At 42.0% G+C, this 59376-nt stretch overlaps 1 long non-coding RNA gene across 1 annotated transcript; it reads right to left on the bottom strand.

The window, feature by feature from the left end:
• Nucleotides 1-29184: 29184 nt before the first annotated feature.
• LOC133513644 (uncharacterized) lies at nucleotides 29185-41660 on the bottom strand. The gene is made up of 3 exons (XR_009798550.1): nucleotides 41495-41660; nucleotides 29606-29727; nucleotides 29185-29350 (listed from the first exon to the last, which is right to left on the bottom strand). It is a non-coding gene; the product is annotated as an uncharacterized LOC133513644 (long non-coding RNA).
• Between the last annotated feature and the right edge of the window lie 17716 nt (nucleotides 41661-59376).

Here is a 59376-nt window from a genome sequence, read left to right as displayed (position 1 = left end):
GGACATCCTGATAGATTGTTGCGAGACCTGAAGTCAGTGGGCCGAGCGGATCCGGGGCTTTTAGAGAAGAAAGATTGAAAAAAGCTGGAACCTGTCATGAGTTGGTTTTTATAGAAGCTTATGTGAACATTGGAACATCATCCGCTGTCACTGTGGGGATTGGTCTCATGAGAGCCCCAGATGTACACTTTACTGATTTACAGACTGTGGTGAGGCTCCACCAATTTTAACATGCACTCTGCAAACAATTAGGAGCTCTTGTGGCCGTCTGTAATTAACACTGCAGCGAGGCCTTAATTGGGAAGATGATTTCATTTTCTACTCCCGCCCCCATTTGCCGCTTTGACAAACTGTGTGAACTCATTACCAACTGCTTTATGGTCATTTCAAAAAGGTTGCCATCTCTTTGTATAATGCAAAACAACAACCAATTGCTGATATACTTTCAACCTTCTGTTTTTTCTACTCACAATCAAAGGCTACCCTTTTTGTACATGAAAGCTATGTTACCATGACAACAAATGGTTTGTTCATTAACGATAGTGCCAAGTATAGAGCACTCACCTCACCACACAGACCAAAAGTACCTCCTGGAAGTAAAGCATCTTGATAAGTTTTTTTTTCACTCTCTCTTTTATTGTATTGCTGTGTTCCAGTAAAAAGCTCAGTCGTGTGGAGCTTGTATTCTCCCTGAGAGTCTGTGGTGAGAAGACCATAATGGTGCTACTCCATCAAGCCTACAGGAAAACATATGGAAGCGAGGAAGAGGAGGAAATCTGTAGCGGCCGCAACTGAATGAGGGCAACTGAGCAAGTCATATTTTGCCGAAATGGACCCATCCACTGACTTTCGAATACTGCATCTCATGTATTCTTGTCAAAAAAGAAACAACATTTTGAGCCAGAAGACAGTGAGGGCAGTTCTTGCAGGGGAGGGGGTTCTAGGAGTTAGGGGTGGGGGTTTACAGACGGGGGCAGACTCAACGCTCACCTCTGAGCAGACTGCTACTGTAGTTGGAGAAGGAGTCGAAGATGCTGTTGGATGCCATGACAAGGAACGTCTCTAAGCACCTGGCCTCCACCAACCTTTGGAAAGAGACACATGTGAGCCCGAGAGGACTCCAGTCATTCAGCTTGCAAAACTGTCTGTAAAAAAGAAGCCTCGGTTTGTGACTACCGCAGGAATCCCAACAGCCACAAGCCAGCACGGAACGGCAGCATGTGTTAGTACCGGCACATATTGGAGAGGGAAGGTGAAGGTTAGAGGAGATCGTGAAAGAAAAGGCAGTAAGCAAAAGAAGCCATGCGACTCCGAGGGTTCAGGTGGGCTCACCTGAGCTGGAGATGACAGGAGGCCCTTCAAACTGACCACAAGTGACAGGAAGGGTCAGGTTCGTGGTCCTCTTTGACGCAACGGGCTGCGGAGTTGGAGGTTAGCAAGGTAGCTTGATAGCGTGATTCTCGTTTCTTTCGCCCGATGTTGGTACCCTGACTAAGGCGTCAGTGCTAGTAAAAAGCTAAAAGCCACAAAGCATCTGCATCTTCCTCGCCATCCTCCACACACACAGGCACATACTCTCCCCCTCTGTGAGTGGTGGAGCCGGCGTCACATGTGACGTGAGGTCACTGGGCCTCTCCCTCCCCTCCTTCCCTCACTCGCTTCCTTTGCTATCATATTTTGCTTTTTTCTCACCCCCACCGCTTTTTCTTTTTCACTTCATACTTTCCATCGTTCTTTCACTCGACACTCTCACTTTTCTTTGGGCATCCAAGTTTTTGGAAACATTCTATTTTCTTTTCAGTTCAAACCAGGCGGCGGCCTCCGCCACTGTGGTCGCGCTGAGGTTTGCACCGAGCGCCGTGATCGGCGCACCAGAAGTCAGGGGAACCTTCAAATATTTTAATCCAAGGGCACAACAAAAGCAAATGAGAAATACATAGAATCGTACTCTTGGCGGCACATGCGCTGTATGTCCTGTGCAAGTTTTATGTTTGTCTGACTCACAGCACATCTGTGTTGGTAACAACCAGTGGTTTGGGGCCTGCAAAACCTCCACCCTCAGTTACCACTTGATAGTATCGTAATCTTTGTCAAATTAGAAGAAACAGCAGCAATAGTGCCGACAGATTATTATGGTTCCTCTCAGAATGAACATATTTGAGTGGTATCCGCCCATTCTGTTCACAGTCGAGGGTGAGCAGAAGAAAGTTGACTGTGGGTCAGATTTATGCCAAAGAACATTTCTGCGTCTTTTCAGACGAAAGCAGGGGTCACTCCCAAGGACCGCGAGAGACCAGTGATGGGACATTGTGATTTCTTAGAAATGTAGTAGTGATCGTTTGAAAATGTAAACACTGGCAGAGATTTATTGAAATAATGATGTTTCCTTTGTGATTAATTGTATCCATTCCTTAGGATGGCGGCTTGCTGGAGACTGTCAGAGCCGACTTCCAGCGAGAGGCGAGGCACACTTTGCACTAGTCGCCAGCCGATCGCCGAGCGCATAAAGAATATCAACCATCCATACTCATATGCACACCTAAGGACAATTAAGAGTCATCTGCAATATCTGTTTTTGGAATGTGGGAGGAAACTGACGTACCTGGAGAAAACCTATGAATAAAAAAATATTTTTCTGATGACTATTACCTGATTTCTGTTTCTATTTTTTTTTATGATAAATCAAAACCAAATAAAGAACAATTAAGCAGTATCACGTGAGAAAGCAAGAGTGATGTTGTACTTCCCAACATTTTTGAAACAGCTTCTCCTTGGCTACTGATGAATAGTTCTGAGTTTGCCTCCAGTTCAACGATGTGTAATTAATATATTTAACTGACCATTACATTTTCAATAAATTGATAATAATTCAGTTACTGATTTTGGTCCATAGCATTTCAGGAAATAGGCAAAAATGTTGATCATTGTTTTCCAAAGTAAAAGCAGATGTTTGAAAAAGTCTTATTTTGATTTAGCACAACCATAATCTTTCTGCTTTCATGGTGCACTAAATAAAACAGAATATTTATTTAGAGGCTTGAATCTGTTACACAATGGCACTAAATAATTTATCCGTTATCAAAATAGTTGTCTATTAAGTAGATATTTGATCAATTATATAACAAGCTCTTGTCCCATCCCGTGAACAAGGACAAAAGTATTGTGTGTATTGTATTCCCTGCCTTATCAGTCTGTTTACAAGAGCTGAGATTTCAAATGGTGTCAACTATAAGGTCAAAACACATTGTGTTGTGCATTTTTTTTTCTTTTAAGTAAATGCAATGTGGAACCATTGAGATTGGGGTCAGAATATAGTCAGCTTTATGTTATTCATTGGTTGTATTTCAAATCAGAAAATTCTGATAAGTGTTATTTTTCTTCGGTGGACTTGAATGCCAATACGACTTACCACCCATTTGTTTATAGCCCTATTATATTCAGTTTTTTTAAATTCCTAAACTAAACATTGCATTTTTTGCTCCAGTAAAACAGTCCCCATCCATCCATCCATCCATCCATCCATCCATCAATTATCCTATTCAAACGAGGGGCACATACAGACCCAGAACCATTTACGGTACAATCAAATTCACATGTATGGGCCATTTAGAGTACATGATTACTCTAAAATAAATGGAAATTGCGGCCTTTAGGGCAAGAAAAGAGATGATAAAACTTTTTAATTTGAACAAATGTCATAATACCTTAAAGATCCGCTTTAAGACCTTACTACTCTCAGAGTGGTCTTATAACAGCAAAGGAGATCTCAGCTTCATATTTCGATATTGCTTTGTGGTGTGTGGGACAGTGGTCGACTGGTTAGCGGGTCTGCCTCCCAGTTCAGTTCTGAGGACTAGGGTTAAAATCCCATCCCTGCCCATGTGGAATTTGCATGTTCTCCTCATCCCTGTGTGGGTTTTCTCCAGGCGCTCTGGTTTCCTCCCACATAACAAACTCATTTATGGTAGGTTAATTGAAGACAGTAATTTGCCCATAGTTCTGTATGGTTGTATGTTTAAATGTGCTCTGCGATTGGCTGGCAACCAGTTCAGCATGTACCCCACCTCCAGAACTCCCGTGACCCTTGTGAGGATAAGCTGCTCAGACAATGGATAGATGGGCAGACGGGTTTGTATCCTAATACTCATGGATGTCAGTTCAGGTATTGTGTTTTTTGTTTTCAGTTTGTTTATGCTTTTGCAGTTTTTCAGATGTGATTAGGTGCCAAGTAGTTCAACCGGTGTGTGTTTTTGGCACTCTGGATTGATGAAAAAAATAAATAAATTTACTGATGTAGCTTGAACTGTATCAGGCTGTGCTGAGGACAATGATTTTTTTTCTCATTATGTCATACAAATAAAAGTGTCACAAGACTAAAACTGATGAGCACAACAGTGATGTACGCTTTCTGTATGCATCTTTGTGATTGAGCCTGCTAATGTGAATACAAGCACAAATCACTGGCCTTTGCAAACATGTGGTATCCTTACTTCCTCTGTCTGGTGTCTCCCAGCGACACAATGACCACGTCTGGTGATGGGAGAGCATAACCAAACCACCGTCTGGTCACTCATGTGGCCCGCCTTACTTCCCATGGTTTCTTTTTCACACTGTCTTGCGTACAGATGCCAGCCCACGGTGTGTTCTGCTAATTGCTGGACACAACAGCACCATGGACCACAGCGTGTGTTTGTATGTGTATATACAGTACCATGTTCTGAACGAGTGTGTGCGTGTCAGAGAGCGCTTCCTGGTAGCCCGCACTGCCCCTTAAATGAGCAGTTGCCGTGGAGTTAGGCGGCAACGCAGGCTAAATGACACGGCGTGTCGGCAAGTGTGGCCGAATACTGAGGCCGCAGTCGTGGCCCCAGGGCTTTTATCAGCGCGTCCGTGTGGCCACTGTAGGCCTGTGACTTAACCTCACACACAGCGAGGCTTCCTCTTCTCACACCTCTCTGGCCTCCCGACATGGCCTCGGCCTGGGCCTGCCAGCCGAGCGACGGATTACAGCTCGGCCTCTGCTGCTGTCGCGCTGGGCCACGCAGTCTGGTCAAATAGAGACTTGCCACTCAATTGGCACTCGGAGCTTCTACGGTAAAACTCAAGCAAAAGATTAGGATGCTGGAAACAAACAAAAAACGTGTCTGAGTTGCTTGCTCCACCTAAGGTCCGGTTCGGGTCCGAGACGTGGTCTCATCTGTGCTTGTTTAGAAAGGCTGAACCTCGGGAACTCATTCATTGGATCATTGGTTTTACAGCCCACATTTACAATAATGTATCCCACATGCATAGTGCGAGTCTCAGGTAAAAATATGCACTTTGTGTGTTATTCATTTGGCTGTTTATCACATTTTAAAGGGTTTTTGCAGAAAGAAAAATACTCGATTTGGGTTTCTGCTTGAATGAACACAGGACCATCCCGCAGTTTAGTGCAAGAATAAGAGTTGGCACCGATTTAATGTGGCCCAAACTCGAAATTTGAAGAAAGCACTGCAGTCAAGGCCTTTCCCTCAGTCTGCTGTGTTTTTCTTCTTTGTCTAGGTAAACATCTGCTTCATGTTTTGAAATGAAATCTCATGGCTTTGCACTGCCCATGACTGTGAGGGGGAAAATAGTCTGAAGATCATTGTGGCTGTCTTTCACTCAATTTTTTTTTTCCCTCTACCCAAGCCTTGTTTATCAAGCCCCTGTATTTAAGCTCAATATAACTCCTGTTTTGCTGAGAAAACTGTGGTGGTTTAATCACTGTCAGTGGTCCTACGCCTCTCGGGTGTGGCTCGCGACTCAAAAAGGACCCAGTGCGGTCGTGCGTCCAGCTGCAAAGGGGCTTATTTTGTGGTCTAAAAATTGCAGGCTTCCCCATATGTTCCCCATAAACGTGGAATGCAGCATGGGATTCAGGAGGCTTTTATAATGGAGTGGCCGTCATTGAATCAAACACCATGTCCCTTCCTGCCTCAGGGTTAGGCCTTGGGAGCCTGTTTTAGGCAGCACGAGCAGGTTCCATGCCCCAAATGTGATTCACACTTCATACTGGACCTTAGCCTCCATTAATTGAGGTCCCTGCTTGCTTTCACGACTACCCACCCCGTCGGCTATTTTCATAATTTTATGGAAGGGGAATAACCTCTAAAAGGTTATATTTACATACAACCACGAAATAGTTCAAAATCGACGTCTAATGAAAAGTTCCGGTATTTTATTTATATATTTATTTATTTATTTCATTTATTTAATATACCCTTAGTAGGATACACTTGAGATTGAATGAAAGAGCTAATCAGTTTGGATTGATACAACAGATATTTTTTTGCAATTCTTTTCATCTTCTTCTTAGAAGTAGTTTGTTGCTGTTGTCTTTTTTTTAATTCTCTGTGTGTGTGTGTGTGTGTGTGTGTGTGTGTGTGTGTGTGTGTGTGTGTGTGTGTGTGTGTGTGTGTGTGTGTGTGAGAGAGAGTCTAATCTAATTCACATTTGTCATGAACAGAATGACATGTGGTTAGCTTCAACCTACAACCAACTTAATGCTTTTAATCTGTAAACATTTCGCTAATGTTCATAAAGACTCACCAGACACTTCATTAGGTACACCTGCATAATCTAATGTCATTGAATATAAGAGCTGCGTCAAAGAATTCGAAAGGTCTAAAGATATGTATTTGATTAAGTTTTGATGGACACTGTGCCAGAGGTAACCTTTTAACAATGTTTATTATTTGGTTGTGGTTTGCAGTTGTACAGAACTGCACTGCATAATTTGAAAAAGACTTTATAATGTTTTGATTACCCAATAGCTGCATAAAACAACCACTTGATCCAAAGGCAAAATTCTTTAGACATCGCTTTGGACCCTATTAGATGGAGTGCATCGTCTCGGGAGTATTGCAAATTTCAAACAAGTGCAGCAAAGAAGCGCTTGAGTTCAAACAGTGCTGCAAAACACGCACGGTACGCTAGCTTCTTTTGTTGTTAGTGAGGCACTCCCAGATGCGACGGTTTTAGCATGCAGTATCACGGTTGGAAGTGATCACCGGGCCCATTATTTATTTATTGGCTCCAGCAGACACGGAGACTGTGCTAACCACACCGAGAGGAGGGGAAGACGGGGCTTGCAGACTTGCGTTGTGTCACATCGCACACGTTGCAGGCCTCTGCCTATACTGTAGCCCATGCACTCCTTAACAGGTATCACGGTTAGGAAACCCTAATCCTAACCCATCACTGCACTGACGTTTATGGCATCATTTGAAAGCGCCGAACATCATTTTGACTCCGCAATGTTGTTTCATGTGTAGTTGAAGATTTACAGGTAAAAGGAGCAAGCACCAACTGCTGCACTTAAGCTTTCCTGTTATTTTATATCAGTGCCAAAACAAATACTGGACATCCAGGTTTCTTTCCAGTAGGAGCGTTCAGAACTATCGCTGCTACTGGGAATGAGCTGCAATGCAAACTAATTCAATAATTTATGGCTATGAAATGGATCATGTTTTCCTGCAGAAATGCAGTACAGAAATAAATGTTTTTTTGTTTTTTTTTTTTTTTGTCTTTTTGGTCAAAGTGCCCAACTCTCAGCAGGCATCTTAAGGTATAATTTGAATGTATTAAAATTAATATAGAGATGTGTTGTGTGTGTGTTTAGCCAACATTTCTAAATTACAGATCAGACAACAGCACAAAACAACAAATCACAACAATTTAAAAAAATATTAATATCAGTCCATTATATATACATTACATATGAATCTATAATTTGGATTCTATATCGTCTGCATTCATGTGTGTGGTGGTATGTGTTTGTGTTTTCTGAACCACTTGTTCTCACCAAAGTGGTAAATTCACACTTTGCTTTGAGGCACACCGTAGCACCACATCATGGCAAGCGAGTGACGAGTGTAACATACAAGCAGCGTCACATAAAAGCACCCGTAAAGCCGAGACCAATGTCATCCCAAATGCCCCAGTGTAGCACACACACCACACGCAAACACACACATGCATGCAGACACAAACCAAACCAGAATAGAGCAGCCCACGATCTTGCCACAAATCTAACTGATCCCAGTGACCTCAGTGTAACATTAGAAAAGTTAACAGCGCTGGAATACTGCAGCCTGGTAAGACTTTCTTTTCCTTTTTGCCACTTGATTTCTGATGCTGAAATAAAACACAACCTGGAATGTAAAATACATGTTCACATTTTGAAGAGTTGCAGCTGTGCTATGTGCTTTTAAAACCTGTGCATGTGCCTGAGCCTCTCTGCTCTCATACACACTTCCTGTGGTTCAGACGTGGCTTTTGGATGTGGCAGACGAGCTTGCTTGTCTGAGAAGGGCAGGATGTTCCTCTATTGCAGATGCACAGCGGTTAATTCAGGCAGTGTGTGAATGTCAGCACATTAATTCATCATTAAACACTCGTGGAAAGTATAATTCATTCAGGATCACTCAGACAATACACAGTGAAGAAAATAACTATTTTAACACCCTGCTATAGTCCAAGTTCTCCCACTTAGAAATCATGGAGGGGTCTAAAATTTTCATCGTAGGTGCATGTCCACTGTGAGAGAGATAATCTACAAAGAAACATCCAGAAATCACAATGTATGATTTTTTTAAACGATTTATTTGTATGATACAGCTGCAAATAAGTATTGGAACAACTGTCTATCAGCTAGAATTCCTACCCTCAAAGACCTGTTAGTCCGCCTTTAAAAGTCCACCTCCACTCCATGTATTATCCTGAATCAGACGCACCTGTGTGAGGTCGTTAGCTGCATAAAGACACTTGTCCATCCCATACGATCACTAAGACTCAAACTTCTAACATGGCCAAGACCAAAGAGCTGTCCAAAGACACCAGAGACAAAATTGTACAACTCCACACGGCAGGAAAGGGATACGGAGAAATTGCCTGGCATCTTGGTGAAAAAAGGTCCACTGTTGGAGCAATCATTAGAAAATGGAAGAAGCGAAACATGACGGTCAATCTCAGTCGCAGTGGAGCCCCATGTAAGACATCAACTCGTGAGGTCTCAATGATCCTTAGAAAGGTGAGGAATCAGCCCAGGACTACATGACAGGACTTGGTCAATGACCTGAAAAGAGCTGGGACCACCATTTCCAAGGTGACTAAATTTGCCAATGACCATTTGGATGATACAGAGGAGTCATGGGAGAAGGTTTTGTGGTCAGATGAGACGAAATGGAACTTTTTCATCATAATTCCACTAAGCATGTTTGGAGGAAGACGAATGATGAGTTCCATCCCAAGAACACCATCTCTGCTGTGAAGCATGGGGGTGATAGCATCATGCTTTGGGGGTGTTTTTATGCACATGGGACAGGACAACTGCACTGTATTAAGGAGAGGATGACCGCGGCCGTGTATTGTGAGATTTTGGGGAACAACCTCTTTCCCTCAGTCAGAGCATTGAAGATGGGTCGTGGCTGGGTCTTTCAACATGACAATGACCCGAAGCACATAGCCAGGAAAACCAAGGAGTGGCTCCGTAAGAAGCCTATCAAGGTTCTGGCGTGGCCTAGCGAGTCTCCAGACCGAAACCCAGTAGAAAATCTTTGGAGGGAGCTGAAACTCCATGTTTCTCAGTGGCACCCCAGAAACCTGCCTGATCTAGAGAAGATCTGTGTGGAGTAGTGGGCCAAAATCCTTCCTGCAGTGTGTGCAAACCTGGTGAACAACTACAGGAAACGTTTGACCTCTGTAATTGCAAACAAAAGCTACTGTACCAAATATTAACATTGGTTTTCTCAGGTGTTCAAATACTTATTTGCAGCTGTATCACACACATAAATCATTAGAAAAAAAATCATACATTGTGATTTCTGGATTTTTCTTTTTAGATTATATGTCTCACAGTGGACATGCACCTACAATGAAAATTTCAGACCCCTCCATGATTTCTAAGTGGGAGAACTTGCGAAATAGCAGGGTGTTCAAATACTTATTTTCTTCACTGTATTTAAAAAAGTTTGTTATTAATTAATTAGGTAGCCATTTGGGGAGATTGTATAATTAATTTCAAAGTTCTGACATAGTATTGTCATAATACAAGCTTAATGTGTATTACTATTTGTAAACCTATTAAACGTATTGGTTTGTATTCAGTGAGTCTTTTTTTGTACTTGAAATGCAATATATATTATAGTACATCAGAATTTAGCTGCAGGTTTCTTTGCAGTTAGAAGCTCATTCTAATGCAGTATTCCATTGACAGTATTATGACCACAGAATGCAACTTTCATGGCTTTGTCAAACATTGTCTGGATTAGTGTAAATAAACCGGCATAAACACAGACGAAAAGATCCTTGTCCCTCATGCCAGTAGTGTTTTTTTTTTGTAATGTGGTCAACATTAAAATCACACCTCATCCTAACTCTGCCACTCTGTGCGTGCATATTTCTTTTGCATGTCGCAGTGACCTGCTTTCATACAGCAGCCCAGGTTTCGATACCTGACCTCGACCGAGCAAGGAAGGGGGCTCCGGAAATCCAAGACCGAGCAAATGTCTGTCAAACTGAAAATGCAGGCATATGTACATCAACTGTACAGTCTCTCGAACGCCGGTAACATGATAGCAAGCACCACTTTCTTCCAAAATGTTGTTCTCACTTTATGTTTTAGCTTTCCCTTGAGCTGCCGCTCTTTTCTTTTTCTTCCTGTGACACATATGAGTGTTGTCTATTAGCATGTTTTATGAGGTGTTGGTGACACAGGCCACTCTTGACGACCTCCTCTCAACTCTCCACACACACAAAGACACACACACACACACACCACACACACACACACACACACACACACAATATCACACGATCTACTATCCCGCTTTGCATCACAGTTCATCCTTTGTGCTCTTCATTCATTGTAATGCAGTATTATATGTGGTATACTGTATGTGTGTGCATATGCACAAATGTCTCATCTAGGGGTCAGGACGTTTGCTGCGCCTAATGAAGGCCACTCAGGGCAGCTTGTCCCCCAGCCTCTAATGCATCCCAGACCCCCAGGACTAGCAACAGATTACACTGCACAAATCTACCAAGTTTGCTGTTTTTTTAAAGAGCCTCTGATGGCTGCGAGGAACTTCTAAAGACATCTCTTAATCTGTAGAAAATTGTAGGTGACTTTTGGAATGTGAACTAAGAAAATGTAGATGAGCGTCTGATAACTTTCACAATTATTAGTGTTCAATGTCAGTACACAATCCCTATAGTTTGAAATTAAAAAACTGGAATAAAACTTTATAATATGCTCATTACAGATGATGGGGTTAAATGTTGTGGTTATCATTTCCAGGTTGCCTTTTGTAGGGATTTGCGAGTTTGGACCCTACGCGTGTTCACGAGTCGAGGAAGATATGACCAATGATTAGAAAAAGTTAACAGCAAATGGATTTATTACAAAAGAATGTGCAGTACAGGATGGCGCCCAGCCGGTTTTCTGAGAAGATTGAGGACAACCACCGGCTCCACAACTGCCATGATCCTGCCAATCCAGCCCTGGCTGCGCGGGTGCCCACGCGGTCGCGCTGATTGGGAGGCACACACCTGCGTGTCATGCTGGCTGATTGGCCCCGGTGTATATAGGACCATGGGGACGACTGGTTCGGCGCCAGATCGTTGAGGTTCATGCCCCTTTCCAGCACTCCGTATCTCTGATCGTATTCCCATGTGTACCGACCTCCGCCTGTCCTCCAACCAACCCCGTAAGCCTGACTCCTTTGATGCTCCTGCCTGCTTTGATCGATCTCCCATGTACCGACTCCTGCCTGCCCGCTGACCTGCTCTCTACGCCTGACGTCCTGACTACGGCTGCTGCACCTGACTGCCTGCCCGATCCCCGACCGTGGAACAATAAACGTTTTTCCTTCTTTCAATTACCTCTGCGCCTCCTGTGTACTCCTGCATGTGGGTCCTACCTCCGTCTCGATGGGTCGTGACAACACATCCTTGTCTGATTAGCAAATGGGCAACACTTTATCCGTTGATTAAATGTATAAGGTCAATTTTAAGCAAATAATGAAAGTCCAATAAAAGTAAAATCGTCTTCACTTTCCAACTAAGTGGTTTCCTGCGATGACTAAAAACTAACGTATGCCAAAACGGTTGTACATTACTTGAAAATAAATTTTTTTGGGGGGGATTGACATCTTATTGAATACAAAAACAAATTATTTCAAATTACGTTTATAACATTTTCAATCTTTATTGGGCCAAGGCACATATTTCATATTTGAAAAATCTCACGAGACACCGACAAACCAAAATCGATATAATTGCCAATTATGTATTTTCAACTATTTTATAGAAGAAAATTTATTTGCTCCGCCTGTCACTCAAATTTCAGATACTCATACGTAATGAATAATAAGATAAGATATTTTAATGATTACTTGTTACTAAACCTATTTTTACATTAACTTGAACAATACAAACAAACATACAAATTCACAAACCTCTGATTTCAAAACTAGCTATCCATCGTTTTGATTCGTACTGTATCCTGTATATAATTAAAATGAAGAGCTGATTAAATAATTCTATGGTTTTGCAGTCACAATGAGACAACCTTCTGAAGGAAAACGTCATGATAAAGACTACAAAAAATGAGTTGACATCCGTGTGGTAATGAGTGCATAGTACACACTTTGAAACGAGCAGGTGCTTTTTGGAGAAAAAACAAAGTGCATCTTTTGATAATGTTTTGTGTGAGTGTGTGTGCGTGTCACACATACAAACACACGCTGACTGGGAGCGACTGTCGCCATGTGCATGCTGACATACTGGAGCTTTGTGGTTGTGGTCTTTCTTGCTGTGCAGACAACCAAGAAAGAACTGTCTCTTTTTATTCCTTATTTCTCTTTTGCTGTTTGTCACTTTGTGTGCATTTGTGTTTCTTCTAGTTCCAGTCAATTATTCACGTGATACAATGCTACTTGTGAAGTCTCCATGCATTTAGCTAGAACGCTTTCAGAAAAATATCAGTTTTAAATTATATTGAATTCCATCCATCCATTTCCTGAGCCGCTTATCCTCACAAGGGTTGCAGACGTTTCAGAGCCAATCCTAGCTGTCATTGGGCAGGAGGCCGGCTACACCCTGAACTGATTGCTATCAAATCACAGGGCATATTGAGCCCGTGCACGTGACGTCACCATTTTCACGGCGACATATTGCCGGTCAAAAAGAGCTGCTCGACAGTGTGGAGGACATTGACAATATTCACAATACCTGAGACTTGTTGTTGTGTTGGTTGTTACAACAGACGAGACAGATATTCAAAGAGGTCATTGTATGAAATACCATCTGAAAATAATTCGGCAAATAAGCACGATGGATGGTGCCCAACCAAAATACACACACTCCTATGTAGCGATCAGTTCCCTTCAGGTAGGAATTATTCTTCCCAATCTCAAATTCCCAAGAAGTATTTATAATGCCAAGTTGGCTCATTTGAGAACCATGCGTATTAAAAAAAAAATGCCTGTCGCAGAGAGGTTTACGGAGGTTCAGTGTGGCCACAATCGCACGTTCGTGGAGACGACTCCGTCCTCTTTTTTTTCCCAATCATAGTTAATGAATGCGAGTTTGTGTAAAACCAGGGGTCATTTATTTAAATATTGGTATTTGTATTGATTACTAGCTGAAAAGATCGATGGATTCCAGCAAATGTTGTCGAACGCTTCCGCGTTCCCGAGCCATCAAAACCGTCACTATGTGGGATTTATTCCTGATGAGAACAGATCCAGCAACAAAGTATTTGTATGCGTACAGACTTTTCTACGCTTTCAAACTTTTCTGTGTAAATCTCGGCGACTTACTCACCAGATCCATGTGTATATCCAGTTGTCCAAGACAACCAGAAGCGGGGTAACAGTCCACTTTCGTATCAGCGAAAACATCGACTTCAGCATTAAATCTAAGTCTTCTATGCCGAGTTTATCTAATTTTTCCTTCATTTCTTTTCACCTTCTAAAGGTCTAACGGTATCGGACAAGACTCTGGGCACCGTGCTATCAGACGCATTTTCATGTTGTCTCCAACCGACTTAGCATTGAACAATGCTTTGTTTTACCGGGAATATGGCCAGTCACGGGACTCCGGTGACATAGGTGCACGAGGTCTATAGAGACAGACAAAAATCACACTCACAATCACAGCTCGGGGCAATTAAGAGTGTCCAATTAATGCATGTTTTTGGGAAGTGGGAGGAAACCAGAATAAACCCATGCAGGTATGGGGAGAACATGCAAACTCCACACAGGTGGGGCCAGGATCGAACCCTGGACCTCAGAACTGTGAGGCCAACACTTTGTTTTGCGGCCATAAAATTCAAAGTTAATGATTATTTGCTTAAAACAATAAAGTTTATCAGTTTGAAGATTAAACAGCTTGTCTTTGTAGAGTATTCAATTAAATATAAATTGGACATGATTTGTAAATGATTGTATTCCCTTTTTTATTTATGTTGAACACAACGTTTCAACTTCATTGGAATTGAGTTTGTAGTTTTCTGAATATTGAACTGGGCTGCATCTTAAAGAAAGCTGTTTGAAATATGAATGAGGGCAATAAATTCTCACAGTGGTTGTTAACCTAAAGCTCTCTACCCAGAATCCTTAGTTCGCTTCTGTTAAATTGAGTCATCTCGACATCTCAAAGGCCTCAATGTCACTCACTCACAAACCACATACCTCCACGCATTAACTGCCTGCGTCATAAAGATGAACACAAATCGGCATCTGCATTGTTTAAGTTCAGTTTTACGCATCTGCAGCGATGTGATGAGAGAGGAATTGACCTCATCCAGCAGGCTGGGGATTCTTTTGACTTTTCTCAGTTCTGGCCCGAGAATTAGAGGTTCAAAGGAAGTGACCGCAACAAAAGTTGCTTGGTAATTTGTGTGCAAAAGAAGTGGGGTTTTTTTCTTTTTTTTTTTTTCAAACCCACACATACTATTCCACTGAGTTTTGAACCTGTTAGATATAACCATCATTGTCTGCATCACTGGAATTAGGCATGTAAGAGAAGGTAAATGAGATGAATAAAGATTTAAGTACCAAGGATTACTTCAGTTTGAAACAGAGAACGCATCCTAGTCCTTTAGTTTTTCATCAGAATTGCAATATAAAAAACAAAAAATCAATCTTCGTTGGGCTTTACAAAGTCAAGTAATGACAAAATCTCTAATCTGCTACTTTATACGTAAATCAGTAAATTATCAGACATTTGTGATAGGCTGGAGACCAACCCAGGGTGTACCCGCCTCTTGTCCAAAGTCATCTGGAAGAAACTCCAGCTCACCTACGACTTTAGGAAGGATAAACAGAATAGAAAATGGATGATGTGTACTCCACCTCCTGCCCAAAGATAGCTGGGATAGTCTCCAACACTCCTGTGATCCTTGTGAGGAGGATAAGCGGCTCAGATAATGGCTGGATGGATGAAGGGAAGAACATGTTATTGAAAATGTCACGAAGTAGAACATGGCATTCAAAAACTTGTACTTTCACAGTTACAACAAAATCCAGCCTGTTTTTTCTCACTTTGGCTAAAAAGAATCTGATGAATTCTATCAGTTGTCTTTTGTCACTCGAGAGTCTGAGAGCAGCAGCAACAATTGTCACATTTTGATCAACTCAAGACCCAGAAACAAGAAGAAATCCAATTCTAGGTTTTCTAATGTTGTTGTTGTTTTTTTTTTTTTTGCATGTCATGTGATTGAAAATGTGCTTATGTAGATTAGATCCACATTTTCAAACGAGCTATGCAATAAGATCCTTTATGTTATAGGGCTGCACGCCCTGGAAAATGTTTTAGGCTCATTGTTTCTCTTCTACTTTCAATCTTTCCAGGTGGATTCCTGCACATTATCCAGCAGTCAAAGGTTAAACTAGCACATGTTCCGGTGCAGTGTTCTGCCACTAACAATTTTAAATCACACTAAAGCAATAAATACAATATGTTGGAAAAGAAAATTGATGTGATTGACACATTGAGATGGCAGCACGGTGGGTCAGCTGGAAAGCTTTGACCTCAAAGTTCTGAGTTACCGGGTTCAATCCCGGCCCGCCTACATGGAGTTTGCATGTTCTCCCCGTGCCTGTGTGGGTTTTCTCCGGGAACTCCGGTTTCGTCCCACATCCCAAAAACATGCAACATTAATTGGACACTCTAAATTCCCCCTCGGTGTGATTGTGACTGCGGCTGTTTGTCTCGATGTGCCCTGCAATTGGCTGGGGACCAGTTCAGGTGCCCTGCCCGTTGACAGTTGGGATAGACTCCAGCACTTCCACGACCATTGTGAGGATAAGCAGCTCAGAAAATGGATGGACGGATGGATGGATGGACACAATGAGATGATAATGAGCCTCCTAATGTTGGTAGTAGGATTATTATTGAATTATTATTGAATACACAAGTGTTTATATTACTGTACTGTATATCTGAGGTCTTGAACTGCATTCAACAGTACCATAAAATAAGAATATAATATATGTTATAATATTTATAAATATAATGAGAAAAAAATATATCTTTAAATTTAACTGAATTTAAGGCCTGAATAAAATTTAAAAATTAAGCATTTGGTGTAAATCGTTCACTTCTTGGCTCTTGATCAGTCAGCTAATGATTGAAAATAGTAAAAAGAGAACCTTACAACCTTTTTATTAAAACACAGCATTTTTTGGGGGGCTATTTACAGCTGACATGATCTTTCAAATAACATAAATTGCTAATGGAACAAAGGGAGTGAGTTCTGCAGGAGAATGCTTTGAAGGCTCTAATTAATTCTGCGGACGTTCTTTCAGGTTTTACTGAAAGGCAAAGGCGCGTGTGCTAGATTGCATTTCAGGTGTATTTGTTCAACAGCATCGTGCAGACCAAAAGGCCCGCTACAGCTGAAAGAAATAAGAGACAGGTTGGCATGGAGGAGACTTGACTTGGCACAGCTCTGGCCCCAGACGGGTTCCGCTATGAGGTTATGGCATAGTTTACCTCTCTGTGGCTTGACAACTCTATACACAGATAGAAAAGTAATTATGCACACACATAGCATAGATATCCCAACCTACGGAGCAGTTCAGGATATTTTGGCTACCATTTACAGATGGCTTCCCACTGGGCACATTTATTTCTTTTACTGAAGGGCTCATTCAATAAGGGGTCTTTTATTTCTAACAGTTGTCCCCCAGTGAGAGTGAGGTGATTCAGGACTTTCAAAAGCCAAAAACCAACTGTTATTAAAATTGAGGAAAGTGGCACACATGTATCTTTTCAGCCAATACATGGATGGCATGTGCTCTACTCTATTATGGTTCAGGCACTTGCTGGACACTTCATTCAGAATGCCTTCACGTCGTCCATCCATCCATTATCTGAGTCGCTTATCCTCACAGGGGTCACGGGAGTGCTGGAGCCTATCCCAGCTATCTTCAGGCAAGAGGCGGTGTACACCCTGAACCGGTTTTCTGCCAATCGTAGGTCACATAAAAGCAAACATCCAGTCGCACCTGAAGGCAATTCAGAACTCAGAATCATTGGATGTTTTTGGGATGAAACTGGATTGCCCGGAGAAAACCCACGCAGGCACGGGAGAACACGTAAACTCTACATGAGCGGGTCTGGGATTTGAACCCCGGTCCTCAGAAATGTGAGGCAGAAGCTCCAACCAGTTGGCTGCTGTCCCACTATGTCTCCAGACATTAATGAGAATTCAAGCGCTGAATTAAAACCATGTGCTATGGAAAGATAGCAATTCTCAGTTTTAGTCGAAAGGCACTTTTCACGGCATTCTTAATCTATCAACATTTTTTGGGGGGTTTGGTGCTGCAGTGTTATGCATAGCTACACTGAGCTCTATCCAGTATTTCGTTAAATAAATAAATAAATACATACATAAATAAAATCACAAAGTTCAAGACTTTTCTTTCTCTTTTCGCCATTATTATGCGACCTCCAAACTATTATTAGGAGTTCACGTTTTAAAACTATTGACTGTTATTGTAAATGCCTGCAGAAAATGTAAAAAAATGCAAACACTTTTGTATGGTTTTATAGAGTTGAGAGGTTTTTTTTTTTTTTCTAATATTTTGTCCCTGTCTGGAAGCTAAACAAATTTACCAAAATAGTAAAAAAAAAAGAAAATTTGCACACTAAATACAGCACTGCAAACCGTAAACCAAAATCCCTGTGTGCAGGTTTCAATGGTATTGAAATTCCACTGTTATATTTTTCAAAGAAGCCAATTCAATTTGAGGTGTACGGCAGTTTAGGGAGATGAACCGAATGAGTGTTTAGCCAGTTAAAATGACTTTTACTACAATTTTTTAAATTTTTTCTGAAATCTGTATGTACGTCATGACTCATTTGGAATCAGGTCCTCACAATGTGTGTTGTGTCTCTGCCCCTCCCCCGCCTCTCTTAAATCAAGAAGGCAGAAGTGAGAAACGGTTGAAAAGTGCGACAAGCGTCTTCCTGTTGAGTGTGTGCGAAACCCCAGACGACTGTCTAAGTTGCTCGCACGCAAACGCCGGCTGGGGAGCCATGGCAACGGCAGGTCCCCACATACAGAAGGCGGAAGTGAGCCGATACTGAGGAAGTTATTGGTTTTTTGATGGCCATCGGCGTGGTTTCATGAGAAAAACCTTACCTCAGCCGGGGGTGCGCAGATGCTCACCCAGCGTGGGAATGTAATCCTCACGTTGATGAGGGTCGTGACACAATCCCTCGGACTTTAGCTCACTATTGTGAAGACAAATACTCCTCAAATATTTTTTAGAGCGACGTGAGTATTTTTGAAGGCCAAAATCTTGTGTTTTTTAGGCTGGCACAATGCACATTCATCACAAATCAATCTTGGAGCAGACAAACATCAAATAATTAAATCTAAATCAAGTCACGGATGGGGATTGAATGAGAAAAGTTCTCTGAAAAATAAATAATCAAATAAAGTACAAATACGAGTGTAGTCTATTTGTACTCATTACTTCCCAACAATGTGAATTTTCATCTAACATTGAGAAGCAACACTGTGTTGACCAAAATCACATAATGATGCACTTTCAAGGCATTATTACAAACACATTGCTGCTGCAAACATCACGCATATTCGTCTAAGTGCTCCCCCGGCGTCTTTCCATGATCCACTTCCAGTTCTGCCATTCGAGCGTTCCCGTACTGTCAAGGAAACAACACGAGACCTGTTTTGGCATACCGCAGAAACCTAATCTATCTTGAACTTTGAACCAAGCTGTAGGTTTCATCTTAAGTGTGTGTGTGTGTCAAGCAGAATCCCACACTGACTGCTCTTTGCTGCTCACCCTGTTAATAAGACAGACAAATGATGGTTGCCTAATGAAGCGATGCAACAATTATACCATGTCATTGCCTGAAAGCCCTTACTAAGATTGCTCTGATGTCATCCCCTGGACTGCTCACAGCCTCTTTCAGGCATAATTGCAAGGTGCCTTGGGAGTGCTGTGATATGCACTGATGTATTAACCAAATTGTCCTCTGTTAATTTCTTTCTCACCCAGTCAAAAGTCTCTCTCAGTCTATTTTTGAGGTAATTACAATTTCAAATAACCTCGAGGGAAGTGGCAACTCATGGCTCATTGCCATGTGTCCTCGTGTGGCTGTCTGGCTCATGGTGGACGTATGTGAGACAGACAATCTTGCAACACATTTGAAATGTCATCTTCAGCACTTACTGTAGGTTCTCATTTTTATGAGCAGGTATGAAAGTCTGTTTCAGTACATTTCAGCCGGTGATTTGTCATGACCCAATGTAACATTCATCACAGATTTAAAGGAGAGTTGTGAACATTCAGAGCAACATTGGCCCAATCAGTAATGGCATTGAATAATCAAGCAGATACATTTAATTTATTATACAGTCTATGGTGCATATTAGTCTCAGTTCACGTTGAAGGATGGAAATTGATCTCGCATACACTTACAGTATTTGTGACAGCATAACGTAACGGGGGAAAAAACACACTTTCCAGCGGCTGCGTAAATCCATATCTCAAAGCCTCACGTGCCACAGCATTGGCCTCAAGTGTTCTCAGCGCTCTGTCTGGGTTTACCAGGCATGTCACCAAGCACCCTTGGGTCCCCTCAGCCGGAACCCAACAACCCCCAGCCCTCAACCTACACATCTGGCCTCACACTGCCTCCGTAGAGTGTGCATGTTCTCCCTGTGTCTCTGGTTTGCTACCACATCCAAAAAACACGCTAGGTACATTGTGGGTTAAGTGAAGACTGAATGGTTGTTTGTTTATATGGCTGGAAACCACTTCAGGGAGTACCCCGCCTCTCACCTGAAGGTAGCTTGAGCAGGCTGCAGCATGCCCGTGACCCTAGTGTGGATAAGCGGTTCAGAAAATGAACAGATGTTCATCTGGCTATGCTATGGTGAACCTTCAAAGTCAATTTGTGTGCAAATGGAGATGAGATCATCATTATTTCACAATTCATACTTTTTGTGATATTTTGTCTGATGGTGTGCTGTGACAATTTCTCTCATTTAAAATGGGTGCCTTGGCTTAATGAAGGACAGAAACACTGCACTACAGGGACTCAATCTGAGGCGACGTGGGATGAAACCACTTGCACCTCTAACTGGATTCCGCGGTCAGACAGCAGCACCAACTGGGGACAAAAGACAAAACTGAAAACAGATTATGTGGAAACAAGCACCTGTTAACAGCTGTGCGAGTGTGTGTACGTGCATGCATGTGTGTGCTGCTGTACGAGTGTGCATCTGTGTGTGTGTGTGTGTGTGTGTGTGTGTGTGTGTGTGTGTGTGTGTATGCATGCATCTGGCTACAAAAGACGAGAGGAGAGAGAAGTGAATGAAAAATGGGGAAGAGGTTTATAGGCTGCTAAATGCCAGACTCACCACAGGTGAGCGCTCCTCTGTCGACCCCATTAAAAGCGAACAAAATGCAGGGTCTGTTCAACTACTTGGTGATTTAAGATCCTCTGCGCAGAGCAACGATGCAAAGAATTTCTTACTACAGTTTGTGCTGTGTGCTGCCAGTGTTGTAAATACCATGTAGTTTGGTTTGAGTAGGGGGCATGTTGGGCACTACGTCTTCGGGATGATGTGACAGTGTCGCTGGCAGTGGAAAGTTCCAAATGCGTTTGAAGCACAGGTGACCCAGTAAATTCTTGGAAGTCGCCCCTCAATCATTTCTGTTGAAATGTAGTCGAATGAAAACTATGTCATCATTCAGGGCCGTTTTCCCACAAATGAAAAATTCAATAAAAATAGATTAAAAGAAAATTAAAAAAGAAAGAAAGTAAATGAAAAGAAGTAACAGGCCTTTTCTGAAACGTTTCCATTGGAGCGTCACTAAAAAAGAAATACCCGGCCCTCGATCACGGAGGCTGTCAATGCGGTGTCACCTGAGATCTCCATCATTGGTCAGGTGAAGAAAAAGTGGCTCGATATTAAGGTAAAGGCAAGGAAAAGGACAATCTGCCAAGAGAGAAAAAACAGAGGAAAAAGGACAGAAGGACAAGGACCACAGGATGAGCGATTTGTTGTGATAACAGGAAACTCAGCCATCTGACGTATGTGAATGGAGTGAGGGTGAAAGTGTTAACATTTATCCATCACGCACACGTAATTATATATTTGCTTCTATTTGGAAATGTTAATATCTTGCAATGAACCGCTGAAGTAATTCAGAAAACACTAAAGTTTATCCATCTGATATTATTTAGATTTATTGTATATGAAGTATGAGATTGAAGAGTCAATATTGTAAGTGGGGCTGCAGTTGGTACAGTGTACATTTCATCTATATTTAGGACATTTACCAAACTTAACTAGCAAATGTGTTTCAAACTAGCAAATATGTTTCAAAGAAGTTGTGCATCTTTGGGAAAAACTCAGTTTTACAGCAGTTAATGAAGGTGTTTGGTTAGAGGAAGAAGTATCTCCGTAGGACAGTTCTGGTGCCTAATGGACTTTGATTGTCATTGATTGTTTAACTACACTGTTGTTAGCAGATGGCGGAGAGCACTGTGATTCTGTTTTTAAAAACTAGGTAATCCCAAATGGGACTTGGAACTTAGTCATTGACAATGACGTTAACTATAAGGGTTACTTGGTCGACTTAAAACAACAGCCTACGAACGGCACACAATGAAGAACCCATGGCACAAAAAAGCATGCCACGTTACCACCATATCTACTGTTTTAAAAATTTGGGGTGGTTTTTTTTTTTTTGAACAATTGTTCTGAGATATAGATTCGGGTCACGTTGCCCCCATAGGAAAAAAACGGTTGTTAATCGAGGACCCCTGTATCAGAAAGTCTACCGGTACACCATTATATTTCTTAATGTCCATCCGTCCATCCATTTTTTTTCGCTGCTTATTCACACAAGGGTCTGGGGGGTGCTGGAGCCTATCCCAGCTGTCAACGGGCAGGAGGCAGGGTACACCCTGAACTGGTTGCCAGCCAATCGGCGAGCACATGGAGACAAACAGCCGCACTCACAATCACACCTAGGGGGAATTTAGAGTCTCCAATTTATGATTTCTTCATGTAATTTCTCTTGATTCTATTTCTTTTTCTTCTGTCATGTGTTATTAAATGGACAGCTGATTTTGTGTTAAGGCATGCAGAGTCTATTGAGGTCCATTACATTGTCCAGTAAAAGGCCACTCTAGGGCGGCCTGGTTTTAGGACTCTGGTTAAAAAGACCAAAGCCAATCCAGGCTTTTAGGGTAACTGGAGAGGAAAACCACCACTCCACGACAATGAATATTTTACTTTGCTACCGGCAGCCGTGCAGCATTTAGTGACCACAAGCAGTGTTAAGTGTTTCTGACCAGAGGCGAAGGGGGCACTTAACAAATGATAATGCCCACTATCAGTCAGTGCTCTGGGCTGCCACTGCTGCCTGAGAGCTCCTTGGTGGCTGGAGCCGGACCACTCCCGGCCCACCGCTGACCAGCCAGCTAACCACACCCTCCACAGCACTCCAGCGCAAACACACCTCTCCTTCCTGGTGGGAAGAGGGAATCTGGTCATCAGCGAGATGACAGCTGCCACTCTAGTGGCTTGTTGACCCTCTGACCTCTCTAAAGATGAAATAATCCCAGCCTCACCCCCTTGACAGGCTTTTTGGAACATTGAGTTGTACAAGACTGGCTTGACATTTGGGCTTATAGTGTGTCAGTTTCAGTGTCAAATTTAAATATCAGAAATTTTGTTAATAGCACAGACCCAATAAATTCCAGGATCATTGATTATATTACTTGTGAACTGAAATAAGAATTTACATTTTAGTGTATAAGGCACAGAAGATAAACAGAATTGCTCAGACTATGTTGCTAAACTCACAACAATTTCTAGCTGATTGAGTTGTTCACCCAGGGACATCCCCAAATGTGATTTAATGTAATGTAATGTTGACCGGAAAGTATGGTAGATGACCACTTGCTCATCAGTTTCATGTAACATGATAGCGATCCACGGTCTCTTGGGGGACTGAAGTGCCAAAAATCAAACACACCAAGATCTCATCATCATCTTGCTGATGATGACTCCTAAAGTGAAATACCATAAAATGAATACCTCAAAATTAATCTATCAGGCCATTTTCTATACTCCCTTCTCTCTTTAGAATAGTGGTAATAGAATGGCTAAAGTACACTGTGAAATGGTTCTAAACCAATTGCAGGGCTCATACAAACAACAAAACATTTACTATGCGCTCACATTCAGACCTACAATGAAGATCAGTTTTAAATTAACCTAGTATGCATGTTTTTGGAATGCGGGAGGAAGTTGCCGTGCCTGGAGAAAATGTATACAAACACAGGGAAAGCGTGCAAAAGATATACAGGAGGACCCCAAACCAAGGAGCGCTCAACTTGAGGCAAGCGTACTAACCGCTAATGCATTGTGCTGCCCGGACCTAATTCAATAAAGGGGGAAAATGAGAAAATGAAGGGGAAAATGATCATTTTTTTCCACAAATTCAGCACCACCAGGATCTAACTGATCGACATGTGAATAAAAAAAAACGGGAAAAAATGGAAAAAGGAGAAGGACAAAGTAGCCAGCAGGCCCACTGTGTGGTCCTCCTTCTTCTGTTTTACTCTCTCCTAAGTGTTTTCAAGTGTTACAAGTGCATTAGTGCTGTAGGTCACGCCTTTGCTTGGCTAACCTCTGACCCCCCCACAAACCCTATTTGGGTGGGAGAGTGAGCTCACGTCAACGCGATAGACTCCGCTGTTTGGAGAGAGAGAGTTGCCTCGGGGGAAGTGAAGGGGCGGCTGCAAAACCAGAAGGTCCGTAATGATGTCCTCTGGATCCTTTAATGGCTCCCCTCCGTTTTGTATTAGTGTTCACACTGGGGGCGACACTGAATTATTTAGAAGGCTACAACTGTGATCACACAGATGTGCTCACACATGACACACACTGTCACCAATAACAACACACTCATACTACACATTGGCATTATTACACTATTTTTGTAATCAACCCTTCCTTATTTTAGTAGCTGCATACGGCAGAAACATAACATTTGCATAGTTTTTTTTTTGTTTTTTTTTTTTTTTTTTTTTTTTTTTTTACTTTCCCAAGTAGTCATGGACCTTGGAAGTCATAATTACATGTTGTATGTTAGAATGTTAGATGTAACAATTACATTCTGTTGCTTGTAGAAAGAAAGTTGATAGTCAAAATGGAAACTTATTCCATTTTGTTTATCTTATTGTCAACATCACCTTTTATTCGAAGTACTCAGCAAAACATCATCAAATAGTGTTGGAAAAGGATGAGTCACAAACATTGCCAAATGTTCAAAGTTGGTTTAAAGTGACCATGCCATCTAGTGGTGTTACACATCCCCCCAGATCTTTCTTAGTGTGTGGGGTATGCTTACAGTTACCGTAAGAAGGACTGCACAACAAAGCTTGTTGTCGTACAGTCCACATTTTAAGATGAAAGTCAGCAGTACAGCATCCTGTGGTTGATTGTGAGGTTCAAGGCTCCGCTGAAGTTTATAGCCCAAATGAGCCAACCTGCGACGAACCCTCTGCTTCCTCCTTTACTTTGATCCGTGGAACAAAATCTATCCACATGTAAGAATACACTTGAGACCCACATCCCATTACCACCCTTGTAAAGCACACACAGTCTCTGACCTCTTTGTCATTAGCTTGCTGTGCTTGGTGCGAGCTGTGTGAGTCTTCTGGTCTTCAGGCTCTGAGCTGAGTTTACCAATCGAAAAGAGGAACAGATAGAACTCTGTCTGGGCCCCCAAGACTTGCACCAGAAGCCTGATCAAAATCAGACTGGTAGCAGCAGGATTTGGATTTCATTGATAGATGGTGTGCATATTTCAGTGACATCTGACCACAACTTGCAATAAATTACATTCTAATCTCAAAATGCGATGTCAGTAAAAGGTGTACAGTAGATTTATTTCCCTAAAGGTACAGTGCAACTGTATTCCACAGGTACAGTGAGTTATTCCTGCTTTTTTTTCACAATATATTTTTGATAATATAACATATATAATATTATATAATAGAATAATTTTTACAAGTGGCCGAAATGAGTAAGATGAGAACCTTGGTCATCCGGGAGAGGCTCAGTGTCGAGCTGCTGCTCCTTCACGTTGAGAGGAGCCAGATGAGGTGGCTGGGCCATCTGATTTGGATGCCTCCCAGACGCCTCCCCGGTGATGTGTTCCGGGCATGTCCCACCGTAAAGAGACCCCAGGGACGACCCAGGACATGCTGGAGAGACTATGTCTCTCGGCTGGTTTAGGAATGCCTTGGGATCCCTCCATAAGTGCTGGAAGAAGTGGCTGGGGAAAGGGAAGTCTGGGTATCCCTCCTGAAGCTACTTCCCCCACAACCTGACCCAGAGAAGCGTTAGAAGAGGGATGGATGGATAATTTTTTTTTAGGTGCACTAAAATACAATTGTATTAATCTTTAAGGACTCTGCTATGAAACATTAAATTTGGGACACTTTATATAGAAATTCGATACCATTTATTTAAATTGTACACATTTTTCATTTTCGATATTTTGTGTGTCATATTTTGTCAACACTTGCATTTTAATACTGAATGCTATATTTTAATATTGGTCTTTATGGCGGTTACGTGCATAGCTAAGTATTTTTTTAGGTGGCACTTGGTGTAAAAAGGCTGAGAACCACTCCATCAGCCAAATTAGGAAGCTAACTTCTTGTTTTAACAGGGTTTAAACCACAAATTCAAGGCCCACAGGCCAGACTCTGCCCACCATGTCATTTTATGTTGCACAGGAAAGCTTGGGAATATTGCGCGTATGGCCAAATTCACAACGGACGCATTGTGTATTTAAATGTCAAGACAGGGCATACTAAATGAAACAAGTTTTGGCGTTGGAACTTAAGAATGTGGTGAATTTGTTTAATTCAAAGCGTAGCACTTCTCTAGTCTTTTCCAGGACTTTTGGACTTAGCACTTTATGATACTTCGTCACGGAATGGCAAGGAGGCTTTCCTGATGCAGTCAGTGCAGCTCTCAAGACACGTACACATCAACGCACGTCTTTTAAAAAAGGATTTTCTTTGCATTGGGGGCAGGTGCAAACAGTGACTTATAGCCTTCAAATTGAAATTTATACAAGACAAACTGAAAAAACTGCAAGAGGTGACACAATGTTAATATTGCACAGGATTAGGGGGATATATTAAAAATGGAGTTCATTTCACAGATAGTCTATCCCCCCATATTTATAGTATTCTGTTTTATACACACACAGATGCAGATATACATATACATATATGTGTGTGTGTGTGTGTGTGTGTGTGTGTGTCTGGTTTTATATGTTGAGGTGTTTTAAGACAATTTTTCCTTAGATTCTCCAAAGACATTTTTCATTTTTTTGCCTTTGAAGCTTATTGACAAAATGTGATCTAATTAGAGATGTACCTGTGCATGTATTGAACTACGGACTCATGAAACACACTGCTTTGTTATGTAACATCACGGGTCCATTCCATGTTTTATTCCATTTTCACTTCCTATAGCTATGACAATGTTTTGCATTGTCCAGTATCAGTTTTTCTTGCAAGCATGTATGTTTACAAGCGAGCATGCGTGTGCGTGTTTGTGTGTGCGTCTGTGTGCGTAGCACTAAATGCCCTGATTGAACGTGTCACTGATGGCTGATGGGGGGGTCCCGAGGCACCAAACGAACCTTTGCCTCAGAGGCCTAGCTGCATCTGCCTCTCTCATTCTTGTTCCCTACCAGTTCACCTTCAGCCCCTTAAGAGGCCCACCATAGTTTTTGCTGCAGACCCAGGGGTCAGATGGAAAACATACACTCATAAACAGCATCTATTATTCATTGCCTTACAGCCCGGTGATCCACACACATCGCACATTGACTACAGCAGCTGTCCAGTCTCGGATCTCAACTTCATTCAAGTTCATCATCTCACTGCTCACCTCATTAGGAACGTGAAAGATCCAGTGACACCCACCCAATCCAAAAATGATGTTAAAATTTTGAGTTCTATAAATGACTTACCGCTCAGTTTTGATTATTATTTGAGTCAATGTTTTTGGTGCCATGCGATTGCACCGTATCACAAATTGGGAAAAAATAATAGCACTAATGGGTGCTTCTCACATTTCAGTGATCAAATTTAGAAACACAACATACAAATCATACATACATACATCATTATTTTTAAGTGATGTGTAAAGGTAAAATATTCGATGCAACCTTTTTCTTTGGTGACACTCGAGCATGCGGGTGTACTGTACAAGACTGCTGTCGCCAACTGCACGGTGTCTTACTGAGACAAACACATCTGTGCTACATCTGTGCGCCCCAAAAAGTTGGTCCCTCTTTTGACGGAAAGTACTTGCTGGTAAAGCGGGTGCTGATGGCTTGTAAATATACTCCCTGTATTGTTCCCTTCTCTAATCAACAGCTACAAGCACCGGGCTTAAAATGAGTCTTTTGAGTATTATTAAGTTCTCTGTTGATGTCTAACAGGGGCAATTAGGACTTTTCCAACACAGTGGTTGTGTCATTTGAAAATGTTAGTCACTTTGTGTGAAAGAGTGTGCCCATGGTTGACAGGGTGTTAGTGGACTAATCCATTAGGGTCCCCTAAGGCCCCGTGATTACACACACCGCTAATACACATGTTGGCACTTTTCTTTCAAGATTGTTTCTGATGACATCAGCGGCAGATTGTCTGTTTGTTGGTGGTGAATGGGTGGGGTAGATGGATATTTGCACTTGAATTGCCAATTGAACTGCACGAGAGTGGTGCTCATCTCCCTTTTGACGGCCTGACCTCACCCATGCAAAAAATTGCAAAATCCTGCAACATGACCCCCCCCCACCCCCACCTTTTAAGTTTTTATCCACAATCCCACCCAAGCTTCACAGCAAGCTCAGCAGTAAGTGGCTCGCACTAATGACCTCTAATGATTTTAATTGTCCGCAGTCATGCACAGCAGTCATGAATCTCAGGGAGAAACAGAGGGTTTGTCATATGGCGTGTATGATCCTGGAACAATTACCTCCAGAGCTCCGCAGGAACATGACTCCCAACTCCAAAGCCCGGACAGACACAGAATAAGTGTAGCGTCCTGCGCTCAACCATGCTTGAGTTGCTGACTGCATCATGTGATATCTGGAAGAAGAGAATCTTAAATCTTTCTTCTTTAATTTGACAGCCAGATTCCAACTCAAGCTTGGCAGATGATTTTAGTGCTCGCTCTTTATTATTTCCATTTTCAGTTGCACGTTCTTGAAGAGAGAGCACGAGAGAGAGAGGCTGATATTGAAAGTGTTGATTTTTGTGTGTGTGTAAATTTAAAGAGAGAAATAGCCCAGGGTTAATGTGAACAAAACAAGAGGGCATCTTTGCTTCCCTTCCATGAGATCCTCTGTGGCGAACGTATGAAGTCAAATTGAAATGAAGACTAAATATAAACGCCCCTGTGTGCAGACATTCTTCACTTTTGCACTTCTCCAAAACCCTCAAATATACAGTACATCCACATCCTCCCTTATGATAAAAATATATCTTGCAACATTGACTGATTCTCAGTGGAGCTCCACATAGGGAAACACAGCGAGGTTGTTTGCGGGTACTCTCGGGGTGGGTGGGAGGCCGGCCGCGTAGCGCTCTGCCAGAGCCGCATGAAGCAGGACCACCCAGGATGGCGTCAGGAGCTTGGCAGGGGTTCAGCGAGGTTGGTCGGCAGGCCGGCTGGCAGCCCGTGCCCGATGTGGAGGCAGAAGGCAGGAGTAGGCACTCTGAGGCCCTGCCAGAGTCGACACAGATATTCAGCTTAGCCCACAAAGGCCACTTCAGCCTCCACAGCAGAGCCACAGTGATAGGGCATGTGTGTGTGTGTGTGTGCTGCAACGATTGTGTGTGTCCGTCCATGTAGGTCTGGTGGAGAGAGTGCATGCACGGCGAAATATTTTTACCATGTCTTTTTCTCCAATATAAGAGACCTCCCATATGGAAATGAAGAGGTTGAACCAGAAAATATTTATTCATAAGAAGTCCATACCTCAGCAGTCCTGATATTCTTGCTTGTAGAATAAGAAAACAGTGTGGGAAGTCTCTGTGTACAACCGAGCTCTGTAAATTTGAAGCGGTCCCTCACCGCTGGCCTGTGATGGTTCAATGAGGCTGCAAAACAAAGACTTTCTCCTCATGTTTATGTCTTCCAATGGGGCCAGTCATTTCATCGCAGCACTTACAGCTTATAAACTCCTTGACAAATCACATTAGTATTTAGCTTCTCTCAGCAGTTTACTGCCTTGCTGCCAAAGTATCGTTTATCACCCTGTAATTGACTTTACTAGGTAAATTCACTTTGGCCGCTCTATTGGGTCTGTCTGCTGCAGAGGACATTGGTGGAGAAGGAAGGCTCTTTGAATAGCGATTACCTTCAGGGGAAAAGGCATATTTTTACAAATGTTATTCAGAACATGTTTTGGGGTTTCTTATGATCATTAAAAACTAGATCATTTTCTGTGACGTTTTGAACATGGCCAAATACATACATATGTCCCGTAACGACATTTTTCTCCCCTTTTCTCTCTGTTTCCTTGCCAAAAGACTGTGCAACTATATATTGGTAATTTCATAAAAAGTATTAAAAAATGTACCCGACAAATAAAACATTTGCTGACTAGATAGTTGTGATTTATGGCAAAGGAGGAAAAAAAGGTCTGTGTGGGCTCCTAAAGGGTGACCCTGATGTTTTATATAGCCACCAATAGTCTTTTCCAACAATTCGACAATTTTAATTAGTTGCGGGTTTGTTATTTTTTCTCATATGTATATATAAATATATACACACACACTATAGGTTTGGCTGATACAGTGCTATCTAAAATAAGTTGGCATGCTGTGTCCTGTTGTGAAAAAGTTTTACACCATCCATCACTGCATAGGGACTTCAGACATTATTCATGGAGTTGTCTGCTGGGGTGGGGAAGCTGACAGGGGAAACCTGTACAGGCTGATAAGGAAGGGCAGTTCTGTCCTGGGGTTTCAGTGAAAGTGGTGGGTGAGGGGAGAAAGGAAGCACAGTTATCATCTCTGATGGTCAGTGACCCTCACGTCTCAATCAGTACAGGACAGCAAAACATCACTCAGCAACTCCCAGAGTGAAAGACTCTTTCGTTTAAAATTAATGAAGGCGAGAGAGAGCAATTCAAGTATCATTTGATGAGGACTATCAATGGATTTCCACCGTATGAATATTCTGGGTAGAAATTGTGCAGGATAAGTCTATGTTAAGTGTGCTCAGGTGACATTTTATTAAGTACATGTGCATCTAATTATATTTAGTCTCAGAAAAAATGTAATCTAAGTGAGATTACAGAAATTGTATCTCAATGTTCGTCTTTGACAGTTAATTATGATGTAGGGTTAGGGCAAGGCAAGGGCTGATTGTGCAAAGCTAGCCAACTAGACTGTTGCAAGTTAGTCATTCAGCTACAACAAAGCACAAATGCCATAGGTTGCAGACTCTGCAACTACGCCAACTGCACTATGGGAAAAATACTGCTTGTCGGCTATGTTTAGGATAAAGTGCAGAAAATTTTATTTGCAGAAGTAGAAGAAGAAGATTGCGAGTAGAAGTTAATGGTAGCCACGACTTCAGTACAGTTTTCTGGCAGGACAAGTATTGGTTAGATGATGTTCTAGATAAACAGACACCTCGTTGATCATACTTTAACGTTTTGTCTCCTGTTACATTAGAACAATTCTCCCAAAGTGCCTACATACACACTGTAAACAATATTTTGCCACAAAATCACAAAAAAACATTTTCAGATTTTATATAGTCACATCAAAGAATAACACGAAAAAGCAAGGTATTCTGTAGTTGGTTTCAAATAAATAAATAAAAGGGTGAAGTCGCAATTCCCAAACCGCAAATGTGAGGGCGTCAACTGTATAAAGTATATGCACGCTTCACCCCAGAGATGAGATGGGTCCCAAAATCAGAGTTTATTAGGAATTATGCTGTCAACTTTCACACATTTGGGGAGTTTGCCAGGGTCAACAGAGCCCGCACTGCCATGTCTAACATTGCCAGGTAATAAATAAATGCATTTAGTTGTTTCTGACAAGTAGAGGTGGCAGCCTCCAAACACTTTTCCACATATCACATGCTGATTTTATTTGATTTGAGTACTTTATACTTTATCTCATATAGTGAAGGCCTGGTGTTTGAATGGTGTCTACAGTCAACTGCCCCAGACCATAACCCCCCCTCATAACTACAACCAAACCCCCCACCCGCACCCACAATTTTCCTCCCCAGCCTCGCTGCCTTCCTGAGGGCAGCTTTCTGGAAGATTAACAGCTCTGCCTCGGCTTAGAGATGCATTCAAACATATACGTCCGTGTAACAGCCCACTGATTCCTCCTCACTTTTTGACACCCCCCTCATCTTTCACTTGGTTGAATCATTGCATCAAATAACTGGTCTTGGACTTTGCCGCCAATTTCATTACACATTTACTATTCATTTGTTGAACTTTGTTTCACATCCATGTGCCTCTGTTTCTCAATACAAATAAGGTGCGCTCTGGAAATGATTTAGACACTTTTTAAACTACACTTTTTTTATCATTCCTATGAACAAAGTTGAGTAATGGGCCCCCATAGACACACCACACACCCATGCAGATGTGCAATGAAATTAAATAACATCCCCGCATGCCACTGGTCTCTGTTTGCTTGAGTGATGGAAGTGAGGGGAAAAGGATTTATCCTAATTGAGGGGTGCGGAGACTGGAGAGAGGACATGATTACCGGGGGCTTCTCCTTGATCCATACAGATGCAGACAGTAATGCGCCGACCGGGGGCATCCATATGCATTGGATTCACCATCCACTTACTTATACAGCAGAATGTCACGATCGGCGCAAACCATAAGTCCAATCTTCTGGTGAGTCACTCCTCTGTGTACGTGTGTGTATGTACTTAAGTCTTGCTTCAGGTCTGCTGTGCTTCTATTTATGCTTGTCATCACAAACACAGGCTGGACCCCAGATGATGTATTGACACTTAATTGGGCTAAATTCTCCTGTTACAACATTTGGGATATGATAACGACCTCGTTTTTGTTTTCATCCAGTGCAGTATGTGCACGAATTGTCTTATATTTGTTAGAATATTCATTGTACAGCCCTGTTTGAACTAAGGATTCATAACAACTGAATGATTTCACCAATTGTTCAAGTTTTTGTGTGGCTCTGTACATCTGAGATTTCTGTTTCATATTTTGTTTAAATCCCATTTGGTATTTTAAGTACATTTTTTGGAGCATCTCCTTTCTGCCATGACTGGGTCTCTATCTTCAATTTTAGTTATTTTTCCAGTTTTTCTGCACACTACATTGATGTTTTTCTTTGTCCTTTTTTTGTTACCCAATTTGTGTTTTTTCACTCAAATTGGACATGCTTTATAGTTTAAGTCAAATCAAATTGTCATTTAACTCGGATGATGAGTTTTCTTAAGAACTAGAACCCTTGTTAATATCTTAAAGTTATAGCCTAACCTAATGATGGTCATCATCATCTCTTGGGGTCGGTGGGAGGGGTCTGTGTAGCAAGATGGGTATAAACACATGGACTCAGGAACACTTCAGAAAACCAATGTCAGTAAATAAAGTTTGGCGGTACATCCATATGTGCAACTTAAAACCATGCAAACCAAAAAACATTTATTAAAAACATCCACAAATGCCATCGGCTTCTCTGGGCTCAAGCTTATCTAAGATGGACTGATACAAGGGGGAAAAGCGTCTTCGGTCCGATGAGTCCACATTTTAAATTGTTTTCAGAAATTGTGGACGTTCTGTCTTCTGGCCCAAAGAGGAAAAGAACCATCTGGATGCAAAGTTCAAAAGCTAGCATCTGTGATGGTATGTTAGTGCCAATGGCATAGGGACACTTACATATGCGTGAAGGCACTATCTGTCACGTCCCATCGGAAACGAGAGTAGGACCCAAATGCAGGAACTCGGAAGACGCAAGGTAGTTCAAGAAGAGACACGTTTATTATATGCAGAGGTAGGGGATCGAGCAGGCAGTCCGGTGCCGCAGCGGTAGCTGGGACGACGGGCGAAGAGAGCAGATGAGCGGACAGGCAGGAGTCGGTACACGGGAGACCAATCAACGCAGGCAGAAGTATCAAAGGAGTCAGGCTTACAAGGTTGGTCGGAGAACGGACGAAGGTCGGTACACATAGGTTCGATCAGGGATACCGGAACACACGAATGGGACATGAAGATCGTACGAACTGGCGCCGGCCAGTTGTCATCGTGGTCATATCAATCCACAGCATCATCAGGCTGCATGAGGCGCAGGTGTGCACCTTCCAATCAGAGCACCTGCGCGGACACCCGCACAGCTCGTGCTGGAGCGGCAGGATCATGACACTATCAATGCAGAATGGTACATTCAGCCTTTGGGGAAACATATGCTGCCAACCAAGCAAGGTCGTTTTCATGGATGTCCTTGCTTATTTCAGCGAGAGAATGCCAAACCACATTCTGCACGTGTTACAACAACATAGCTTCGTAGTAAATGAGTATGAGTACTCGACTGGCCTCCCTGGAGTCCAGACCTGTCTCCTATTGAAAATATATGGCGCACTATGACACATAAAATACGAAAATGTACACCCCAGACTGTTGAACAGCTGAAGCTGTACTGTACATCAAAGCAAGAATGGGAAAGAATTGTACCTACAAAGCTCCAACGATTAGTGTCCTCAATGTTGTTCAAAGAAAAGGTTATGTAACCCAGTGGGAAACCTGACCCTGTCTCAGCTTTTTTGGAATGTGTTGCAGCCATAAAATTCCAAGTTAATGATTACCTGCTAAAAACAATCAAATGTATCAGTTTGAACACAAAATAACTTGTCTTTGGAGTCTATTAAATCTTAGTCAAACATGATTTAGAAAATCCTTATATTCTGTTTTTATTTAGGTGTAACACAACATACCAATGTGATTGGAATTGGGTTTGTATGTCTAGCTTCTTGTGACATTTCTCTTCCAGCACAGAGCTGGAGTTTTTCTGCCCTGTCAGGCCTCTTCAAAGTTAGAAAAACTAGAAGCCGCAGCCCTTCCCTTCTGACTTAACAAAATCATGTCAAAAGCAATTAATATCTTTAATACCTCCATCAGCGTCGACCACCAAGCTGTCGATAGGTCTGCCTCTTATATTCTTTCCACCTTGGTGTTTGCAGATCTTGCCTGGCCAGTGGTTTCCTCGGTTTCATTTTCTAGTGCCCTTTTGGTCAGCTGTGGTTTGCAAAGGGGCACGGGGCAGGGTGTTGTGGCCAGGACGCCCCTCCATCCTCCCCCACCACCCTTTAAATATTAAGTACTTCTTTTGTGGTTATAAAGCCTGCTGCATCTAATGCATCAGCCAGCGGCTCCGACTTGACCTGAGACATTCATCCATTCAGGACACGAAGAAGAAGAAGGCCTGAATGTGCGTCTGAATGTTGATAAAATCCTGATAATATCGCTGCAGGTTTGATTATCAGCGATGTTGCCATAATCGTCTTGTCATTTATCTGAAAGTGAACAATATTCTTCAAAGCTTTGTTGAATGGCTCCATTTGTTTATTTTTGTCTCTTACAGGCAGGCTGGAAAATGGATGAGGCCTTTTCTGTTCCTGACACAGCCATTTGTATTGTCTTTGAGTGTGATCTGAGTGTGTGGTTGAAGAAATTGTCCCGTGATCATATCCTCATATATTCTTCTTATAAAAAGCAAACTGTTTGAAGCATCCCTTGGTTTTCATCTCCACAATCTGAAAATACAACACCAAGTCTCACTAAGGTGTTTCTTTTCTAACTTACATTTGCAGAAGGAAGAGGAAGATGGGTTTTGACTTTTGAGCCATAGTTCCACAATATTTGGTTTCTCCACATTTTCATTCATTTCTCTTGGCAGGCACGACCAGTAACTGAGTGGAAGGTCTTGGCAGAGCATCCGATAAAAGCTCATGATTAAAGGGGCTAAAATAAGTACTGTATATAGTTCATGTATCCATTAAACACTGGGAAGAGAAACGGAAAGGATGAAAAAAAGTTTTTCTTTTCAACACTCCCTTGGTCAGTAGGGCTGCAGTATAATTCATAAATATCTAATGTATTTATTTTTAAAGTACTTTGGAGGTTCTTGTGTTTCCGATCCATGCACTATAAGAATGGTTCAGATCTGGTTTTATTTGCGCACATTCTACATGAAGTGGATGTATATCTATGCGCCTACTGTCGATGGCCATTCAGTACCATTCAGAAAGCCCACACACCTTGGCGGGCTGGGTGGTGGTGCCAGTGAGCACACTGTAGTGGTTTGGCAATGGGACCGACCCTGGCCGACTAAGTCAGTGTGTGCTTTTACTCTTCATGAGTATTGGCGTCACTGTTGCTGTCAGAGATGGCTGTACGTCGCTCCTTTACTTTTCCACAGCAGCGATACAGCAGCTGTACAAACACATATACATTAAAGCAGAAGACGTGATTTTGTGTTGGAAATGAGCTTCTGATATTTTAGGACTGTTGTTCTTGTAGTGGTGGTGGTCTTTTGTGTAATTACTGCTGATGTCAGCAGACTACCCACCCATCCATCCATTTTCTGAGCCACTTATCCTCACGACGGTCGTGGGAGTGCTGGAGCCAATCCCAGCTGTCATCGGGCTGGAGGCAAGGTACGCCCTCAAATGGTTGCCAACCAATCGCAGGGCACATGGAGACTGACAACAGTCGTACTCACAATCACACCTAGTGGCAATTTAGAGTCTCCAAGTAATGTTGCATGTTTTTGGGATGTGGGAAGAGATCAGAGTACCCAGAGAAAACCCACACAGGCACGAGGAGAGCACGGAAACTCCACACAAATCCTGGTCCTCAGAACTTTGAGGGCAAGTTCTAACCAATATGTCATGTCATTATCCAAGCTGCTTATCCCCACAAGGGTTGCGGGAAAGCTGGAGTCTATCCCAGCTAGCGTCGGGCGAATGGCGGACGACACCCTGAACTGGTCACCAGTCAGTTGCAGGGCAGATAACAACACCATCACTGAGCGGAATCGATCTCACGCTGCCCGCACCAAAGGCAGGTGTGTGTACCACTACACCATCAGTGACTCCCACAAGTGTGTATATATATACACACACACACACTTTTTACTTAGTTTTTTATTGCAGTATTTTTTGAATAAAAACTAAAATACTGTACTTACTTGGCCTCAGAAACGGTTTCCTCCACTGATCACAAAAGTATGCAAACCTTGCCTAACAGGATATATGAGCAATGTCTTAACTTCTACTACAGATTTGAATAAATGCCAGAAAACCTAAAAATCTGATCCTAGAATTGCCTGTGGATGCGCATGTGCAAACATGCACCATAAACAACACAGCTTTTTTGTTACTACTGTGTTTTTTTGTTTTTTGTGATTGAGTTTTGCAAAACACTAAACGTGACCAGTTTGAAATGTTCCCTTTTTTAGGGGGAATGTACAATTAAAAATGAGAAGAAAGGCAGCTTCTTTGTGTAATGAATGCGATCAAAAGGGCACATGAACCTCACTCCTCCATGCTTGATCTTTTAGCCTACTTGTTAGCTCACTTAGCTCTCAACCAGAAAGGACGGTGGTGATGCGTCTTCAAAGCCCAGCGGTGGTGGGACTCTGTCGGACACCACCGCTACATATAATACCTTTACCCATGTTTTGTCTCGCGATTCCAATCGCTAAACTAAGGTGAATAATCCATCCAAACAGACAAGTCACTACAAGGCTGCAAGGGTATGCCCGTATGTGCATACAAAAGATTGACAACATCTCATAGGTCTTACCTTCTATCCAAGACTGGTTGTCCTTTCTTGGGTGTGGTGAATAGTTCATCTTCTAACTTGTTTACTTTATTATAAGATCCAACTACTGTATTTTTATATGGTAACTAAAATGTATTTTTTCCAGTTTATGTCCTAGTTTTGTTTGAAGACAAATGAGAAAGACTTGTGTTCAAAGTTTTCATCACTCAGTCATGCTGAAATCTGACTGAGTTTGCATAAAAGTCTTCTGACATTCTTCTTTTCGTCATAACCTTGGTTGAGGATGGGCCTTGTCACAAAAAAGCCGGAAAAAGTAAAGAGAAGGAAGGGAAGAAAAATACAACACAGACTGAGTGAATCCTTTGATGGTTTTTGAACTGATGCACGTGAGGGCTGCTGCGGTAAACATTCACGACAGCATTTTACATATTTCACCTTATGTTCTTGTAGGGCCTGAGGGGACTTTGACTTTACAGGTTCCATTGTACTGACTACATTGAATAAAATTGTGATTAATCTCATTAGGGTTGCAGATGTTATGGAGCCTACCCATCTGACTTTGAGCCAAAGGCAATGTTCAACCTGGATTAGTCACCAGCCAATTGCAGTGCACAATTATACAAAAAATAGTGTTCACATTCACACCTAAGGAAGATTTGCAGTCTTTAGTCATTAGTTAAGTCATACGCTAGATAATGCAGTAAAAATACTGACCACTGGGCATCCATGTTGTCGAATTTATCTCCAATGCTTCTTAAATATACATAATAATTTTTTTAAGCATATTTGTTATGACAACCACAATTATATACAATACAAACTGTGATGAGTGTTGTGAGCACGTTGTTTTACTATATAGAGGGTTTGTGATATGTGTTGTCAACGTTGAATCTGTGTTTAACATTTTTGAAGGAAAAGCAAGCCGACAGAACAGCTTTAGTTGTTTTTCTTCTTTTGAAATAGAACGAGGTTGTCAGAACCCATCCGATGCAAGCATCGGGGCTAACTGGAGAAAAGATGGATTTACTTTTGATCCCTCTGACAGCGCACATATAGGGAAGAGTCATAATTCTATGCACTGGGGAGATTAAATTCCTGTATTGCTGTCAGCTACATTAACTGACTTCCTGGATCTCAATTCAATTAGCGCAGCAGTGTTCTCTAGCATTAATAAATCAATAGTGACGGCCTGCTGATAAGCGTGCTGCAGCATGTCAAAGATGCTTTCTTTGTGCATGCATGCTTGCTCAAAACACGCAGACTCATCCCTTGCAGAATGTCCTTCACTTTTCTTTAATGATCTCCATCTGCTCACTTTCATATGACAACTACGCATACTTGTTTAAATACACATAAAATGTATTCATATATTTTACTACTTGCAAATACCTTAACATACACACAAACGGTTTTGCATCATGAAATAAATGAGCGAGCATGAGATGATAAAATTTACACTGTGACTGATTATTTGGAACTGCCGCCGCTCCTGCTGTACACACTAATTAAAGGTTGATTATCCCCTGAGGCCAGCAACTTTTTACTTATTACCTTGTCAACTTTTACCCTCTTGAGTTCAAGAAAAGACAAAGGCCATTATTTTCCAGTCATTAAATCGCCGCAGTTGTACGAAATGTTTGCAACAACCGAGCTGGTGGAGAAGCAGAACCAGATCATTGTGCCACAGATGAGAAGGACAACAAGAGGAAGAAAATTCACAATATTGATCTACTGAAGAGAAAAATGTGTGTGAAATCTGTTAAGGAATCTCCAACAACAAATGTCATGAATCCTGTGATGATTTAAAAAGTCTCAAATATATACTCACACACACACACACACACACACACACACACACACACACACACACACACACACACAAGCACACATAAACTCTGACAGGGCATCCTGTTGATGAGGTGCTAAGTTGTTGATTGATTTGCCAACCATCCGTCATTTTGAACTCATTATCTGTATGCATGTCTTGTTTTTTTTTTTCTTTTTTTTTCTTTCTCAGAGCATTTTTGTCTACTTGTAAACACGAGCATCTCATTTGATGAACGCATTTTTATCATGATCTTCATCACTTCCTGTCACTGGTCATTTTTCGAGTTCACATGCTCACTACTTTTCCTGAGTATAGTCTTGCCTCGTAGTGGTGATTTCTTCCTGATTACACAAGCGATGCGTCACTCTGTGAATCGCCAGCAGCTCTTTTAGCCGGTCGGCACGATGAGACGGTTGATAAGGGCATTGATTGCTGCTGCCTCTGAAGGAGAGAAGGATTTCATTGGGACAACATTGTATCCATTTTAGCAATCAGTCCAGTTTTTCCTCCTTCCTTTCCTTTTCCCATTTGCCCCCAAATTTTTCCCAGAAGTCTTTCAATATGGATTACACTACATGGTGCTTGTGGTAATTCAAGGTGAAATAAAACTCTTTAAACCCTTCACTTTATACCCCATTGCTTGCGTCCATGAGAGGATTGGAACACGTAGAAGGACAGACATCAAACTGGAGGTGATTATGTCATTCCTTTGATGCCCCTATCTGCCCATTTCTTCTCCTGAAACTTGATTTGGTAGTAACGGTCTAGTGAGCACGTCCTCATTCAAGTCCCTGTCTCTCTGGATGTGAGTGCTGCACCCCAAAAATATCATAGGCCTTCATTATCTCCACTCAGACAATTTGGGGAACATAATACTGTCCTGGGATTTGGGTGCTTGCCCCCATCAAGTCTGGGGCCTGATCAAACCATACACATGGGGAAAAAGAGTTTAAGAAAAGCTCACCCAAAAGTCGGTTCATTTCCCCTCAAAGGCATATGGTGCAAATTTGATCAAAAGTGGAGGGGAAGGAGGGAATGGGGGGAGGGTGTATTCATGTTGCTGATCGAAAAAATAAGAGCCAGGCTGTAAAGAAACAAATCAAACTTTGCTTGGCTTTCTGGGAGTGATTAAAGAAAAAGAAGAAACAGCTGCCCTGTTGTCAGATGTATCTCAATCTCCAGTACTGGCACGAGACCACAGACCGGGAAAGAGACTAGTGAAAAACAATAATTCCCTTTATTTTCTTGCCACCTTTCAAACTACTCAAGGTAAACAATTCAAACATATAAGTCAAAGAATTCAAGTGATACAACAAAAATGATATTACCCATTACATTCTTCAAAAATGGAAAATGATATGGGAAAAAATGTAGAGAGTAGGCAGTCCGGAATAGGTGTGTCTCGAGGTTAGATTTGAAGAGGGTTAATCACTCTGTGTTTTGGAGGTCAAGTGGTAGTGTGTTCCAAAGGTGGGGGCAGAGCAACTGAAGGCTCTGTCCCGCAGAAGGGGCAGTGAGGTGGCTGGATATTGAAGCTCTGAGAGAGCGGGAAGCTATGAAAAGGTCAGAAAGACATGGTGGGGTGAAGTTATTATTGCCCGTGGAGGTGCAGATCAGTACCCAATCCTCCCATACAAATTACCAGATTAAGACAAATATTCAATATAGAGCTTGTAAATTATGTTCAAATGGGAATAAAATGGTATAAACGAGACAAGACAAGGGAGTGCAAACACAATAAGGTGATGGAGGTTAGGCTTAGGTGTCATTGATGGTGCAGTCCACCCAGATGCTTTCATACAGCTGGGGTGGGAGCAGTTTCCATTGAATGCTCTTGTCAGAATTGTTCTGTGATTGTCTGGCAACCAGTCAAAGGACCAGGATTTCTAGCAAAGTTAGCTTCTTATAGACTGGAATCCCTGCTGTGAAGCTGAACAGAAATAAGTGGTTTCAAATGTAGAAATGAGAATAAATGAAGTCTACTCCACCCTCTTCTAAGATGTTGAACGAGTACTTATGTGTCCTTAGATATTTATGTCTAGTTGTGGCCCTAAGAGACCAGACCCTCGAACAACCCCTTGAACATATTTAATTTGAAGTTATATGGTCCATTATACAGACACGTACTTAAGTATGTTTTGTCATTGTTTGCATGGATATGAAATAAGGTTGCATGCACTCATCGTCCGAACTGCAATTCTTGTCTTTTCATTAACTAAGGTTCCTTTATTAATACAATTACCCCTTGTGTCATGATCCTGCCGCTCCAGCCTGGGCTGTGTGGGTGTCCGCGCGGTTGCGCTGATTGGGAGGTGCACACCTGCACCTCATGCAGCCTGATTATGCTGTGTATTTATATGACCCCGTTGACAACTGGCCGCTGCCAGTACGTTGAGCTTCATGTCCCGTTCCAGCACTCTGATCGACAACCTGTGTGGACCGACCTTTGCCTGTTCTCCGACTCACCCCGTAAGCCTGACTCCCTCGATACTTCTGCCTGCTTCGAATGTTCTCCTGTGTACCGACCCTTGCCTGTCCCTGGACCATCCAAGTAAGCCTGCCTCTTCTGCTACTGCTGCTCTTACGGGCTGACTTGCTGATCATAGACCTCGGACTGAGTAAAGGCTTTTGTACTCTACCTGCTTGCCTCTGGAGTCGTGCATTTGGGTCTGCCCTCGAGCCACGTCGTGACACCTTGGACTCAAAGCTTCAAATATCTTAGTATCAAAAATTATGTTACTCCATGTCATATAGCCAAATAATTTAGAGCCCTGAAAATAAAGACAATATACATTAAATGGGTGTAATTGCGGTGGCACGTTGAATCAGCTGGTAAAATGTTTGCCTCATAGTTCTGAGGTCCCGGGTTCAATCCCAGTCCCGCCTGTGTGGAGTTTGCATGTTCTCCCCGTGCCTGCGTGGGTTTCCTCTGGGCACTCCGGTTTCCTCCCACATTCCAAAAACGTGCAACATTAATTGGACACTCTAAATTGCCCCTCGGTGTGATTGTGAGTGTGGCTGTTTGTCTATATGTGCCCTGGAATTGGCTGGCAACCAGTTCAGGATGTAACCCGCCTCCTGCCTGTTCACAGCTGGGATAGGATCCAGCACTCCCCGCGACCCTCGTGAGGATAAGCGGTGAAGAAAATGGATGGATGGATGGGTGTAATTGCTGAATGCAAAATGTTTTTCTCTTAAACCCCTTACTGTAATGCTTTCAATTCCATCCATATCTTTGGTAACAGTTTATAACCCTGAACAAACATGAATCAGCATGAAATGATAAATTATCATTTTCATTTCTTGGGATGTTTTCAGGGTATACAAATGATCTCCAGACAGCGGAATGGGACAGTATTTAGTACCCAAAACATTTTTAAGATTGTTCAACCCAGCACTAGCTGGCTGGCTAATAAGTTAGTTAAGGCAACAGAACTGCGCTAAATCTATTTAACACTGCTCATATTTCACCCGACTGTATTTTCCATGCACCAGGAAGTAGAGTACCGATGACCAAATGGTGAGCCTGGAAGAACTTGGTTTAGAATTAAATCAAAAAGTAGATTCCCGAGCAGATCCATTTTGAATTTTAGTGATGTCGTCACATCCCAATTTCTTGTTTTTAAAGACTCATATCTACATACTGTATGTGATACAGTTGGGGGGAGTGGGGAGCATCTTTATTCCCAAAGGTTAAAAGGATAAATCACTGGGGGCTCCTTCTTGAAGTCATCCCTACTTTAATGACAGCAGTAATTGAGATGAGATGGAGAGCCATCCTCACCCCGTGACACTAACTGCATCCTCGTCAGGGCCCTAAAAGCCCCTTTGTCTTCCACAAGGGACGGAGGGAGGGAGTAGAGATGGAGCTGAAAGAGCGTAAGGACCAAAGGGACTGTATACTTTGTTTTACGCCTCAAGATAGCCAGTATTTGTCATTGCCATTAATCATTCAAAATTCTCTACAGAGACATACACCATCCATTTTGTCCCTGTGAATTAAGACTATAGCTTCATCTCATTCTGCTTGAAATGTTCACTTTAGATCCAAACCTCTGTGTCCAGAAGCAGTAATCAATCCCATTGCCAATAGAATCAAGGGTATAAGGGCGAGGTGCAACCCCTCCCTGTGTTCCCAAGCCACAGACAGGTCCAGAGGTGAAGGTCAAGTCGCCAGAGTGTCTCTCCAGCATTAGTCTTGACCACAAAGCCAAAGGCTCACTCTCCGTTTGCACATTTTCCCCTGACCTAGACCTTTTCCAAAGCAACAGACTCCCATCTTGCTCACTCCATGTTCAATTGGCCCTTGTGGTCGCAGTCGGACTGACAATGAATGTCAGGGTTTACATGATTCTGTTTTGATTGACTAATTTCCTGTCACAAAGATATTAGACTGATTTTAAACCTTGTGCAGTGCTCATGGTGGTCTGTGAATCCAGTTGAATGAACGAGTTTTCCCTATTTATTGGACCATCTGAAGTCATGAAACTTTGTAAAAATTTGAGGATAGACCAAACATTGCAAGAAAATTTCCCATACTATTATCACATACTACCTCAGCATCCCTCACTGCTCAGATCATCAAATAATAAGCTGACATGAGTTTTTTCGTTTTCATCCCAACCTCTCCACACATGGCTGTGGCTAAAGCATCAGTTGCACTTGCAGATTGATGACGCCAACAGAACCACATTGTCTGTAAAAAGCAGTGATGTAATACTGAGGCCATGAAACCAGACCCCTCTACACCTCGGCTGTGCCTAGAAATGATGTCCATTAAGGTTATGAACAGAATTGGTGACAAGGGTCAGACTTGGCAGAGTCAAAGCAACTTACTGCGACCAAACTCTGACACCAGTACCACAAGGAATGTCCGATCCATATGAAGCCCAGATCTGATATGGACTTAACTCTCTCTTATCTTTCAAGGTTTCAGTGTTATTTCTTTTTTAGCACCACCCCTGCAGAGCAAGTGAGTCCTCAACACGAGTACTTATGGTGAAAGTGAACCGTGTGAACATCACCAACTGAAGATTCTCCACTGTGACTAAAAATGCTGTCTTTTCTGCAAACAATAACTGCATATCAATAATGTCTTTTTCCTGAATTGATTCACCAATATACCATTTTCAAATGTTACTACAGAAAATCATTCTCTGGCCAAATGAAAGCATTCATGTGTGATTGATATACATTTTGAAAATGTTTGACAATCTTCCGCAACCCCCAAACACCCTGCCTACTGTGAGTTGAACATTTATCTTCCATTCTCATGTGTGGCTGTATGGATGTATTTAATCATTCCTACTGAAAAATGCGATTGCACAGCCAGTGTAACCTTTATGTAACCACGAGTCAAGTTGGGAATTCATTTGATGGACAGCCTTGCTTGATTTGTTTGTGGCTCCGAAAAGGCTTACAACACGCACGCTGCCCCTGTTCCGTTCTGATAAATGTTCTGGTGAGTGTGTGTGTGTGTGGGGGGGGGGGGACTGTGTGTGGACACTCGCCAAAGACTGTGGGGTATTTCACAGCTTAACTACATTAAGCGAAAACCCCACAGACACCCGCATGCATATTCAGCTATTAAAAACACATCGATGAGTTACTCACACACACTGGGTGGTATTCATTGAAACAAAATGAAGTGGGAAGATTTTTTTTAACCTCCAATAGGAAGGATATTCTCTTTCTTCCATCACTTCATCTCGTGTTTGTAATCTGTGAGTTTACTGCTTAGTATCTTCTTTTGTGCTTAGTGTTTTCTTATTGTCTTCATCATTGAATATCACAGTGCAAAACATTGCCACAGACAATTAGCTCACTTAAGCTATGCTAGTGATAAGGGGACCCACATGGATATTTGTATGTACTTCACGTGGCATCCTTTGTTGCCTTTAAGTTCATAATGAACAAGGAGTGGTTTTTATAACAGTGACCAACTGCTGACAGGCCGCACAAAACGGAACACGGTGACCGTTGGGCCAGCCTCACTCCCCACTGCAGACATGCGGTGTGGACACACACACACACTTAGCATCAAGACCGGGGAGAGAGCGTGCCATTGGAACACACACATCTACTCCCGCTGATGGTAAACCACAGTCGCGGAGTCTGTGGCAGCCTGCATTTCCTTTAATATCCTGGATAATGTACAGAGAGAAGCCAAGGGCCGCAGAAAGCCACTGGATCCCAGCCAGACGTCCTGGCCGCCACAGATGTCTTATGTAATGTTTTGATCATGACAGTAGGCAGTCTCTCGTGTGGGACATGTAAATTGGACTAATATCGGGACATGGCAATGCCTCAACTCTTATTAAAGTGTTCCATTTGTCTGCAATTTTCCTGACGCTTGTCCTGAGCTTCATGGTTCCATTTATTATTGCAGTTTATTTCTTTTTGAGGCACTGCATATACTGTGCATGTTGTGTAAGAACACCATTATTTGTTGATGGGCAATCCCAAGAGAACTTTTTTTAAAAAATGCCAAATTATGGCCCTAAACAGCTGAAACACTACTGTATTTCATTTTCAAAATTGTATATCTCAGAACTTTATCATGGGATCTGACCCAAAACTACCCAATGCATTTTTTAAAGGCAAAAACAACACTTTTTTTTCATTTTTTATAAACTTAGTAGTTCATGAGGAAAACGATCTTTGGAAAATCTGCAATCTCTGTCCCAATCCAGTTTATACCTCTTTTCCAATTTTTAATAAATCACCACACCAAAGTAAAAGAAAAATAAAACAATCAGAGACAGAAGGCTCTGACAAGGTTATCAATCATTCTTGTGAACTCATTGGCACACACGCAGCAAGCACACAGCCACCTTCTGTTACTTGTTACGTTGTGCTTGAAGAGCTGCACTAAAACTATTGTGGAACACACACCTGGGGTTAGCAACAAAAGTTGAAAAGAAGGAATTGGACGGACAAAGCGCGGGGTAAACACAGGAGCGGCTTTTCAGTGGGGGAGGGGGCACAGCTGGGTTATAAGATTCAGATTCCGATCTTGCCTGCATTTTTAGAACTGCAAATCTTTTCTTTAAGTAATCAAATTTGCAGATTTACAGTATTTTCGGCTCTCAAACATGTAAGCCTTCGAAGGTAGAAGAAAGGTGTGTTGTATTTGACTGCCAGTCAACCGGTGAGCGAAGTGTGGTTTCAGCACATCAATGGATACACTCACAGCATGCAAGAGCAAAATGAAAAGTCTGGATTTGTCATTTATTTGAAACATCATTTGATGAACCTTGTGATTATTTAATAATTCTAATTTTGCACAGCTGTTAACAAGACTCACCTCTGTGGTGTGTCAAATTCCAAGACATCTTCATTTACACTTTACGGGGACTTTAATAAAACACCTTTAGAGTCAAGCATACATTATATCCATCTTTGGGTAAAGTGCATCTTCTTCTTTTCCTTTCGGCTTGTGTCGTTAGGAGTCGCCACAGTGTGTCATCTCAGATGAACGCATATTTGTTTGGCACAATTTTACACCGGATGCCCTTCCTGACACAACTGCTCTGCATTTTACCCGGGGAGAGAAGCTTACTGCACCTGGTATTTCCAGGTGGTCTCCCATCCAAAGACTAACCAAGGCCAAACGCGCTTAGCTTCTGAGATATGATGAGATGGGGCGTTCTCAGGGTAGCGTGGCCGTAAGTTTTGGGTAAAGTGCATGAAGTTGTTAAAACATAAATATCGGTGAAATACTACATGAGATTAGGCAGGCAAGGTGTTGACCTGACTGGTTTAGAAGTCATTTGTTGAGATAGCAGGGTGTGCTGAAAATGTACACTGATGGTAATGTAAAGCAGAGACTTTCGTAAAACTTACAAGGATTCCAGTGCCCTAACCACAAAAGTTAATCATGGCTTCATTCCCAGACCTTCATCGCTCGATTCACCCAAAAAAAAAAAATACACATCTCCTCCCGTGGAGGACCGCCAGTGCCACAGTCATATCTGAATAAGCATCATCTCTTTTAAACCACAAAAAAAAAAGACATTGAAATCATGAAGAGATGCAAAGAAGGGGATTCGGAGGGCAACACCATGTGAGAGACTGACCGACTTAGTGTTTGAGGGGCCGGCCGAGGTGAGGAAGGAAACCACAATGGGAGTTTAGCAACTGGGGTTTCTGTGTTTCGGTTACAAAAAAAAGAAAAAAAGCTGTCTCTAGGAAACCGTTACAGAGACATGCTAACCCCCATTTCCTTACTCAAAATCTCCTGCCCTCACAGCCAACTCTCATCTCTTTAAAATACTGTGGCAATTTTGTATTGACACTTATACACATCTTTGTTCATTTTTGATAAAGTTCACTTAAATTTGAGCAGGCCAATGTTGGATCTATTAAAAACCTCCTATGCTGCATATACTTTTACAGTATCATAAACAGTTGGAGTATCTCAACTGGGGTGTGTTAGTGTGTCCAACATGTCTTTTTCAATTTTTGTGAGGAAAAATTTCATTTTGGATTATATCCACATCAATTTAATGTACCATATAACAGTATAACAGTAACTCTTGTGCCCCTTTTCCATTGTACAGGTTCTACCCCCCAACCAGCCTAGCTCCGCCCCATCAGGTCACTTCTCCACTAAAGTGTTCCCTCACCACAATTTTACTTGCTCTCTCTATTGCATGTATATATATATATTTTTTATTGTGTGGAATATTTTACAGAGGAGCAGGCTTTTTTTTACAGCGTATTTCTTGGTTTAGTGAACTGCGCCGCAACAAGCCATATAAATAGTTGATACAGTAGTCCCTCAAAAATTGTTTTAAATCAATATTTAACTATGGTATATAGTATAAAGTATAATGCACCTGTGAAGGAAAAAGCAAAGCTTGTGACCAGAATGTACGCTAACATACTGTACGTAAACACTGAGTACGTTCTGATGAACGATGCCAACGAGCTGCCTTTCAAAGATCCACACACTGGTCTTTATTCCCACCAACCCTGATTTGCAACTGGTGGGTCGGGACCCAAAAGTGGTTCGAGGACAGCTACTAAAAAAAATGTAAACTATTCGAATTCTTATTTTTTTTCCAATACTGTGCAGGGGTGTTGCAAGTTCCCAGATTGATGCCCCAACAGGACTTGTTACGTCCTTACGTCGTTGCACTCTACTAATTTACTCCACATACAAACACGGTGTAGCTCAGCACATTACATTTACCTGTTCAAACAAATAGCCATGAGAAAATCCAAATCCTCTTTGGATTAAGAGGAAATTGAAGTAATATTTTCATTTAAATACAGTATTCCTTTTCCATCTATCCATTTTCTTAGCTGCTTATCCTCACAAGGGGAATTGGAGTGCCTGGAGAAAACTCACACAGGCACAGGGAGAACATGCAAACACCACACAGGCGGGGGCCGGATTTGAAGCCCAGTCCTCAGAACTATGAGGCCAACGCTTTACAGCTGTTCCACCATGCCGGCTACTCCTTTCCTAAATTACATCTCAGAAAGGTTCTTGCCACTAATAAATGGAAAATCTAGTTTGATATGCGAAACGGTTGACCGGATGTTGCACAGAAATACATAAATTCATAAACTAGAAATAAGGTACAGTAGCTTTAGTGTCTCTCCAAGTAATACAGTAGCATCGTGTAATCATAGATCCAAACAAAAGTGTTTCTTTTCCAGGCGTGCACGTGCTCTCATGATAAGGCTTTGTGCTCAGGCATGTGGTGACTGCACTCTGCCAACTCCGACCGACGCTGGCATGCATACGACAGCAGTATCAATACGCTTTGCAAAGTACCATCTTCTTGAAGGATAAGGCAACAATAACCACATCGGTAAACTGAGTTGGATTCAAATCCAGTCTTAACCTGGTGCAATGAACTCAATTAGTATTAAACAGTACAGTATATGTAGTATCTTGTAGCACTGATTCTTCACTTTCTCAACCCGGGACGCACATTTTCCTTTTGTTTTTAACTCAGAAACCATTTTGAAAAATGAAGAATGTGTGTTTCAAAATGGCCCATATAATCATGAGTATCATGTTTTTACTCGAAATTACACATGCTTACATTTTCAAAGTGACTTTCAGAGCATTTTATTAAGTTACTGATAATGAATATGACAACTCCTTTTACAAAAATGAATATCTTGGCACTGAGCTCCACTTTTTAGAAGTTCTCTTTTAAGAAAACAAAAGAGGCAGACCAATGCAACCCCAACAATTTTAACAGTTCCTCAGAATATTACGCCACAAAACACCAACGGCATTTTTTAATGTGTGAGGTTTGTAAATATTGCTGGAAGTTGCATTTACAACCCATGTAATAACAATTCTGAGTCATGCAGGGCATCTTTGTCTTTAACTGGTCTGCACAGCCACTCCCAACGGTGTCATCGAGAGAAGATTGGAGGCTCTACCGCAGATAAACTGCATCATTGCCCTTCCACCTTCTTCCTGACCTTGGTCATGTGACCAAGATGGTTTGGAGTTCTGGCTTCATCTTGTTTCTTTGTTCGCAATGCAGGCAGCTTCGATTCAGCCCGGTTTCGTGCCACAGTGCAAGCCACAGTGGTTGGTGTTAACAATGGCCAAATGTTAAAGTTTGTGTCTTTTATTTTTATATATATATATATATATATATATATTTTTTTTTTTTTTTGCAATGCAATAATTAAAAACATTCTGGTGTTCTTCTTTTGACCAGAGCTATATGCAGTGTATTGTTTCTGTTTTCACCATATACTTATTCTTGCCATTTGATAAATATTTAGGGTTTGTTTGTTTTTTTGTACATCTCGAGTTGAAAGAAGTAGTTTTGAATTGAAGCAGTCCTTTGCGGGTACAGTATCACATTTTGTACAAAGATCTTGGCAAAGTTGAGGGGAACATCTGCAAAGAGCTTCGGTAATTATATCTGAGGATGTTGAGAAGAGGCAAGAAGTATAAAGGAGTGAAATGATGGGGTGGGGGGGGCAAAAAAAACTGACTGTGAAATGACTGCCAGATTTCTATTTGTGCATCTTGAAAGGCCTGTGTCTCTGCTGCTGCATATGGGATGTGGGATGAGAGCTCTGGCAAATCAAAGGCATGCTGGATAAAGATCTCTGGAAGCTCATGCTAGTAAACAGGCCCATAAAAGCTGGTTGCAGGGAGGAGCATCAAGGAAAAACTTGAATGTCTGCCCACCACCAATAAAGCCAGAGCTTCTGCAGGCGTCGGTTCCAGCACTGCACATGATGAAGCAAGAGGGAACGGCAGCATTCTGTCGAATCCGTTGAATGAAGGCTGTCAGTCATGGACAATGTCAGCTTCTCGCTAATGAAACTTGTCTTATTTTAATGATTGTCCCTATTTTTATGATCCGTTTGGGGTTTTTTTCACTTCATTTTTCAATATATTGCATCTTGTTTCTTCAGGGGTCACCACAACAAATTACTTACACTTTCTCTTTGCTTTTATTGAAATCCTATTTTTGGACAGAGAGTAGCTGTATAGCGGCACACTGGCCAGGAATCGAACCCCTGTCGTCAGGGTGCAAAGAAGAAGCATATACCACTACACCCACAGTACTCAGTCTTTACCATCCATTTTCTCTACGGGTAAGCTGAAGCTTATCCCAGCTGAGTGGATGAGCAGCAGGCTAGCCACTGGTTACATATTGAAAAGATAAATTCACACTCACATTCACATCGATGGACAGGTTAGAGTCATCAATCAACCAAACCTCCAATTTTTTAGGAATGTGAGAGGAAGCTGGTTTACCCAAAGAAAATGCACAAGGAGAATACACAAACGTCACACAGGAAGCCTGCATTAGAAGCCCCAGACTCAGAACAGTGAGACTGATGTGTGAATCACATAACCACTGCGCAACAGATTCTTCTTATATTAACATTATAATTATTAATTTGACGTTCCAGGGATACGGTTGTATTTTTTTAATATCATTATGCAGTCAGTACATTACTTATCTATCAAAAAAAAAAAACAACAACAACAAGCAAGGAATTCTGACATGTTATCCATGAGAAGGGGCGTGCAAACAGAGCTGCACCTCTTAACATTTGAACCTTGTTCAAAGCCATCTCACCAATCCATATGAAGCTGAATATTATCTTTCCACCAACAAATACATTTTTCCCTTATTTCTTAAAGATGAGCTCTCGGCACCGTACCATACTTTCCCATTCCTTGAGTAGCATTAATACTGTAACACTTCCAGTCAGTCAGTCAGAAACAAGCCCAGTAAAGTATTCTGTCCTCATTTTAAATGTAGGATGTACTGTCAGGATATTAGACATATTGACTTTTGGGACTCAAATGAATTTTTTTTTTCTGTGAACCACATTAAAGGACAAGTGTCCTCCCTATAAACATTCTAAAATAGATATTTTAATGTAAAATACATATAACATTGTTTACTTCAATGTCTATCCAAAAAAATAAATATGAGCGGAGAGCGCGTCATCCATGCGCAAATTTGCGGAAGTGTCATTCGACATCCAAGTGGCCGCCATATTGGCTGCATCTCCTGTCCGTGAGGTCATCCCGGACATTCGCCATTGAAAACACGCTGTGGCCCCTACTATGGGAGACGAACAAGCCCCTTCTGACATGGAAGCTTTTTTTGAAAAGGAGAAGACCACACAACTGAGTGAAGTTACCGGGGAAATATTACCCGATTGTTACGCCCCATATTTAGATAGTATGTGATCACGGCCAAACCGCCTCCCTGACCGATCCACTTCCGCGGCGGAGATGAGCCATCGCGGCCCTGCGCCGCGACGAGCCACTCCAGGCAACAAGGCCGGCAGCTTGCCTTGATGGCCAGGGTGGCTTATCATGGCACCGAGCCGGGCCGCTTTATGATAGTGTTCATAGCCGCCGCCGTCCACGATGAACAACACCGCCGAGCCAGGGCACTTTACGGTGTTGTCGTCGCACGCGGCTGAATGCGCCATTCTCGGCCGTCCACGAGCCCGACGCGGCAGCCTTTGCTGGCAAGCCGATGCAGCAGCCTTAGCCGGCAGAATCCGTCCGACGTGCACATTGACACATTTAGCGTGCCTGTCATACGTACGCAGATCTTTTGTTACGTTGTGAGAGACCAATTACATGGTCCGCCCCAAACTATTAATTATTTTTAGTAGTTATATATCTGTCATTTGGAACCCACGAAGCTCTCGTCCTTTTCACCCATGCAATCCATTTTTCGGGACGAAGCAGGTCTATTGCAAACTTATGAAGGGTAATCCATCCTCCCGAGTGTTCAAGCAATATCCAGCAATGCAACAAGCCGGCATTTTGGCTCACACGAAGGAACAACGAGCTAGCTTCCCGCAAGTAAAACTAAGAGAAACAAACAAGTCCGTTGGAGGGCACTCCTGCCCCACACGTCACTTCCTGCTTCTTCTCGAAAAAATCCCTTGAGAGGATTTTCATGGCGGGAGTTACAAAAAGCCATATACGTCAAAATCATGTTTTGTGGTGGAAAAAAACGGATGGTTCCACACCGGCTCCTGTTTTTTCATTAATAACATACTAAAAATGATCCATTTCATGACACTTGACCTTTAAGCATCATTTGAACATAGACAAAATCTCCAATAGATTGCCCAAGGAAAGGAAAAAGGGAACTATGTTGACATGTGATCTCATACGTCACTGCACTGTTCTGTGTAAATGTGTATCAATAAAGTGCTTCCTCTTTCCGGTTCCATGGTAACTGAAGTGAGCAGCGTGTTTCTTTCTCCGTTCAACAGATAAAATAACGAAAGATATTCCACGCGAGATGGCTGCGCCAACAAACTAGAAAAAAAAAACACTGCAAGAGGAAGCTTCATGCTCTGTGGCATTTCTATGTTTTTTTTTTTTTAGAACTTCAAGTATTTTGCACCATACAAACACACATAATAATTCTTTTTTTTAAGTACTCTTTGTCATGTTCTCCATTTTGGTTGGGTTGGGTCGTTTTTTTGTGTTTCCCGCATTCCATGTCTTGTGTGCTGATTTTGTCAGTTGTGTCCACCTGTTCATTTTTGCCCTCCTCCCATTTCTTGACCAATCAGCTCCCTCCAGCCACTGTCTTGTCCAGGTGTTTTTCTCATTGTCTCTTTAAATACAATGGGGCAATTGGAACTAGAATTGCATACCTCTGTTGAGGCCAAATAAACCCAAATTAGAACAACTGAATTGTCCACTTTCTTAGAAGCTCATATTCTGCATATGCCAAAATGTTTGTTTTATGATTTTTATTTTTATTTTTGCAAGAAATGACAACAGATTTCAAGAATATAAATAACTAAAATGACATTCAAAATCAGTCCCTATTTTACAGTATTAACAGAAGTGGATACACACTTCATCTAGATGTCTTTGGCCAACTCGTAATCCATCAACAATTTTAAGTATTCTTTTTCATCATCCTGGCATCTAACAAACAAAAAAATAATAATTATTACCACGGAAAAGGAGGCAATTTTGTACAGTCACTCATATCAGAATGCTAGTGAACCATAATTGCCACTCACCCTATTTATGTATGTACGTATGTATGTATGTATGTATTTATTTATTTATTTTGTAACGTCATCGAATTTTATAATCGATTTGAAGCTTGCATAACCTACGATGTATGATATGCTACATAACCGAGGCGAAGTGACTTTGTCCCTGTTAGGCTTTCCCCTGTGTGTCTGCCCGAATAGAATCAGCAACAAAGAGCGCTCTGTGCAAACTGAGACGGCGCAGTGCCCTCCAGTGGTGTGCACTTTTGAAAATGCTTTTTTGGTGCCACACTCCTTTTACATGCATTCCTTCTTGGCTGTAGCCAAGGGCTCCTGGCTGACAAAAGCACACAGAGCAGCTTTTTTCCTCCTCAAATTCAGTTTCCACCACAGTCTGTGGAATGTTTATCAGTGGTAAGCATGCTGCCCTCTTAGCATGAGTTGTGTTTTTTTTTTTTTTTCCTGTTTTGGGAGCGCAAAAGGTGAACTGAAAGGAAATGTATTACAGATGAGAGACGACGTAACTGGTGAGGGATTATATGGTGATTACAGCCATAAAACACAATTTAGTATAAAAAGGAAAGGAAAAAAGAAATGTGATATTCATAGTATCTTCAAAATCCCATTTAAACCTCATTTAGAGTCAATGGGATTCAAAATCCCTTTAAAAACTTGTAACATCCAATTGAACCAAGTAGATCAGTGTGCCCCACTCCATGATTGGCTTTATTGGATACTATCTATGATCAGTTTCTTCAATAAAACTTTTTTTGTGAGTTTTACATACTAGTCTGCCATGGTAGGGAGTCTGCTTTGTCTAATGTGGTGATGGTCAGATTTTCCTATTGAACTCTTCATATTGGGGTTTGACCTTCCTAGACAGCAGGTTATGTTACAAACTTTTATTTTTCCAAATTGTTCACTCCATAACATACCTGTCAACTCGCATGGTTTAGGATTTTGTGATGAATCTTACGTATACGGCTGTATATCACAAATCATACGGATTCGGATGGATGCTGTAATTTCGAGCCGAAGGGTCAGCATTTAGAGTTGGTGAAGAAAGTTACACATGAATACATCTCTGAACACAGTAATGCCACTAAATGGACTTTGATAATTAGACATTAACTTCAGATATTATCATTATGGAGATCTACTATAAAAATAATTGGAAAAACTTTGTGTTTTTCCCTCAATTATTTTGTCATATAATTTGCTTTGGTATGTTATAAGGATTTTTTGCTCTCTATAAGGATTTTTTTGGTAGTCTATATAGGTTGGCGCTCCGAAAGGTTGACAGGTATAATCAGCAATGAGGGAAATACTTGTGTGCATTGCCTTCAGAACATACCCTCAAGGTGTACTGCATTCTCCAATTCATTGAACTGTACTCAGAGTGGAAAAGTTTTGTTTGTAAGTGGATTCATGTCTCAGTGAATTGTTTTGTGTATCAACAGACATATTTATAAATGCCATGCTATGTGGTGGGTGGCATGGCGCCCAACCGGTTAGGACATCTGCCCCACGGTTCTGAGGACCTGGGTTCCAATATTTTACATCATGAGATAATGCAAGTGTACCTAATGTTGATAGATAATAAACTGACACCACAAAGTCATCCTGTACGCATTGAGCTTCCTGGTCTTTATCAGCAAACTTTCCTGTCCCCCCACTTTAATGACAAATCAGCATCGTTCCTTCTCTTTATGACAAATGAGGAGGTGTTAGACATTTGAAAGGTCAAGCTGCTGCTCTTACGGTGGCACGCATCTCGCTCCAACTCAAAACACATGTTCTCATCGTCTGTAACCCTGAAAGGTGTTAACTCAGAGTTCACAACCTCGTTTAAAGCCTCGGCGCAGTCAAGATGAGTCATCCGCAACAACACGTCTTGTTGGCTCAGACCACTTCAGTGAGAGAGACAGCTGTTGTTGTTTTTCTTGACTTCACATCAACTGAACCTCTGAGTGAAGGATGACATTGATACCTTGCAACGATGCATGAGAGTAAGAGCTGTCGATATACGTACACAGTTAATGTTAACGTGATAAAACCCTGGACAAGAGCCACGTGTTTTTGTTTTTTTTTAGGTTTTAAGACAGAAGAGTTATCCCTTTCAACCAGCACATCCACAAAGACATCCTGGGCCTTTTGCTTAGCTTTGTTCAGCGAAGATGCAAGAATTATTCACCAGAAAGCTCTTGGCTGCTTCACCATAAGCATGACCATGTGAGCTCCTCCACCCAACGCCTTGTGCACCGGGCAACTGACAGTTCTTGCCAGAAAAGAACATCGTCATGCTGGAGCAGGCTCTCTTCTCACCCATATTGGCTCACTGTTTTTTTTTTTTTTCCTCTTTCCCAAACTCACCAAGCTCATCAAGAGGACAGGTTTTGAGCATGGGATTAACATCAAGATGCCTGCGATGACAGAGCAAATGAGAATTCCAGAAGAATTTTTCCAGGAAAAAGTGAAGGTGTCTTTCTGTAATATCAAGTATGACGGAAGTCTCGGAACCTTTCTGACACAACTTTTACTGTATGTTGTGATTTTTATGGTATCACTGTTATTGATAAGCACGGTTGCTGATTTGAGCGGCCAGTTCAATCCCAGAAGTTTTAGTCTGGTGGTTCCAAACTATTCCACTATAAATCAAAATAAGTCCATAGTTGTTGTGCTGCTTTCCACTGCAGATTTGGGGAATCAGAAAAGACCTGATGGGAATCAAGTAACATCCCCGGAGCGCTCTGGATCTCTCAGCGCATCTTTATTTTGGTCTGAATCCCGACATTTTCCGAGTGTGAGTGTAAATGATATGTCACCACCATGAAATATTAAACCCAATGGAGCATTTGCAATCGGCAGCGCAACTGCATTGATGGCCAACCAAGGACCTGGCAAAAATGGTTTCTTGCATTAGACTGGATTGAGGTTAGACCCTGTGGCCACCGTGCGCAGTTTTTCTTTCTAGCAGGCTGATGGATGATCACAGGAAGTTCGTAAAAGACAGTCTCCCCCACCCAAACTGCATATTCTTGTGCAGGGAGTGCTGAGTGCATGTAAGTGCTCCTTAAACCACAACTAAGTATGTTCTGTGGACCTGACAACTCAAGCTGTGGGCAGGATGGGTATAATGATTGGTTTGGAGGAGAGAATGGTTTGTGTGCTTGTGTTTGTATGTGAGCGTGTGTTTGTGCCCGCATGTGGACAAAGTGGTATACAGCATAGGTTACCCACATGGCTTCCACAACTTGTAAGCCGCTCCCTCTGGCCCCAAAAGTGGTATGTTTGGGGTGGCTCTGGCATCCCGAGCTACCACTTCAAATCTGTATTCAATCACTGGACAACCCTAATTAATGTAACGTGAACTCAAAGCCACTGATGGCAACTGCTGGTTAAAAAAAAAAAAATGTTGACGCTTGCCTCAAATTAATCTAGAAAGCCAAACAAAATTAAGTCTGCACAAGCATTATTATTCAAATACAGTATTTAAGCAGTCGCCCAGCTTTGATTATTTTAAATCTTAAACAATAGGAGGAGAATGTAGGCCTTCCCAAAGGCTTAAACACGTGTCACCTACCTTTACTGTGGTAGAATTAGGTGGAATTTGGTGGGACCTAACAGCCTACTGTATGAATATGGACTGACAAAATGTCACACAAATCCGATCACATGTACAGTCGTTGAAATTCTGGTCTGTCTATCCAAGCATCCATTTTCTTTACATTGACTCAATTCAGAGTCACAGAAGGGAGAAGGGAGAAGGGAGAAGAGGAGCCAGTTGTGACTGACCACTGGTGAAATGCAGAGAACAACTTGGACTGGTCACCAATCAGTCGTAGGTCACACAAAGACAGACAACAATTAGAGGCAACAACAATATATTGAATATTGCACAATTCCGTCACTTCATGTATTAAGTTGCAGGCGGCTGTAAAAGTCCTTCCTGATGCAAAAATACGTCTTTACAGTCTTACAAGCTCTCTTTTCTCACCTAGCAACACATCATTAATAATAACCAATAATCAGGGAGAAAAGGTGACTGATGGTCTCTGCAGTCTATCTGGTGCTGTATCCAATCATGCTCTGACTGGCCATGAATGTTTATTACTCAATAAGGCCGTTTGGAAAGAGGCTAATCAATAATAAATGTTGTGCACATAATGCTGTCTTTAATGCATGAAGAAGGAAGACGACTAAATAAAAATCTTTGGTAGGTTGAGTTAAAAATGTTCAAAGTGAGAATGGAGTGAAGACCACCTTTGTCTCTTTAGTTTCTTTTTCATTTTTAATGCCTGTTGTAACTAAGAGTGCAATTGTTTGGACAAACAAAAACAGCAAATATGGCTCATACAAGTTTATTTGAAGATATAATTTTTAGCCAGTCATTGTCCATATGGTTTTCTTGATGAGAATGAGTGGGAATATAATTAAACTTAAGCATCTCAAATGGGAAAAAGCGCATTATGGAATCAGCTGCATTTTTGCTGTATTCATTTTATTAATTATGAGTTACAGCTAACAACTGTGTATAGCACAAAAACTGAGATTATAATTACTGTCGTGTTAAAACTACAATATAAAGACTGGTCACGTTCAAACAAAATTCGTTGTGGAAACCAGAGGATGAAGGTTCTTGAAAAAGTTTCCAAGCACATTACACAGGTAATGGCTTGAATCATTTCAACACGGTCTCAGATGATTAAGGTTTACTGGTTTAAATATACATGTATTTTGATCTGTGGTAGGAGGTTGCCCTCCCTCTGAATAGAGGACCATTTCACATGGTGGACCGCTTTGATTCATCCCGCTGAATGGTGCTTTTCAGCTGACAAAGTTACTTTGAAACAGTGAGCGACAGACATATAAAAGCAGCTCTTCAGGTCTTAGAAAATATTTTGGGAAACCAAAATAGACTGGTTCTAATGAGAGCAAGAGACAGATACAGAGACAGAGAAAAAGAGAGGGAGAGAGAGTAAGAAAGACAGAGAGAGAGAGAGAGAGAGAGACAGGACTTTTCCAATGTAATTGGATGGGAGGCAAGCTACTGTATACAGTATATCAATGAGACACAAGCCTGTGGAAAATGCACAAGCAGCCGAAAGCTTCCTCCCCCCTTCAGCCATTGCCTATGGGAACCTAAGAAAGCTGAAGTTTTCCTCCAATCGTCTCATCACTATTTGCTTCCAGAGTCATCAGGGCGGACTTGTAATTGCCCCTAAAAGTAGTTGAGGTTTCCTCAAGGACTGAGTGAGCAATGCGAGGAACACCAGAAGTAGCCTCTTTTAAGGCAGAGGACACGCCCCCTCGTCTGCTCATCCCTGTCAAAACAGTTGTACTTTGTGTGTGTGTGTGTGCCCCTCCTTGTGTGGGCACTGCCCAGCGTGCCTCGCAACCACACAGAGACTCACCCATCTCACCTAGGCAGGATGAGTCTCTGTTTATCCCTATGTATACGCACAACTAGCTGCAGCAGAATCAGACCACCCATGCAAACGAGGATCCATGAGAAGGCCACTTTATGCTCCCAGACGGCCCAGGCCGACCACAGTGGCGCCCCTCTGACACCCATGTAGCCGCTATTGGCCACAGAGAGCGCATGTGTGTGTGTGTGTGTATACG

This window comes from Syngnathoides biaculeatus, chromosome 15 (assembly GCF_019802595.1).
Source record: "Syngnathoides biaculeatus isolate LvHL_M chromosome 15, ASM1980259v1, whole genome shotgun sequence".
NCBI classification, from domain to species: domain Eukaryota; kingdom Metazoa; phylum Chordata; class Actinopteri; order Syngnathiformes; family Syngnathidae; genus Syngnathoides; species Syngnathoides biaculeatus.
The sequence above is the reverse complement of the archived record's forward strand: the minus strand, read 5'-3'. Positions and strand labels throughout refer to the sequence as shown.